At 44.9% G+C, this 71,817-nt stretch overlaps 1 protein-coding gene, 1 long non-coding RNA gene and 1 pseudogene across 2 annotated transcripts; 1 reads left to right on the top strand and 2 right to left on the bottom strand.

Annotated features, from left to right (window-relative positions):
* Positions 1 to 1,115: 1,115 nt before the first annotated feature.
* Positions 1,116 to 15,282, bottom strand: LOC122675941 (annotated as a pseudogene).
* Positions 15,283 to 24,630: 9,348 nt separating this feature from the next.
* On the top strand, positions 24,631 to 44,033 carry LOC122675942. Its single transcript, XR_006335373.1, has 4 exons — positions 24,631 to 24,745; positions 26,521 to 26,667; positions 43,211 to 43,372; positions 43,791 to 44,033. It is a non-coding gene; the product is annotated as an uncharacterized LOC122675942 (long non-coding RNA).
* An 845-nt stretch (positions 44,034 to 44,878) lies between these two features.
* Positions 44,879 to 63,735, bottom strand: LOC122675836 (histone-lysine N-methyltransferase PRDM9-like). Its single transcript, XM_043874965.1, has 13 exons — positions 63,667 to 63,735; positions 63,138 to 63,261; positions 62,722 to 62,829; positions 58,508 to 58,557; positions 56,598 to 56,754; positions 55,663 to 55,764; positions 55,178 to 55,449; positions 53,603 to 53,670; positions 52,340 to 52,533; positions 50,579 to 50,682; positions 47,503 to 47,556; positions 46,618 to 46,801; positions 44,879 to 44,952 (listed from the first exon to the last, which is right to left on the bottom strand). The coding sequence occupies exons 1-13, from the start codon at positions 63,733 to 63,735 to the stop codon at positions 44,879 to 44,881; spliced, it is 1,560 nt and encodes a 519-aa protein (XP_043730900.1).
* Between the last annotated feature and the right edge of the window lie 8,082 nt (positions 63,736 to 71,817).

Here is a 71,817-nt window from a genome sequence, read left to right as displayed (position 1 = left end):
GTTTTATTTTCTGTATTTTCAAAATTTCTTTTTTTTTAAAAACAGCTGCATATTATGAGAAAATTTTTGCAATCAACCATGAGCACTGGCAAAATAAGCTCTTATTTTTTTTCCTTTTCCTAAAATGTCGCAGTTTTCTATGGTGACAGATGAACAGCCTCCTACTTTTAAGTATTCATTTAACTGGCTGTGCTGGGTCTTAGCTGTGGCATGCAGGGCCTTCAGTTGAAGCATGTGGGAAATAGTGCCCTGACCAGGGATTGAACGTGGCCCCCTGTGTTGGGAGCTCAGAGTCCTAGCCTCTGGATCAGCAGAGAATGTTGCGATCTCCTACTTAAAGCAAGGTTATTTATTTATTTTCGGCTTGCTGCGTCTTCGCTGCTGTGCGGGCTTGTCTCTGGCTGAGGCTACAGAAGTCAGAGGAAACCAGAGGGCCACCAGGAGAGGCCAAAGGAGAGTCGAGGTCTATAAGGAGGAGAGGCCACACTTCCCAGGAGACCAGGGAATCCCTTTCCTGGTGAGTCTGTCTCAACACCTACATTCCTCTCCCTGGACCCAGGATTGACTCTCCAGTGACCTAACTGACTTGGCTCCAGAATGATGCCTTCCCAGGGGTTCAGCTATGACTGGACTCCACTACTGTCAGTGATAAGGGGGGAATGAGTACATAGTCTGGGCTTCAGATTTGTTTGGAGAAAAAATTTATTAGAAGAGGAGTCCTGAAAAACCATGAAGGCAATTGGCATGAACATCTCCAGAACACTTAAGAAACCCTCTGCTGTTTATCTACCTCCTCTCCTGTCATGAAAGTGGAAGGTCTATTTAACAAGTAATTCTGTGCTTATCACACTCTTTCTTTAAAATATTTATTATCTATTTATTTATTCGGCTGTGCTGTGTCTTAGTTGCAGCCTGTGGGAGCTAGTTCCGCAATCAGGTATTGAACGTGGGTGTCTGCATTAGAGTCTTGGCAACTGGACCACCTGGGTAGTCTCTCCTCATACTCTTGTGGACAGTAATGGGTCACAGGCCTCCTCTGAGGCCCCCTGAGAACTGAGGCATGGGGTGGCTGCACTAATCCTCCTATGGCTAAGGTGTGGTTTGTTGGTCATGACTCACTCACACTCCCTGCAAACATAGGGCTACTCCCCTGTGTGTGTCCTCTGGTGTCTGATGAGGATGGACTTCTGACTGAAGTTTCGCCCACACTCCCCGCAAACATAGGGCTTCTCCCCTGTGTGTGTCCTCTGGTGTCTGATGAGGACGGACTTCCGACTGAAGGTTCGTCCACACTCCCCGCAAACATAAGGCTTCTCCCCTGTGTGTGTGCTCTGGTGGGTGATGAGGACGGACTTGTGACTGAAGCTTCTCCCACACTCCCCGCAAACATAGGGCTTCTCCCCTGTGTGTGTCCTCTGGAGTGTGATGAGGTTGAAGTTCTTACTGAAGTTTCGCCCACACTCCCCGCAAACATAGGGCTTCTCCCCTGTGTGTGTCCTCTCGTGTGTGCTGAGACTTGACCTGTCCTTGGAGGCTTGCCTACACTCTCCATACGTGACCCTCATAATCCCTGAGACCCCTGCCCCCCGTTAGCAATGTGCCTGTGTCCTCTGGATTTAGTTTCTGGAGTGTGCTGGGCTCGTCTTTCGTTCTCTCATGCACCCCAGAACCCCCCATTTGTCCTCCAGGTGAGTAGGAAGAGGCCCTTGAAATCCTCTTCAGCCTTACGCTTTTCAGCAAAGGTTGGGGCCTGGCCTTGGTCTTGTGACCCTCAGGTTTGTCGCTCGGGCTGTGTGGATCTGAATATCGCTGATTTTGATTGCCTGGGCAGGGATCCTCTGGTTGGAGGAGGTGTCTTTCAGATGGTCTCAGGAGGGTCTGAGAGGGGTGACTGCGTTGGGTGTGTTGGCTGAGGAATTTCTGACTGGAGAAGGCCAGAGAGCAGGAGGCACACGGGTGGGTCTTGGGCTTCGGTTCTGCTGAAAGAGGAAGCTTTTGGTCAGGTAGCTGGTTTGCCATATTTAGGCCCTCATCAGTAATCACCTAAGTGTTGACAGTGCACGATTTGTCTCCCATCGAGTGTGTCTTTATAGTCCATGTTTCCACTCCACTCTTATTCTCTACATCTACAGAAATCCAGGAAGTTGGTGTCAGGGGCCTTTTCTCTATATCACCCAGATAGGGACCTTACAGCAGCATCAGAGGCAGTGTCTCTCCTGATAGAGCTGGATCTGTAGGGACTTTCCCTGCGTGTAAGTGTCTGAAGAGTCATGTCACAGTGGCCACAGGTATTTACCCTACTGAGGGATAAGACTTGATGACTTAGGTGAAATCTCCTGAGTGGCTCCCTGTGAGGGGAAAGGGTCTATTAAGTTAGGGGCTCCTGGCCTGGAGTTCTCTGCATATGGGAGGCAGCACAGGGGGTGGTTACAGCAGGTGTGGGTAAATCTGACTTTGTGGCTCCTTGTTCAAAGAGCAGCCTTTGTGCCGATCTCTGCAGGAAGTGGGTTTGAGACTGGACGAGACCGAGAGGCCCAGGTCCCACTGACTACAGGTCTCTGGCCCCTGCTGCTCAAACTGGTTCACAAATTACTCCTCTCTCAGTTTCCCATAGATCATAAAATAAAGGCACATCCTTTCTCAAGCCTCACCAGTAGTCATACCTCATTATTTCATCCAGGCTTAGTCCATTTAACGTGCACTAGGAAGCCCTATTTAAAAATACATCTCCAGCCAGATTCTTCACACCCTCAGTCCCAAGCATCTTCAGACAGCCCACTCTCCCCTCATGTCTGGCAATGAACTGACCTCTGAGGGGGACTCCCCGCTGATGTCTCCTCCCCAAAATGAACCAAAGCATCGTCTTGGCACAGAGAACATGCCGCCTGCAGCAGAAAGCCATGCAGTTGTTCTGTTTCACCCAGGAGGACCCCTGGGGCCTGCACGTAGACACATGCCCTGAGGCTTCCTTGTCCCGTCCAGCCTCCTTCCTCTCCCTCTGTGTTTCCTCCCGCGACCCCTGGCATGGCCTCTCTTCCCGGCCCTGGGGCTGCAACACTGGCCGCTTCCCTGTCTGGAATCCTTCCCCGCAGGCGTTATCTCTGCAGAGATGCTGCCCCACCGTCCCGCACCACACCCCACCCTCTGCTCACGCTGACCCGAGGCACGTTCCCTGCGCTGGTTTCCCTCAGAGCATCAGCCCCTGTCTGGTACGAAGCCCCTGCTGCCCTAGGGCAGTGGTTCTGTCTGTTTCGGTGTGTGGAGCCCCATCTGGCACAGAGTGTGAACTCACATGACAACAAACTGGAACAGTAACTAAATGCACATCACTGTACATGTGTGCACCCCAATGTTCATCGCAGCACTGTTGATAATAGCCAGGACATGGAAGCCACCTAGATGCCCATCAGCAGACGAATGGATATGGAAGCTGTGGTACATATACACCATGGAATATTACTCAGCCATTAAAAAGAATTCATCTGAATCAGTTCTAATGAGATGGAAACTGGAGCCCATTATACAGAGTGAAGTAAGCCAGAAAGATAAATACCATTACAGCATAGAAACACATATATATGGAATTTAGAGAGATGGTAATGATAACCCTATATGCAAAGCAGAAAAAGAGACACAGATGTACAGAACAGAATTTTGGATTCTGTGGGAGAAGGCGAGGGTGGGATGTTTCAAGAGAACAGCATTGAAACATATATATTATCTAGGGTGAAACAGACCACCAGCCCAGGTTGGATGCATGAGACAAGTGCTCGGGCTGGGTGCACTAGGAAGACCCAGAGGGAACGGGCAGAGAGTGAGGTGGGAGGGGGGATCGGGATGGGGAATACAAGTAAATCCATGGCTAATTCATGTCAATGTATGACAAAAACCACTACAATATTGTAAACTGATTAGCTTCCAACTAATGAGTAAATGAAATAAATACATAAATGTAAAAAATACTAATGATTAAGGAATTCCATTTACTTTCTTTAAATTGGTAGATGTCATTCATAAATTTCCTAGTGTGACTCTTTAAATATCTTTGTCCTATTAATATTTTAAAATAAAATGTCTTTATTTTAGTAAAAAAAAAAAAAAAAAAAGAAATGGGAGGGAATAAGGAAGTAAGAGGTAAAGGGCAGAGAGCTGGTAGGTGCTAGAAAACTTGCTTTTTGCTTCTAAGCCTTTCAGCAGAAGGTGATGTTACCCATTTTTTTGCATGAAATATTAAAAATTAGAACTAGCATTTTTAATATAATAATTTTTCCTAACAATCATATGACAAGAATAAAATTCTGAGGCATTTTAATTGCAACTCAACTGACTTTGGACTGGATTGTACTCTGCTTCGAAATCGGACCACGGAGGCTCCCACGATGGGGTCGGGTGCTGGAAGAGGGCTGACACTCACCTCTCCCGGCCGCGAGCTCACTCTTCCCCTTGCTGTCCCGCTTGATGCCAAGGTCCTGACCATACTCGTCCCCGTACCAGACCAGCAGCTCACAGCCCGGCCTGACCACCTGGCAGGTTCGGTAGAAGATCTGCCCGTGATACTGGAAGGCCACCAGGTTCTGCTCCTCGTCGTCTCGGGCACAGTTCACATACCTGGGGTCGAGGCCGGGAAGGGAAAGAAACCTCAGGTGATGAGTGCCCTCCACTCTCCGACCATGCCCAGCTCCTTGCCTTCCGCCTCTGAGGCCGCCCCTCATGTGGACCTTCTACTCACACCTTCGACCAGGCCATGTGAATTCCCATGTCTTTCTCTCCTTACCTAATTAGCCATTTTCCGGAGCCCACTTCCAGACTCGTCTCCACCTGGACTGTCTGTGAGGCTGGTGACTTCCAGCTCCTCTAAACTCTGAGTTAAGTTCTCTTCCATCCACAGGACTTGGTGCTCCTTGTCTAACACGCAGCCCTCAGCACTCACCCCAGCCTGCCTTCTCTCCCGAGGCTTTCTCCCATCTCCCCACGTGTATCCAGGGTCCTATTCGCTTGCCCACCCTCTCCCACGGACACTTGGAGAGAGCTCTGATATAGCTTGAGACACGGAACACTAATAGTTTGTTCACTGTCTGCCTGTCCTGATGAAAGAGAGGTCCTCAGAGAATGGCCCCACCTAGGGTCATCCTGCTTCCCATTCCTTTTGAGGCCTCAGGGCCCACTTCTCACTGGAACCAAGCCTGAAGAGGTTGTTGCCCACACAGAGTCAAGGTCTCCTGTATTAGGTTTTCCTGGCGCTGTGTAGTTACTCAAAGATAGAAAAAATAAGGTTACTGTTCCTAAAATCAATTGGCTAATGTCTGTTTGCAGTATGTTCTCCAAAAGGACACGGGTTGTGTGATCTGCTTCAGTAACGAAGTTCATTGTCTAAACTGAAACATAAAGTGCGTGGTAAGTGTCCATTAAGTGAGTTAAAGTGTCCCTAGTGAATCTAGACTCCTCAAGTTGTTTTCAAGTCCACCAGTTTTGTTCAGCATATAGACTTGTATCTTGACGGCACATGCCATATTTTTATTTCCTTCTTTCTAGTGTCTTTTGAAATGAAAGAGCATGATATGGAGGGAAAAGAGGAAGGAAGATGTGAAAGCTGTTGAGGGAGCCGGGTTGAGAAGGAAAGGGGCGTGGGATGGAGGGAGTCTCAATGTCTACACACTGGAGACTAACTGCACTCACCTCATCCAGTTGGCCCAAGACGTGTCCTTTCCATCCACATACTCGTAGCAGTTCCTCCCTTTGGTGATCTGAGTGTCAGAAAAAGAGATACAAGCTTTCCTCTTTCTTTTATTTGTTTTTTGGTAGGAAGATATAGAAGACCAATTTCCCTCTGTAGTCATTGGTGCTTTTCAGCCTGCATGGATTCACCTGCCGGTCGGACCACACGGTAAGCCCCTTACTCATCATTCCAAGTCTGAGTCTCTTGGTTCATTGAAGGCAAAGGCTCCACAAGGGAGGAGTCACTTCTGTGTGTCTCTACACTATGTTCCCACCTTTCCTCTGACCTTCAGATAGAAGTCCTGTGAATGTGTACCACTGTGTTCCCACCTCTCCTCTGACCTTTAGATAGAGGTCCTGAGTGTCTGTACACTGTGGTCCCACCTCTCCTCTGACCTTTAGATGGAGGTCCTGAGTGTCTGTACACTGTGGTCCCACCTCTCCTCTGACCTTTAGATAGAGGTCCTGAGTGTCTGTACACTGTGGTTCCACCTCTGCTCTGACCTTTAGATAGAGGTCCTGAGTGTCTGTACACTGTGCTCCCACCTCTCCTCTGACCTTTAGATAGAGGTCCTGAGTGTCTGTACACTGTGGTCCCACCTCTCCTCTTACCTTTAGATAGAGGTCCTGAGTGTCTGTACACTGTGCTCCCACCTCTCCTCTGACCTTTAGATAGAGGTCCTGAGTGTCTGTACACTGTGGTCCCACCTCTCCTCTGACCTTTAGATAGAGGTCCTGAGTGTCTGTTCACTGTGGTCCCACCTCTCCTCTGACCTTTAGATAGAGGTCCTGAGTGTCTGTTCACTGTGGTCCCACCTCTCCTCTGACCTTTAGATAGAGGTCCTGAGTGTCTGTACACTGTGGTCCCACCTCTCCTCTGACCTTTAGATGGAAGTCCTGTGTTCACGCCCAGGGTACACAGTACCCAGGGCTGACTGTGTCATTGCCGACCGGGTTATCACCATCTGCATCCTCACATGTAGACATGAAGTACCCCCCACCACATACAAGCCATTAGAGCCCAGAGGACAGGGAAACGGGTGCTTCTCACCAGCCAGGCATATCCACTGTTGGCGGCCTCTTCATCGTCTGTGATCTGGCCCTCGTAGGGGCCAAAGTGCAGGCCCAGCGGCAGATCGGACGCCTCGTTCCACACTCCAAGCCCAGCGTCAGGGATGCCCGACAGTCTGATGCTTAACCCAGGGGGCAGCGTGAGGGCTGAGCGATTGGCATGCTCCTTTTCCACTGCACAGTCCTTTACAAAGGTTGGGGGCCCATGGGCAGCACAGCTGTCGATGAAGAAGTTCTGACACTCCTCACAATCTGGAGGTGAGAACAGGAATGAGAGGAGGTATAGTGATGTTGCTGGTCATAACGACCTTCAGAAGGAACTGGGTCATTCATGGCATTTGGCCTCGATCCTGCACCCCAAGTCATAGAGGAAGGGGATGGCTGGGGGACCAAATGGTGAGGTGAGGTTAGTGGACCAAGGCGCCGTAGCCCCTGCTCCATGAGTGGGCCAGTGGGGTCACTCACAGAGGTAGTCGTCATCCTGGGGCTCGCTGACCTCTTGGTACACGTGGCCCTTTCTTTCTCGTAGACTGTACCTCCTCACTCCAGTCTCTTTTCTTCTGAGTTCTAAGATGGAGAACAGAAGCTAAGCAAGGCCGGTGGGGTCTGGGGAGTTAGTCCCTGTTTTATTGGAAAGTGTGAGATCTCCTACCTGTCCATCTATACACTTTGTTAAAACTTTCTTACATGTATTTTTCAAACTTTTACTTTTGCAATTTTATTTTTTAATGATACATTATTTATTTCTTCTCCACACTGCATGGCTTGTGGGATCTTAGTTCCCTGACTAAGAATGGAACCCACACCTCCTGCAGTGGAAGCATGGAGTCTTAATCACTTCACCACCAGGAAGTCCATTCTCTATACTTTGCTTCTTGTCCCTTTAACTATAGGTTCACGAGACTGAGGCTCCACTGACCACAGATGCCCAGTTCAGTGATAGCTCCCTGCACGTCCTGTTAGTAGGTTTAACTTCCCAACCTTTTTACTTAGGAAATAGTTCACTGACACATCTACTCAGAAAATATATGTTAAGGGCACGTGACACGTAAGGCATTGAGCAGAGGTCTGGTCATAAACACTAACAAAGCTCGGTTCCCATTATCACAGCTGGGTTTATCGAACTACTTGTAGGTGTCAGACTTTTGCATTTAATGTAAGGCTTTCAAGCACTGTATGAGTTATGTATCCTTATCTTCACTTTACACATAGCAATCAGGACATCAGAAAATGTATAAGATTTTCCCAAGGCCCCAGTGCTAACTTCATGTCTCAGATCAGTCCAGCTTAAACCCATGCCTACCCAAAGTCCATGCCACACACCTAGGTCATACTTATTAGTTTTTCTACAGGGATTAGAGGAACTAATTAGAGGAACTCCCCAAATTTCTCTTACCAGCTTTTTGTCTGGGGTACTGTCCAGGGGTCCTTGCTTTTCTGTGATGGGGCACTGGTTTCTGAGCCTGCTTGGAGCCACTCTTTTTCAGCAATTTTGCTACTCCCGGCAATTCCTTCAAACTAGATTCCTTACTTAATGGTGCCCTGGACATTCTCTTCCATGTGAGTAAAAGACAACAGGCATTTCTTTAGTTCTTTAGGACTTTATGAAGTGTTTTCACATGCATGACTTTAGTTAATACTTTGTCAATTCTTGGAAATACCTTATTTGGGGCCGGGGGTGGGGGGCAGGGGGCCTGAACACTGGAATGTAACAAAAGGACCTATGTGGATAGTGAATCAAAACTAGAATTCATATCTTAAGGTTCTTCCCCTGCAACTTTCTGCATAAAAGTGAGAGCAAGGCAGGGAGAATAGCTGGAGGTCAGGGAAAGAAGAGGGTAAGTGCTCGTAGAGAGATCCGGGGGGATTGTATTAATTAGTGGCCCTTTGATAGACAAGGAAGTATGGAAAATTACAGAGGGGACAAAACACATCTGGAAAATAAGGTGACAAAGCAGTGAGATTAAGAAGAGAAAAGACGATCGGCAGAAACACATTTAGACAATAAAAAAATGAGATGGTTGGCATGTCCTAGAGACAATGTTTGGAATTAAAGTAGCTGGTCTCATCAGTTCTCCTTGAACAAGGCTGTATGACTAGCTGATTCTCCTCAGTTTCCTGATCCATGAATTGATATACAGGCTAATTCTTAATATTATAGTGGACATGAAATTTAATAACCTTCAACAAATTGTTTTGTGAGGTGTTTAATACAGTAAGAACATTTGCGTACATCCCTGGTATGAATTTATTCCCTGAACTGCATCTATATTTGAAGTCTAGCTCACAGATACTATCGTCAGCATTCTTTGACCTTTCTACTCCTAGATGAATGCTCAAATGTGGAGTCACTCATTCACAAAACATTCAGGGGTCCCTCAGGGGCTTTGAGCTGGGCCTGGACTTCTGAGAATGAATGGGTGTGGGCTAGGCTCTCAAAGCTCACAACACAGGGGCAGGCTGAACACATGATTCCAAACAGGAGAGTTGCCTATTAGAGCTCAGAGGAGGAGCTGTTACTGCCTCCTGCAAGAAGGAGCATTTGAAATGATGCCCAGATGATGAGTTTCTACTCAAAAGTGGGTAATGTATGTGACGTCCTTCTGTTATTTTCTTATTTGTTGCTTTTCAGTCATAAACCTGAGGCTTCTCAGGGTTGCAAGTTGTTTCCTCTTATTGGAGTGGGAGGCTCTGAGGTAGGGATCCTGTCTCCTTCTTCATCTTGGACTGTCCACTGTACAAACTGCCCAGCATGTCCTTAAGCTTCCCTTAGTCAGATGTCTTAGCATATCCCTCCCTAGCACAGCACAAAAGAACTGAGGTTGAAAACATCTCTCAGATGAATGATATAAAGATGTATGAATAAGCTTCATAGAACTATGGAAGTTTTAATCAGTTTTTAAGGGGTTTAGAGAACGTGCATTGGTTTAGATTGCACTACCCATGATACTGTGATCTCAGGCATATAATCAAATGTTTTTTACCTCATTTTTTGGATTTATAATGGTGATAGCTATATACCTACTTATAGGTACTGTAGGATTGATTTAAGGTTTAAGTAAGTTTATTCACATAAAATGCTTAAAGTCTGAAATATTATGAAAATAATGTAACAACAGAACCTCCCACTACTGTTGTTGTTCTTACTGACTGTAAAGATGGTGATGATATCAGACAGTTTGCTAAAGATCCAGGACAGGAAGGTAGCCATCTCCAGGATCTCTGTGTTTTCTCCTGTTCTCACCTGTGATTGGATCCATGAGGAGGATATTTTGGGAACAGGATTTGGAAAATACTCACCTTCTGGTGTTTACTGTGCTCCACTCTGCAGGCCATCAAAGAAGGTTTACCTAAAAAATGATGAGAATCAGTGTTTTGATTGGGAAATGTTTCCAAACTCTGGGTATTCTAATTAGGGACACATAATTCTAAGCCAGAGAGTGACAAAGACAATGATTACCAAAGGAGGAATGGAAGATGATTTCTGTATCATCACCTCCCATGGTTCCACTGGGAGCATAACATAATTATCTTAAAAATTAAAAAAAAAATATGAAACTTCATCTGTGCCTTATCTGATGTTCATAAAGTATCTAATAAATTTACTAGTCTTTCATGACAAAAGTACTCAACACTGTAGAAATAGAAGGAAGTTACTGCAATATAATAAAGGTCATATATTGAAAGTCTACCTCTAACATCATAGTCATTAGTGAAAAAGATCAAGAAAAAAAGGCATGGATGCCCATTATCAACATTTCTGTTCACCATAATATTAGAACTCCTAGCCAGGGCTTTAGGTTAGAAATGGAAACAAAAGGCTTCCATTTGGCAAGAAGGAAGAAAAATTATGTCTGGTCCCAGGGCCATGGTTTTATGTGCAGAAAGATCTTTAAATCCACACAGACAAAAATCCTGCACAGCAAGTTGCACTGTACAAAATCAACATTCTAATATCTTTCCATGCATGAAGAATGACCATTCCACAAAGGAAAATAAGAAAACAATCCTATTTATTTTTTATTTTTTTAAAGCTATAGTCAAGAGCTAAATGAAAAAAAAATATTTCTTTTTATTTATTGGTTTGTGCCAGGTCTTTGTTGCAGCATGTGGGATCTAGTTCCCTGACTAGGGACTGAACCCAAGTTCTCTGCATTGGGAGTGTGGAGTCTTAGCCACTGGACAAATAATCTTATTTATAATAGCATTGAAAAGAATGAAGTAATTAGGAGTAAACTTAAGGAGATGAAACACTTATATGTTGAAAACTACAAAGTATTGCTGAAAGGAATCCGACATAAATAAATAGATAGGTGTCTCATGTTTATGGATTTGGAGGCTTAATATTATTAAGCAGTTCATACTACCGAAAGCAATTTAAAGATTCAATGTTATTCATATTAAAATCTCAATGGAAGCTTTTTCAGATATAGGAAATCCATCCAACAGTTAACACGGAATCTCAGAGCACCCCAAATAGGCAAAGCGATCTTAGAAAGAACAGCAAAGCTGGAAGCCTCTGATTTCCGAACATACTACAAAGGTACAGGAACCAAAAGAGTGTAGATTTGGCAAAAAATGTGTGCTTAGTCGCTCAGTCTTCTTGACTTTTTGTGACCTTTTGGACTGTAGCCCACCAAGCTCCTCTGTCCAGGGGATTTCTCAGGCAAGAATACTGGACAGGGTTGCCATTTCCTTCTCCAGGGGATCTTCTTAACCCGTGGAGTGAACCCACATCTCCTGTGTCTCCTGCACTGAAGGCAGATTCTTCACCTGCTGAGCCACTGAGGAGGCTAGCTGGCATAAAGACAGATATGTCAATCAATGGAACAGTATAGACAGCCAGAAATAAACTCTTGGATACATGCTCTAATGATCTTCATCTAGGGTGTCAAGATAATGGGGAAAGTTTAATCCCTATAATGAATGGTGCTGGGGAAACAAAATAACCATGTGCAAAATAATGAACATCTCACATCTTGAAGAAAAATCAACTCAGAATGGATGAAAGACCTAAATGCAAGACTTGCTAAGACTCTTAGAAGAAAACAAGGGTGAAGCTTCAGGACATTGAATCAGCAATGATTTCTTAGATATGTTACCAAGTGCACAAGTATTAGTAACAAAGTAAAAATAGGCAAATGAGATTAATCTTAAAACCTCTGTGCAGCAAATGACACAGTGAACAGAGTTGAAAAGGCCTCCTATAGGATGGTAGAAAATATTTGTAAAATATGCATCTGATAAGGGGTTACTAAGCATACACCAGTGTGAAGGCTACCTACAAGCCAGGAAGAGAAACTGATTGACCATGATGGCACCTTGATATCAAATTTCCATGCTCCAGACTTGTAAGAAAACAAATTTCTGTGGTTTAAGGAATGCAGTCTGCTTTGTTATGGCAGTCTGAGCTGACTAACAGTGAGAAAAGGAATTGAATAGACATTTCTCCAGAGAAAATACACAAATGGCCAACAAACATATGAAAAGATGCTCAATATTATTAATCAATAGGGAAATACAAATTGAAACCTTCTGTGATGGGCAATATGTCTAAGAAGACAATAGCAAGTTTGGTAAGGATATGGATAAATTGGAACCCTTATACACTACTGTTGGCAATGTAAAATGTTGCAAGCTTTCTAGAAAACAGTATGGAGTTTCCACAGAAAATTAGAACCGTTGTATGATCTAGCAATCCCACTCAAGAGTGTATTTCCATAAAGAATTGAAACCAAGATATTGAATAAATAGTGGGCACATGTATGGTCACTGCTGCATTATTCCCAATGGGCAAGATGTGTAAGCAATCTAAATGTTCATTGGTGGATAAAAGATAAATATTTTATATAAGAAATATGTTATAGCTCTTATATCCACATGCACACAATGGAATGTTTGAAAGCCTTAAAAACGAATTCTGTCATATGCTCCGTCATGGAAGGGCCTTGATGATATTATACTAAGTGAAATGAACCAATCAAAAAAGACAAATATTGCCTGATTCCACTTCCATGAGGTATCTAAAGTAATCAAATCCATGGAAACAGAAAATAAAATCGTGGTTGCCAAGGGCTGTGAGGAGGAAGGATTGGAGAATTGTTACTCAGTGGGTTAGGGCTTCAGTCACGCAAGATGTAACATTTCTACAGATTTGTGGTACAGCAATGTGTATATATATCCCCGGTGGCTCAGCGGTAAAAAATCCACCTGCAATGCAGGAGATGCAACAGATGCAGGCCCAGTTCCTGGGTTGGGAAGATCACCTGGAGCAGGAGATGGCAACCCACACCAGGATCCTTGCCTAGAGAATCCCATGGACAGAGGAGCCTGGTGGGCTACAGTCTATGGGTACGCAGAGTCAGACATGACTGAAAGATTAGCACTATGGTCACTAACACTAATGTGTACATAGTTAGCAACAGTGTGCCATACACTCAGAAATTGTTAAAAAGGTAAATAAGGACGTGCAGGTGTATGGTGAACCGAGGAGTATGTATTCCCTATGAAGAATCTCTCCTTATGTCAAAACCTTTGCAGACAACCAAATGTTTGGTTTTCATGTCCCTTTCCCTAGTTTAAATAACCTAAGGGAACAGAGGGACTTCCCTGGTGCACAGTGGATGAGAATCTGCCTGCCAATGCAGAGGACACAGGTTCGATGGCTGGTCCAGGAAGATTCCACTTTCTTCGGGGCAGCTGAGCCTGTGTGTCACAAGCTACAGAGCCTGTACATGCTCTGCAACGAGAAGACACTCACCGCCACCAGAGAAAGCCCATGGACAGCAACAAAGACCCAGTGCAGCCAAAACTAAATAAATAATTTTTAAAAATCTGGGAGAACAGAAATCCATAGATGGAGAATCATAGAACTGTCTAAATTGTTTTCTCCAGTCTAGGCAGATTAACTCTTCTAAACTCTTTGAGCAGCAAAAGAGGAAGTGAGCGCTCACTTCTATTTTATAATAAGTGTACTTCATTTTATTTACCTGATGCCATCTCTGGTCAGTGAAATTTGGGAAAGATCATGGAGAATAAATAGTTCTCTCCAATCCTTTCCCAGAATCAAAATACAGAATTAGTTTAACCTTAGGGTAAGAAGATCATGGGTTTTGTTTTATATACATACATAAATAATGTATCTTGACATAATATGTTAATTACTTCCTTTTCGAAGAGATTTAATCCAATAACCAATGAGATTAGTATTAAATCTGTTTGGTGAATTTATTTCTAAGGTTTCTTTAACTGCCTTTCACTAAGAATGTTTAGCAAAAATAATTATTTTTTAAAAAGAATGATAAATTTTAACCATAAAACTTCTGAGAATTACACGGGAAAACCTATACATTCATCTTCATTCAGGCTTATGTAAATATTTGGTCACAACCACTTTGGAATGCTGAAAATTATGTTTTCCTTGCTAATGGCTGAGATGAAGTTGAGACCTAAGCCCAGGCTGGTTTCAGGAAGACACCTCCAAATCCTCCTGGCCTCTCACCTTGCTGCCTTGGTGTCCATTCTTCATCAGAATCCTCAGTGTCATCTACCTGGGGCTTGATGACCTGCCTGCGGTGATGCATGAAATCTGGTTGAGTGGCTCTGAAACCTGGAAAGAAGAAAAATATTTCTTCTAAGAAGGAGAAACACAGCACAGAAGCAATGGAAAGTGTCACAAAGTCAGGGAATCAGTGGGATGGGCTGGGAGAATCTAGAACAAGACAAGAGGGTCAACCTCCCTCTGGTGCAGAAGTGTAAACATTTCCTCCAGGTTAGTCTCCACACAAAAGGGAACTGTGAGCAGATGCAGCCACCTAAGAGTCAGCAAGTGAACAATGAGGGTGAAGACCTGTTTCATGTTTCCCAGGCTCACAGGCACCCAACACTTCCTGTTACCTATAGCAACCAGCGCTTTGTAGTTTCTTTTCATATTCCTATATCGGATTTTTTCCCATTCTCCCATCTCTTCCCATTCTTCCTTGGAGAAGTATACAGAGATGTCTTTGAAAGCATCTTTGGCCTAAGGAAAATAATAGATTTCATCAGTGATTTACTAATCTAAGTCAGACCTTAGCGCTGGGCCTTCTCCTCCACCTTTTGTGCAGGGAGTAGCCTGAAGCTACTGGATGGTCTGTGTGAAACAGGGATGAAGGCTTTCCTTCCCGACTGTGTCCTGCTTACCTGGACAAACACTGAGCATTTTCCTAACTCTCCCTGGACACAGGGCAGTTGACGAAGCTAGTGTCCTGTTTTTTTCCCACTCCACCCCCACCATCTCAGGCAGGACCAGGCATTCCCATCCTGTGTACAGTCACAGGGAAGTTCACTCAGCTGCCCAGGCAAGCAGTCTGTGGTGCTTCAGGGACCAGACCATGCCCTTCCTATAGAGCTGGCTTAGAGCCCAGGTTTGCTGCCTCCAACTCTCACCGTGGGCTTCCACTCTGTTCTCCTGGCTTCTCCCTCAGTGCTCTCCTCTGGAGACCTGTTCGGCCTCATGGCCATTGGAGTGCTCAAGACCAAGGTGCCTGTGGAAGAAGGAGGTGCTGAGATAGCCCAGACCAGTGTCCAGAGCCTGGTCTGTCTGCCTTGGGTGGAGTGTCCAGGGCAGGAAGGTGAGGGGAAAGTCAGGGTGAGGGTATTGTTGGGATGGACTGATCCTGACTAGATATGACAGATCAGCCTAATGTGAATGAGATTTGGTTTCTTTGGTTCCCTACAATTCAGCCCCTCTGAGGGAAGGCACTGGGAGGGATGTGTCTGGGGTGATGGAGGGATTCTTGAGGAGACCTGGAAACCCCTAACTGCTGAACTGGGGTCAGGCTGAAATCAGGGCTCTGTTCCAGTGCAGCAGAGGGAATGTTTCTACAATAAGAGTTTTGAGGATCTCCTCCTGGACACTCAGAAAAATCTGGGCATAACGTAGGTTCTACATCTAACGGACAGGTCGCTCTGCTTGAGGAGATCTGGGTCCCACGGGCTGAAGTAACTGGGGTCCTCAGACAGAGGGGACTGGGGATCTTTTGTCTGATGTAGAATGTGCAGGGTGAGAAAACTTGGGATCTGTGAGGCTGAGGAAATCGGGGGTTTCTTATTAAGGGACGTGAAGTCTCCGACAGGCTGGACAGTTATGGTCTTGAGGAGGAAGAGTTTTAAGGGCTCCCAGGCGGAGGGATTCAGGGTCTGCGAGGTTGAGGAAATTTGGTGTCTCTGCGGGTGGTATTTTTAGGGTGCCTCAGGCTGAGGGGAACTGGGCTTAATCTAGGTATTTGAGGGTCGCAGCACTAAGGGGTTTGTTGTTTCTGTGCGTGAAGGGACTTGTAATCCCTGAAGCTGACGAGACCAAGCACCCTTCAGATTAGGACTCAGGTTACTCAAAGTTGACAGGATTTCGGGCCTCCCACCCTGGAATTTGAAGCCATTAGGCTAAAGGGTTATCAGGGCTGCGCAGGGCGCGTTCCCATCAGCCTCCCGGCTGTCCTGCCACGCTGCCCACCCTGTCCCCAGGAGCGGGAGAGGTTCAGCAACGTCCAGTCCTTCCGTGCTGAGGTGAAGTGAAGGGCCAGCAGCCTGCCTGTACCCTGTCAGGCACAAGCGACCAATCGGCGTTGGGACTGAGGCAGTCTGGCCAATAGGCGCCCGGAGTGTGGGGAGCGCGATGGAGGCCCCGCCCCACCGCTCGGGGATTGGCTGCTCTGTGGGCGTGTCTGTCAAGCCTCCAGCGCGCATGCGCATCGTGGCTGGTTTCTTTGTTTTCAGGCATGGCCTCTTAGGCTTGGATCCTCAAGTGGGCGGGTTGTCCTCAGGCTGAATGTTTCTTTCCAGTGCCCTCAAGTGGTATATCGGCTCCACCAGACTTTAACCGTGCTCCCGGAGTTTATCCTAGGCCCACATGTGCCCTACCTTGTCAAATCCAGTTTTGTCAAGAACTCTATGTGGTGAATACTGCATTGTTCAAGGGAAAACGGTGTAATTAACTATATTCGGATGAGACACAAGATAAACACCCTATGGTCAAAGATTTAAACACAACGCATGGAATAAGGATGTTAGAAAAACTTGGAGGATTTTTAACCTGAAAGTAGAAGTGGCACTGATGAGCCATCTGTATATTTAATGTAGGTATGAAAAGCCTTCAGAAATGATGTATGAGTAAAACCTCAAAGCCTTGCAAGTGTTTTCTCTAAGCCGAGGCATCAATCTGGAGGACTGTGGATCCACTGAGCTGAGTTTGCCTGACACCTACTGGCTTCACAAGATAAAATAGGGATACTGTTTCTGGCCCTTAGGTAGCTTTGCTCACAGAAAATTAATGTGATTTCCATGTATTGGAAGCAAAGCGACTGACTGTAGAATTAGTATCAAGTGATGGTTGGGAGTCTGGATGGAGAAATGTTACCAGAAAAGCGAGTTTACCTCTTGGTGGGTGTAGAGCCAGAAGGTACAACCCAGCCAAAGCTCATGGGAAGGAAAAGTGTATTACTTGCAGAACTATGGAGAACACCATGGAGCTTTCCAGAGCAGTGTCTCTGTAAACCACAAAGTTGGGTAAGCTTTAATCTATGAGTACAGGCATGTTCCAGCTTCTGTGGTGACTCAGATGGTGAACAATCTCTGCATAGCAGAAGACCCGGGTTCAACCCCTATGTGAGGAAGATTCCAAGAGGAGGGCAGGGCAGTCCATTCCAGTATTCTTGCCTGGAGAATCCCATGGACAGAGGAGGCTGGTGGTCCATGGGGTTGCAAAGAGTCAGACATGAGTGAGTGACTAACACTTTAACTTTACAGGCATATTCATTAAGGGTCTTGGGCTGTGGGAGACTCCAAGCTTCAGTTGATTGAAGTCTTGAGAGTCAGAACCAGTCACCATCAGCATCCCTTACATGCCAGCTGGTCTGGTATACCTATAGATATCTATTCTTGATATAGATATAGATATCTATTCTTCTTCATATTCTGTCCCCTTATCAGTTCAATTCAGTCACTCAGTCGTGTCTGACTCTTTGCAGCCCCATGGTCTGTAGCATGTCAGGCCTCCCTGTCTATCAGTCACTCCCGGAGTTTACCCAAACTCGTGTCCACTGAGTCAGTGATGCCATCCAACCATCTCATCCTCTGTCGTCCCCTTCTCCTCCTGCCCTCAATCTTTCTCAGCATAAGGGTCTTTTCAAATGAGTCAGCTCTTCACATCAGGTGGCCAAAGCATTGGGGTTTCAGCTTCAACATCAGTCTTTCCAATGAACACTCAGGTCTGACCTCATTTAGAATGGACTGGTTGTATTCCCTTGCAGTCCAAGGGACTCTCGAGTCTTCTCCAACACCACAGCTCAAAAGCATCCATTCTTCAGCACTCAGTTTTCTTTATAGTCCAACTGTCCCATCCATACATGACCACTGGAAAAACCATAGCCTTGACTAAACAGACCTTTGTTAGCAAAGTAAATCTCTCCTTTTTAATATACTGTCTAGGTTGGTAATAACTTTTCTTCCAAGGAGTAAGTGTCTTTTAATTTCATGGCTGCAGGCACCATCTGCAGTGATTTTGGAGCCCCCAAAAATAAAGTCAGTCACTGTTTCCCCATCTATTTGCCATGAAGTGATGGGACCAGATGCCGTGATCTTAGTTTTCTGAATGTTGAGTTTTAAGCCAACTTTTCCACTCTCCTCTTTCACTTACCTCAAGAAGCTCTTTAGTTCTTCTTCACTTTCTGCCATAAGGGTGGTGTCATCTGCATATCTGAGGTTATTGACATTTCTCCTGGCAATCTTGATTCCAGCTTGTGCTTCATCCAGCCCGGTATTTCTCATGATGTACTCTGCACAGAAGTTAAATAAGCAGGGTGACAAAATATATAGCCTTGATATGCTCCTTTCCCGATTTGGAACCAGTCTGTTGTTCCATGTCTGGTTCTGACTGTTGCTTCTTGACCTCCATACAGATTTCTCAAGAGGCAGTTCAGGTGGTCTGGTATTCCCATATTTTGGGTATTTTCCACACTTTATTGTGGCCCACACAGTCAAAGGCTTTGGCATAGTCTATAAAGCAGAAATAGATATTTTTTTTCTGGAACTTTCTTGCTTTTTCGATGATCCAGTGGATGCTGTCCATTTGATATCTGGTTTCTCTACCTTTTCTAAAACCAGCTTGAAGATCTGGAAGTTCACAGTTCATGTATTGGTCAAGCCTGGCTTGGAGAATTTTGAGCATTATTTTGCTAGTGTATGAGCTGAGTGCAATTGTGCAGTAGTTTGAGCATTATTTGGCATTGCCTTTCTTTCGGATTGGAATGAAAACTGACCTTTTCCAGTCCTGTGACCACTGCTGAGTTTTCTAAATTTGCTGACAGATTGAGTGCAGCACTTTCACAGCATCATCTTTTAGGATCTGAAATAGCTCAAGTGGAATTCCATCACCTCTACTAGCTTTGTTTGTAGTGATGTCTCCTAAGGCCCACTTGACTTCACATTCCAGGATGTCTGGCTCTAGATGAGTGATCACACTATCATGATTATCTGGTTCATGAAGATCTTTTTTGTACAGTTCTTCTGTGTTTTCTTGCCACCCCTTCTTAATATCTTCTGCTTCTGTTAAGTCCATACCATTTCTGTCCTTTACTGACCCCATCTTTGCATGAAATGTTCTCATAAGCATAAGTTATTTTTTTGATATACCATGTGTAGTTGGTGGCAGGTGAACCGAGTGTATTTTCTATTTTGTTTTTGTTCAGTTGCCAAGTCAGGTCTTTTTGTAGGAGCTTTCCCTTTGCTACAGGCCCTGTTATACTGGTAAGACATCTATTTGTATATGCATAAGTGTACATAAATGTAAATATCTAGGTACATCGATATGTAAATATCCAGATAGAGATATAAATGTCTAGGTATGTAGATATACAAATGTCCATATGCATAGAAATATACATTGTAGGTACATAGATGTATAAATACTTAGGTTCATAGAGACATAGATATCTATATACATAGACATATAAATGTATATGTACATATAGACATAACTATCTATGTATATACAGATATAAATATCTATTATAAATACATATAGACATAGATATCTATATACATAGACATGTAAATATCTCTATACACAGAGGATGGTTACACAGTGGACAATGAAGGAGACCACCTTATAGACAAAATAAGTGATACAGATAGTGGCATTTATAAGAGCATTCTAGGAGAGAGAAACATAAACAATTTCAAACAAAGAGAACACAGCTAAGCAAGATGCATGTGACTAGTTTTAATCTGAGGGCACTAAACCAACAAGTCCACAGGGGGTCAGTAGATGATGGCAAAGTCTGGAAAGGTGAGATAGTGAAAACTAGTTAAATGTTTCATCTTTGTTTACAAAGTATACCTTATACATTTTTGGATTCATACATATTACCTCCTTAAATATGTATCATCCTATATATCCTCATATGCCCACATCCAAACTGTTTCAACTCAAAGCAAGCACAACTCCAACTTGCTGCAACTCTAGTTAGTCAATTGTTCCATTTTCATGAAAAAGACACATTGTGATTCTTTTGTATGGACCAGCAACGGTTAGGGTTTCTGTCTAATGTTTTTTTGTTTTTTTGATTTTTTTTTTAGGGTCCTTAGAGATCATTTAAAATTTCAACACTTCTCCCTGCTTCACCTTGTTCTGATTTAATTGACATTGGAAAAGTTATGGAAAGAGTGTTTAATATAATCTGAACTTACCAGGTATCTATACTGGTATATCGGCTCCACCAGACTGTAACCGTGCTCCCGGAGTTTATCCGAGGCCGACCTGTGCCCTACCTTGTCAAATCCAGTTTTGGCAAGAACTCTTATGGCAGGGAAATTATTATTCAAGGGAAAATGGTGTAATTAGCTACATTCTGATGAGAGACAAGATAAACACCGTGTGGCCAAAGATTTAAACACAACGCATGGAATAAGGATGTTAGAAAAAACGTGGAGGATTTTTAACCTGAAAGTGGAAGTGGCACTGATGAGCCATCTGTATATTTAATGTAGGTATGAAAAGCCTTCAGAAATGAGGTATAAGTAGAACCTCAAACCCTTGCAAGTGTTTTCTGTAAGCTGAGGTATCGATCTGGAGGACTGTGGATCCACTGAGCTGAGTTTGCTTGACACCTACTGGCTTCACAAGATAAAATGGGGACACTGTTTCTGGCCCTTAGGTAGCTTTGCTCACAGAAAAATTATGAGATTTCCATGTTTTGGAAGCAAAGCGACTGACTGTAAAATTAGTTTCAAGTGGTGGTTGGGAGTCTGGATGGAGAAATGTTACCAGAAAAGTGAGTTTACCTCTTGGTTGGTGGAGAGCCAGAAGGTACAACCCAGCCAAAGCTCATGGGAAGGAAAAGTGTATTACTTGCAGAACCATGGAGAACACCAGGGAGCTTTCCAGAGCAGTGTCTCTGTAAACTACAAAGTTGGGTAAGCTTTAATCTATGAGTACAGGCATGTTCCGGCTTCTGTGGTGACTCAGATGGTAAACAATCTCTGCATAGAAGAAGACCCAGGTTCAACCCCTAAATGAGGAAGATCCCAAGAGGAGGGTGGGGCAGTCCACTCCAGTATGCTTGCCTGGAGAATCCCATGGACAGAGGAGGCTGGTGGTCCATGGGGTTGCAAAGAGTCAGACATGAGTGAGTGACTAACACTTTAACTTCCCAGGCATGTTCATTAAGGGTCTTGGGCTGTGGGAGACTCCAAGCTTCAGTTGATTGAAGACTTGAGAGTCAGAATCAGTCACCATCAGCATCCCTTACATTCCAGCTGGTCTGGTATACATATAGATGTCTATTCTTGATATAGATATAGATATCTATTCTTCTTCTTATTCTTTCCCCTTATCAGTTCAATTCAGTACTCAGTCGTATCTCACTCTTTGCAGTCCCATGGACTCTAGCACGCCAGGCCTCCCTGTCTATCAGTAACTCCCGGAATTTACCCAAACTCGTGTCCATTGCGTCGGTGATGCCATCCAACCTTATCATCCTCTGTCATCCCCTTCTCCTCCTGCCCTTAATCTTTCTCAGCATCAGGGTCTTTTCAAATGAGGCAGTTCTTCATATCAGGTGGCCAAAGCATTGGAGTTTCAGCTTCAACATCAGTCTTTCCAATGAACACTCAGGTCTGATCTCGTTTAGAAGGGACTGGTTGGATCCCCTTGCAGTCCAAGGGACTCTCGAGTCTTCTCCAACACCGCAGTTGAAAAGCTTCTATTCTTCAGCACTCAGCTATCTTGACAGTCCAACTCTCCCATCCATACATGACCACTGGAAAACCATAGACTTGACTAGACAGACCATTGTTAGCAAAGTAAATCTCTCCTTTTTAATATACTGTCTAGGTTGGTAATAAATTATCTTCCAAGGAGTAAGTGTCTTTTAATTTCATGGCTGCAGGCACCATCTGCAGTGATTTTGGAGCCCCCAAAATAAAGTCAGCCACAGTTTCCCCATCTATTTGCCATGAAGTGATCTGACCAGATGCCATGATCTTAGTTTGCTGAATGTTGAGCTTTAAGCCAACATTTTCATTGTCCTCTTTCACTTTCATCAGGAGGCTCTTTAGTTCTTCTTCACTTTCTGGCATAAGGGTTGTGCCATCTGCATTGCTGATATTTCTCCCAGCAATCTTGAATCTAGCTTGTGCTTCATCCAGCGCGGTGTTTCTCATGATGTACTCTGCATAGAATTTAAATAAACAGGGTGACACTATATAGCCTTGGTAAGCTCCTTTCCCGATTTGGAACCAGTCTGTTGTTCCATGTCTGGTTCTGACTGTTGCTTCTTGACCTCCATACAGATTTCTCAAAAGGCAGGTCAGGTGGTCTGGTATTCCCATCTTTTGGGAATTTTCTACAGTTTATTGTGACCCACACAGTCAAAGGCTTTGGCATAGTCTATAAAGCAGAAATAGATATTTTTTCTGGAACTCTCTTGCTTTTTCGATGATCCAGTGGATGTTGGCAATTTGGTCTCTGGTTTCTCTGCCTTTTCTAAAGCCAGCTTGAAGATCTGGAAGTGCACAGTTCACGTATTGGTCAAGCCTGGCTTGGAGAATTTTGAGCATTATTTTGCTAGTGTATGAGATGAGTGCAATTGTGCAGTAGTTTGAGCATTCTTTGGCATTGCCTTTCTTTGGGATTGGAATGAAAACTGTCCTTTTCCAGTCCTGTGGCCACCTCTGAGTTTTCCAAATTTGCTGACAGATTGAGTGCAGCACTTTTACAGCACCATCATTTAGGATCTGAAATAGCTCAAGTGGAATTCCATCACCTCTACTAGCTTTGTTTGTAGTGATGTCTCCTAAGGCCCACTTGACTTCACATTCCAGGATGTCTGGCTCTAGATGAGTGATCACACCATCATGACTGTCTGGTTCATGAAGATCTTTTTTGTACAGCTCTTCTGTGTTTTCTTGCCACCCCTTCTTAATATCTTCTACTTCTGTTAGGTCCATACCATTGATGTCCTTTACTGAGCCCATCTTTGCATGAGATGTTCTCATAAGCATAAGTTTTAAGGTTGCTATTGCAGGCAATGGCCACAAGGCGTCAGGACTTTTCATGCCCAGTTGTGATTACCTTGAAAGAGAAAACTTTCAAGTTTTAACTCAAGACTGTAATTCAATATGTAATGTAGCTGAAGAAACACCCAAAAGCTTGTGTGTTCTTTCTGAACATTCTTATGTATTTATTTTAATAATTTTTTAAATTTACTTGCAGGTCCATGTGCATGTTGGATTTTTAGTTCCCCAACCAAGTGTCGAACCCTCGCCCCCTGCATTTGAAGCACAGAATCTTCACCACTGGACTGCAGGGAAGTCCCCCTAAGCATTACTTTTTTAAAGTAAACTTTATTTCATATTGTAGTAACATTGATATACTATGTGTTGTTGGTAGCAGGTGAACCGAGAGTATTTCCTATTTTGTTGTTGTTCAGCTGCCAAGTCAAGTCTTTTTGTAGGAGCTTTCCCTTTGCTACAGGCCCTGTTATACTGGTAAGACATCTATTTGTATATACATAAGTGTACATAAATGTAAATATCTAGGTACATAGATATGTCAATATCCAGATAGAGATATAAATGTCTAGGTACGTAGATATACAAATGTCTATATGCATAGAAATGTACATTCTAGGTACATAGATGTACAAATACCTATGTTCATAGAGACATGCATATCTATATACATAGGCATATAAATAACTATGTACATATAGACATAACTATCTATGTATATACAGATATAAATATCTATTATAGATACATATAGTCACAGATATTTATATACATAGACATGTAAATATCTCTATACACGGAGGATGGTTACACAGTGGACAATGAAGGAGACCACCTTATAGACAAAATAAGTGATACAGATAGTGGCATTTATAAGAGCATTCTAGGAGAGAGAAACATAAACAATTCCAAACAAAGAGAACACAGCTAAGCAAGATGCATGTGACTAGTTTTAATCTGAGGGCACTAAACCAACAAGTCCACAGTGGGTCAGTAGATGATGGCAAAGTCTGGAAGGGTGAGATAGTGAAAACAAGTTAAATGTTTTACCTTTGTTTACAAAGTATACCTTATACATTTTTGAATTCATACTTGTTACCTCCTTAAGTTTGTATCACCTATATATCCTCCTATGCCCACATCCATACTGTTTCAACTCAAATCAAGCATAACTCCAACTTGTTGCAACTCTAGTTAGTCAATTGTTGGAGTTTCATGAAAAAGACACATTGTGATTCTTTTGTATAGACCAGTAATGGTTAGGATTTCTGTTTAAAGTTTTTTTTTTTTTTTTTAGGGTCCTTAGAGATCATTTAAAATTTCAACACTTCTCCCTGCTTCACCTTGTTCTGATTCAATTGACACTGGAAAAGTTATGGAAAGAGTGTTTAATATAATCTGAACTCACCAGGTATCTATTGTTTGGTGTACATAAAGATCTGAGTAGACTTCGATGGATGTAAAAATAAATATTGTGGATATAGAACATAATTAGAAATTGCGAGAGTCATTTGACCAGAGAGCAATCACAATGGATCCACTTCATCAACCCCACACCCATGAGGACAAGTTTTTCTTGGTAATAATATCAGCAACTGAAAAGTTAAAATGTTATCACTGTGAATAATGATTATGAAAAAAAATCTATGGAATGATTTCATAGATAGGCTGCAACTTTCCAAGAGGCTTTAAATTTCAGGTGAATGTTTTATTATTTGAAATCTTGAGAGGATTACAGACTCTGTAAGTTTCACAGACTGTTCAAAGTTACGTTCTGTTCCATCTCGGAATGAATCCATTATCTTTTGGTTCATGCACTTGTGAACACTTCATCACCTTAGAGACAATCTGTGTTGGAGAGTGTTCTAAACCAATGTGTGCATACCAGCTGCAGGTCTGACAAGAAACATTCACTCTCATGTTGTTGTAGTTGCTGTTCAGTTGCTAAGTTGTGTCTGACTCTTTGTGACCCCACGGACTGCAGCACGCCAGGAATCCCTGCCTGTCACCATCTCCTGGAGATTGTTCAAACTGCTGTCTGTTGAATCAGTGATGCCATCCAACCATCTCTTACTCTGTCATCCCCTTCTCCATTTGCCTTCAGTCTTTCCCAGCATCAGGGTCTTTTCCAGGAGGTCGGCTCTTTGCATCAGGCAGCCAAAGGATTGGAGCTTTGGTTTCAGCATCAGTCCTTCCTATGAATGTTCAGGACTGATTTCCTTTAGGATGGACTGGTTTGATCTCCTCGCAGACCCAGGGACTCTCAAGAGTCTTCTCCAGCACCACAGTTCAAGAGCATTAGTTCTTCAGTGCTCTGCCTTCTTTGTAGTCCAACTCTCACATCCGTACATGACTTCTGCAAAAACCAGTAGCTTTTACTCTCACATATGGGATATCAAATTTGTTTTTACATATTGCCTGCTATGTTTAGGCTCTTGGTTCATACTTCATGTACCCATGTAGTGTTGTATTTAAATCCAGTTTGAAACAGAGCTTTATTTGAAGAACGTTTTGCCCACCAGCAGCGTTCTACTCTCACCAGCACCTCTTACCTTGGTGTGACATCTCAAAACTCAGAAACTCTTACATGTTGATATGAATATCAATTTCATTTTAGGAGAGTTTAAACAGAGAAGTGAAAAAATCAGGATGCTTATTTTATCAGGTTTCTCCAGGCAGAAAATTGAAGCTTGATGTTGTTCAGTTGCTCAGTCATGTCCAACTCTTTGCAACCCCATAGACTGCAGCATGCTGGGCTTCCCTGTCCTTCACCATCTACCAGAGTTTGCTCAAACTCATGTTCATTATGTTGGTGATGCTATCCAACCATCTCGTCCTCTGTCATCCCCTTCTCCTCCTGCCCTCAGTCTTTGAAATTGAAATTGTTAGATGGCAGAGTTCATACAGGTTATGGGCTCCTTGACTCAATTTCTTTTTTGCAAGAATTTTCTTATGTATTTTTTCAAGTGTGACCTTTCATTCATATAATAGCAAATAACAGAATTAGAAGAAACCAGTTTGAAACAATGGATTGTTTCTTTCCTGACAATCTGAACACAAAGGAACCAGTGGGAACTGCAAAGATCTGGCGGCCAAGCTTTTAAGAATATTTTAGGTTGGCAAATACTAACTAGTATGCTTTCCATTTCAACAATTTTTATTCTGATACAGAATATCCTTTTCTAGAAGGCTTCCAGTGTGGCTGCCTCCTGCTGGAAGCATGGGAGAAGGAATCAGGGCACTGTCTGTCTTTCTTTACAAGACACTGGACTCAACTCTAAGAAATCCCTGGATCTTCCCTGGATCCTGACCACCACATGGCCAAAGATACTGGTAACGGTTTTGTTTTGCCTGTTAAAGTGTTTAATGGCAAAGATTCTTTCGGTTTCCTGATGTGGGTGACATGTGGGGCCCAGTGATGATTTTTTCTTTGAGAAACTTACTTGCTAGCTCCCACCTGAGGGTGAGGCCCCTGTCCAATGATGAGAGATCTGTGCCTCCAGGGAGAGCAACTTTATGCTAGTTTAATCCTGACCAAGTTCTGTCTGCATGGTAGATTTAGAACTTTCTGTCTTGTCTAGGACGTTCCCTGGTGGCTTAGATGGTAAAAGAATCTGCATGCAGTGCAGGAGAATTGGGTTCATCTCTGGATTGGGAAGATCCCCTGGAGAAGGGAATGGCAACTGAATCCAGTATTCTTGCCTGCAGAATCCCATGGACAGAGGAGGCTGGAGGGCTATAATCCATGTGGTCACAAACAGTCAGACATGTCTGAAGGATGAATACTTTGACTTTTCAATCCTGTCTGCACTGATTATGTTTAGACAAGACTGCTTGCTTTCTGCAATGAGAATATTGACACCTGACCATGTTCTGTGTGCATGAGGACGTGGAGACCTGGGTACGGACTGGGCCTGGCCTCCGTCCTGGAAAACTCCGTGCCTGTGTCTGAATGTCAGTGCTCAGAGGTCTGGGGTCTGGAGCTGAGGTGGGCTTCCCTGGGTAATGTGCCCTCCTCTGAGTGGGGTTCCATGGCCCTCCCAGGGTCAGTGCTGCAGTAGGGCTCTTAGTCTTTCCTCCTGCCAGGCTCCCCTGCCCTGAGGCTCATGGAGACTCCTCAGGTGGGCTACTTGGTAATTATTCCAGTTTTTCAGCGGATTCAGTTTGAGTCGGGAGGCAGGTTCACCTGGCTAATTGATTCCGGGGTACAAGGATCAGGCAAAAATCCATGGGCAGCAGGTGAGGTTGCTATGTGATCACCTTCCCGTCGGCCGTCCCTGGTCAGCAGACACCAGACCTGCCCCTCATCTTCTAGCCCCACGCCTGGTGTATTTTCTCAACACCTCAGTGGGAAAACAAAGAACGGAGCCCCCTGGAACCAAGGCAGTGTTTTCAACATTATGGTGATAGCTGTCAAAACAGTTAGTATCAGAGAGAACCGAAGGGCAGGAGAGGAGGACTTCTCTGGGATGAGAGAAGCTTCCAGGAACCCAGGAGGTTCCAGGAACCCACTCGTTTCCACCTTTGGGGCCCAGCCATCAGGGACCTGCTGTCCTAACCAAGAGTCATGCGGCCCCAGAGGCAGGGTTTGGGGACCGTGTGGGTCTCACCACGTCCACATGGGTCCAGATCCTGTGCCCAGAGACCCCGTGTCTGCTCTTCACCTCTGTGTTTCTTGCCCCTTGGAGATTCCCAACATCTGAATGGAGGGTGTTGCCCTGATTAACCTGTGGTCTTTCTTCTCTTCATCTTGTGACATTCACATGAGGTCAGGCACCTTTGAATGGGTTGCTGCTCTGTGTTGTGCTGGGTGAAATCCTTTGGCGGTGTCATATTAACATCATAGTGTATCACAGACCTAATCTGTAGGGTCGCCACTGTCTGGGGTCTCCTAGATGGATTTTCTGTACTTTAATTTTTATTTTCTATTGGAGTCAGGTCGATTTCCATTGTTTTATTAGTTTTAGCTGTACAGAAACTTAATTTGATTTTACATAGAAGTGAATCTATTCTTTTTCCATTTTTTTCCTCATAAAGATTATTACAGTCTCTTTAGTAGAGTTCCCTGTTCTTTTCACTAGGTCCTGTTTGCTTATCAATTTGTTAGATCTTAGTGTGTATATAAATCTTAAACTCTTTATCCTTTCTTTCTTTCTTCTGATACTCATAATTTGATTTTCGCAGGCTGTGAAGTCCGTTTTGTACATTAGGTCATTGGTATGAATTTATAGATGGTGCCCGTAAGTGATATCTCATGATATTTGTCTTTCTGTCTCTGAGTTCCCTCACTTGGGGTGATGATTTCTTAGCACACCCATGCTGCTGACAGCATCCCTGTTTCACTCTGTTTTATGGTTGAGTGGTGTTCCAGTGTAGATGTACTGCCTTGTCCTCACTTTTCTTCCACTGGACCTTTTGGTGGATTCCATGTCTTGCCTATTGAAAGAGTGCTGACCTGAAGGTGCACGTGTCATTTTGAATGGTGATTTTCTGTAGACCACGCTTCCCTGATAGCTCAGTTGATAAAGAATCCACCTGCAATGCAGGAGGCCCCAGTTCAATTCCTGGGACAGGAAGATCCACTGGAGAAGGGATGGGCTACCCACTCCAGTATTCTTGGGCTTCCTTTGTGGCTCAGCTGGTAAACAATCTGCCTGCAATGCAGGAGACCTGGGCTTGACCCCTGTGTTGGGAAGATCCCCTGGAGAAGGAAAAGGCTACCCATTCCAGTATTCTGGCCTAGAGAATTTCGTGGACCATATAGTCCATTGTGTTGCAAAGTGTTGGACACGACAGAGTGACTTTCGCTTCACATTCTCTGGACCTAGGCCCATGAGTGGGATTGCAGGGTCATATGTTACCTCTGTGTCTTGTATTTATTGGAAGCTCCATGCTGTTTTCCATAGTGACTTCACCATTTACATTCCCAAAAAGATTGTAGGAGGGTTTCATTTTCCATATATTCTCTGCAGATGTTTTATTTTATTTATTTATTTAATCTTTATTCTTTGTACATCATTTTGATGATGGCTACTGTGACCAGCATGAGGTGATAACTTGTTGTAGTTTTGATTGGCATTGATTTAATAATTATTGGTGTGGACTGTTTATCCATGTGCTTTATTATTTTATACTTTGTGAGTACAATTTATCTCTTGAAACTGGCCTCTTGAAACTTGGCCTTGTTTGGAATTCTTTTCTGATGAATTACCCCAGGATATTTCTTGAGAGCAGATGTCATTTAAAGCCCTGTCAAACTTGTGACTATTTAGAGCCCTTCAGCACCTGTTTTATGGCTTCCCTGCTCACTCAGTGGTAAAAGAATCCACCAGCAATGCAGAAGACTTTCAGGAGACCTGGATTCAATTCCTGGGTTGGGAAGATTCCATGGAGAAGAAAATGGCAAACCATTCCAGTATTCTTGCCTGGAGAATCCCATGGGCATCCTTTGTCCTGGCAGGCTACAGTCCATGGGGTTGCAAAGAGTCAGACATGGCTGAGTGACTAAGCCCAGCACACAGTACACTATTAAATTAATTGATGGTGAAGTTTGGTATAGCAGAGACATGGGTGCAAGTTTTTGTCATGCTCATAGGATGAAGCCAGATGTTAGTAAAATGTCTTGTATACCTTCTGGTACTCCAATGTGAAATGCAGATATTTCCAGTTTTATTCATAAGGCTATTGTTATTAATATGGATGCTGTTGGATTAAATAGTTTTGTGGCAGTCCATTGGCCTGAGAATAATAAATAATGACAGTTATCATGAGTCATATTGATGTGGTGGATTGTGTCAAGTATTTAGTTGATGCTTCTGTTGCTCCTGGGTTGAATTTATTTATTATGATGGGGATCATGCCTAATATATTTATTTCAAAGCCAAATCAGTTAAGTAATCAATGGAGATAATTATAATGACAATAAATCCTGAGACAATAGTTGATAGGATAATGATAAAGATGATGGGACTTATTAGTACAGAAAGGGTATAAATGAACATTTTTGGGGGTATAGTCCCAATAGTTTAAATAGCTGACCTTACTTATAGAATGTGGTGTAATTTGGTAGCACAGAGAACTTTGGATTCTTAGGGGTATGTTCAACTCCTACAAGTCTAGATAAGAGGATTTAAATCTCTATTATTTACTCTCTTAAAGTAACTCTAGTCAGACACATTTGTTATGCTTGTGGAAGAGTACTTGATAATAGGATGGATAAGGATATGTGTCATATGCATAGGGCTTAGTGTTAGGGATAGAAAATATTTGAGAGTAAATGTATTCATTGGTCATATTGGAATCAGGGGTCTAATGCTCAAATTGATAGGAAGGAAACTGTTAATAATAGTAATTTGGTTCAGTTCAGTTGCTCAGTCCTGTCCGACTCTTTGTGACCCCATGGACTGCAGCATTCCAGGCCTCCCTGTCCATCACCAACTCCTGGAGTCGACCCACACCCATGTCCATTGAGTCGGTGATGCAATTTCACCATCTCATCCTCTGTCATCCCCTTCTCCTCCCGCCTTCAATCTGTCCCAACATCAGGGTCTTTTCAAATAAGTCAAGTCTTCACATCAGGTGGTCAAAGTATTGGAGTTTCAGCTTTAGCATCAGTCCTTCCAATGAACATCCAGGACTGATCTCCTTTAGGATGGACTGGTTGGATCTCCTTGAAGTCCAAGGGACTGTCAAGTGTCTTCTCCAACACCACAGTTCAAAAGCATCCATTCTCCGGTGCTGAGCTTTCCTTATAGTCCAACTCTCACATGCAAACATGACTACTGGAAAAACCATAGCTTTGACTAGACCAACCTTTGTTGACAAAGTAATGTCACTGCTTTTTAATACACTGTCTAGGTGTGTCATAGTTTTTTTTTTTTTTTTTTCCCCAAATAGTAAGCATCTTTCAATTTCATGGCTGCAGTCACCATCTGTAGTGATTTTGGAGCCCCCCAAAGAGTCTGTCACTGTTTCCATTGTTTCCCCATCTATTTGCCATGCAGTGATGGGACCAGATGCCATGATCTTAGTTTTCTGAATGTTGAGTTTTAAGCCAACTTTTTCACTCTCCTCTTTCACTTTCATCAAGAGGCTCTTTAGTTCTACTTCACTTTCTGCCGTGTGGGTGGTGTCATCTGCGTATCTGAAGTTATTGTTATTGCTCCTGGCAATCTCGATTCCAGCTTGTGCTTCCTCCAGTGCAAGGTTTCTCATGAGGTACTGTGCATATAAGTTAAATAAGCAGGGTGACAATATACAGCCTTTACGTACTCCATTTCGTGTTTGGAACCAATCTGTTGTTCTATGTCCAGTTCTAACTGTTGCTTCCTGACCTGCATATAGATTTCTCAGGAGGCTTGTCAAGTGGTCTGGTATTCCATGTCTTTCAGAATTTTCCATAGTTTATTGTGATCCACACAGTCAAAGGCTTTGGCATAGTCAATAAAACAGAAATAGATGTTTTTCTGGAACTCTCTTGCTTTTTTGATGATCCAATGGATGTTGGCAATTTGATCTCTGGTTCCTCTGTCTTTTCTAAAACCAGCTTGAACATCTCGATGTTCACAGTTCACATATTGCTGAAGCTTGGCGGACACCCCCGCCCCCCCCCCACACACACACACAAATAAATTCTGTCACTGTTTCCATTGTTTTCCCATCTATTTGCCATGAAGTGATGGGGCTAGGTGCCACGACCTTAGTTTTCTGATTGTTGAGTTTTAAGTACACTTTTTTTTAAAGAGGGTGTTTCCTTTTACCAGTGCATTCACTTGGCAGAACTCTATTAGCCTTTGCCTTGCTTCATTCTGTACTCCAAGCCCAAATTTGCCTGGTACTCCAGGTGTTTCTTGACTTCCTTCTTTTGCATTCCAGTCTTGCAGGTCTTCATAGAACTGTTCAACTTCAGCTTCTTCAGCAGTACTGGTCAGGGCATAGCCTTGGATTACTGTGATATTGAATGGTTTGCCTTGGAAATGAACAGAAATCCTTCTGTCGTTTTTGAGACTGCATCCAAGTACTGCATTTCAGACTCACTTGTTGACTATGATGGCTACTCCATTTCTTCTGAGGGATTCTTGCCCACAGTAGTAGATATAATGGTTTCAATAATATGTGAATTGTGAACATCGAGATGTCCAAGCTGGTTTTAGAAAAGGCAGAGGAACCAGAGATCAGATTTCCAACATCCACTGGATCATTGAAAAAGCAAGAGAGTTCCAAAAAATATCTATTTCCGCTGTATTGACTATGCCAAAGCCTTTGACTGTGGATCACAATAAATTGTGGAAATTTCTGAAAGAAATGGGAATGCCAGACCACCTGACCTGCCTCTTGAGAAACCTGCATGCAGGTCAGGAAGCAACTGTTAGAACTGGACATGGAACAAGAGACTGGTTCCAAATTCGAAAGGAGCATGTCAAGGCTGTATATTGTCAGCCTGCTTGTTTAACTTGTATGCAGAGTACATCTTGAGAAAAGCTGGGCTGACGGAAGCACAAGCTGGAATCGAGATTGCTGGAAGCATTATCAATAACCTCAGAAATGCGGATGAAACCACCCTTATGGCAGAAAGTGAAGAAGAACTAAAGAGCCTCTTGAGGAAACTGAAAGAGGAGAGTGAAAAAGTTTGCTTTAAGTTCAATATTTAGAGAAGAAATTAATGGCACCCCACTGCAGTACTCTTACCTGGAAAATCCCATGGTCAGAGGAGCCTGGTAGGCTGCAGTCCATTGGGTTGTGAAGAGTCAGACACGACTGAGTGACTTCACTTTCAGTTTTCACTTTCATTCATTGGAGCAGGAAATGACAACCCACTCCAGTGTTCTTGCCTGGAGAATCCCAGGGATGTGGGAGCCTGGTGGGCTTCCGTCTATGGGATTGCAGAGTCGGACATGACTGAAGCAACTTAGCAGCAGCAGCAGCAACATTCAGAAAACTAAGATCATGGCATCTGGTCCCATCACTTCATGGCAAATAGATGGAGAAACAGTGGAAACAGTGGCTGACTTTATTTTCTTGACTCCAAAATCACTGCAGATGGTGATTGAAGCCAAGAAATTAAATGACGCTTACTGCTTTTAAGAAAAGTTATGACCAAGCTAGACAGCATGTTAAAAAGCAGAGACATTACTTTTCCAACAAAGATCCATCTAGCCAAGGGTATTGTTTTTCCAGTCATCCTGTATGAACGTGAGAGTTGGACTATAATGAAAGCTGAGTACCGAAGAACTGATGCTTTTGAACCGTGGTGTTGGAGAAGACTCTTGAGAGTCCCTTGGACTACAAGGAGATCCAACCAGTCCATCCTAAACATAATCAGTCCTGGATGTTCATTGGAAAGACTGATGCTAAAGCTGAAACTCCAATACTTTGGCCACCTGTTGTGAGGAACTGACTCAGCAGAAAAGACCCTGATGCTGGGAAAGATTGAAGGCAAGAGCAGAAGGGGACTACAGAGGATGAGATGGTTGGATGGCATCACCGACTCAATGGACATGAATTTGAGTAAACTCCGGGAGTTGGTGATGGACAGGGAAGCCTGGTGTGCTGGAGTCCATGCGGTTGCAAAGAGTTGGACACCACTGAGTGACTGAACTGACTGACTGATGTTTCTATCATATGCTGGAGCAGGAATTGCATCACACTCAGGTGACTCTGAGGAGATACCCCACGTCCAGGGGCAAAGGAGAAGCCCTAGAAAGATGGTACGAGGGGCACAGTCACATTCAGAATCAAACCCCACACCTACTAGAGACACTCAGAGGGCTCAAACGCACCCTGTGCACACCAGGACCTCAGCCACACAGAGACTGAGACAGAACTGTGTCTGGGTGTGTCCTGAGGAGAAACGGGTCAGCAGTGGACTGCCGCAGGAACAGGGACTCTGGGCGCAGTAGACCTGGGTATGGCAGAAGCCCTCTTGGATAAGTTCACCATTAACCCACCACAGAGCCGCCAGGACGTCCACAGGACTGGGGAAACAGACTCTTGGAGGGCACAACAGGACCTAGTGCACACCAGGACCCAGGAGAAAGGAGCAGTGACCCACAGTGGACTGACCAAGATGTGCCCGTGAGTGTCCAGGAGTCTCTGCTGGAGGCGTGGGTTGGTGGCAGCCTGCTGCAGGGTTGGGGGCACTCACTATAGCAGGGACTGCATGGCATCTTTTGAAGGAGGTCCCGATTATTTTCATTACTTCCACCATAGTTTGGCCTCAGGTCAAAAAACAGAGAGGGAACACAGCCTCACCCTTCAACAGAAAATTGGATTTCCATCAGAGGGCAGATAGAATGAAAACCGCAACCACAGAAAACTAACCAATCTGATCACATGGACCACAGCCTTGTCTTACTCAATGAAACTATGAACCATGCTGTGTAGAGCCAGCCAAGACAAACGGGTCATGGTGGAGATTTCTGACAAAACATGGGCCACTGGAGAAGGGAATGGCAAACCACTTCAGTATTCTTACTTTGAGAACCCCATGAGCAGTATGAAAAGGCAAAAAGATAGGACACTGAAAGATAAGCTCCCCAGGTTGGTAGGTGCCCAATATGCTCCTGGAGATCAGTGGAGAAATAAGTCGAGAAAGAATGAAGAGACAGAGCCAAAGCAAAAGCAACACCCAGTTGTGGATGTGACTGGTGATGGAAGTAAGTCTGATGCTGTAAAGAGCAATATTGCATAGGAACCTGGAATGTTAGTTCCATGAATCAAGGCAAATTAGAAGTGGTCAAACAGAGATGGCAAGAGTCAACATTGATATTTCAGGAATCAACAAAATAAAATGGACTAGAATGGGTGAATATAATTCAGATGACCATTATGTCTTTTGGGAAAGAATTCCTTAGAAGAAATGGAGTAGGCCTGATAGTCAACAAAAGAGTCTGATGGAGTACTTGGATGCATTCTCAAAAATGACAGAATGATCTCTGTTTCCAAGGTGAACCATTCAATATTCACAGTAATCCAAGTCTATGCCCCGACCAATAAGGCTGAAGAAGCTGAAATTGAATGGTTCTATGAAGACCTACAAGACCTTCAAGAACTAACACGCAAAAAAGGTGTCCTTTTCATTAAAGTGGACTGGAAGGCAAAAGTAAGAAATTAAGAAATACCTGGAGTAATGGGCAAATTTGGCCTTGGAGTACAGAATGAAGCAGGGCAAACCCTAATAGAGTTTTGCCAAAAGAATGCATTCATCATAGCAAACACCGTCTTCCAACAACACAAGAGGAGACTCTACACATGGACATCACCAGATGGTCAATACTGAAATCAGGCTGATTATATTCTTTGCAGCCAAAGATGGAGAAGCTCTATACAGTCAGCTGAAAGAAGACCAGGAGCTGACTGTGGCTCAGACTATGAACTCCTTATTGCCAAATTCAGACTTAAATTGAAGAAAATAGGGAAAACCACTAGACTGTTCAGGTATGACCTAAATCAAAACCCTTATGACTGTATTGTAGAAGTGACAAATAGATTCAAGGGATTATATCTGCTAGACAGAGTGCCTGAATAACTATGGATGGAGCTTCATGACATTGCACAGGAGGCAGTGATCAAGACCATCTCCAAGGAAAAGAAATGCAAAAAGGCAAAATGGTTGTCTGAGGAAGCCTTACAAATAGCTCTGAAAAGAAGAGAAGCAAAAGGCAAAGGAGAAAAAGAAAGATATAGCCATTTGAATACAGAGTTCCAAAGAAGAGCAAGAAGAGATAAGAAAGCCTTTCTCAGTGATCAGTGCAAAGAAACAGAGGAAAACAATAGAATGGGAAAGACTAGAGTTCTCTTTAAGAAAATTAGAGATACCAAGGGAACAGTTCACGCAAAGATGGGCACAATAAAGAACAGAAATGGTAGGAACCTAAGAGAAGCAGACGATATTAAGAAGAGGTGGTAAGAATACACAGAAGAACTGGACAAAAAAGATCTTCCAGACCCAGATAATCATGATGGTGTGATCACTCACCTAGAGCCAGACATCCTGGAATGTGAAATCAAGTGGGCCTTAGGAAGCATCACTATGAACAAAGCTAGTGGAGGTGATGAAATTCCAGTTGAGCTATCTCAAATCCTAAAAGATGATTTTTTGAAAGTGCTGCACTCAATACCAGCCAATATGGAAAACTTAGCAGTAGCCACAGGACTAGAAAAGGTCAGTTTTCATTCCAATCCCAAAGAAAGACAATTCCAAAGAATGCTCAAACTACTGCACAATTGCACTCATCTCACATGCTTGCAAAGCGATGCTCAAAATTCTCCAAGCCAGGCTTCAACAGAGCATGAACCATGAACTTCCAGATGTTCAAGCTAGATTTAGAAAAGGCAGAGGAAACAGATGAAATTGCCAACAACTACTGGATCATTGAAAAAGCAAGAGAATTCCAGAAAAACATTTACTTCTGCTTTATTGACTATGCCAAAACTTTTGACTGTGTGGATTACAACAAAGTGTGGAAAATTCTTCAAGAGATAGGAATACCAGACCACCTGACCTGCCTCCTGAGAAATCTGTATGCAGGTTAGGAAGCAACAGTTAGAACTGGACATGGAACAATAGACTGGTTCCAAATAGGATAAGGAGTACGTCAAGGCTGTATATTGTCACCCTGCTTATTTAACTTATATGCAGGGTACATCATGAGAAATGCTGGGCTGGATGAAGCACAAACTGGAATCAAGATTGCCAGGAGAAATATCAATAACCTCAGATATGCAGATGACATCACCCTTATGGTAGAAAGTGAAGAAGAACCGAAGAGGCTCTTGATGAAAGTGAAAGAGGAGAGTGAAAAAGTTGGCTTAAAACTCAACATTCAGAAAACTAAGATCATGGCATCTGGTCCCATCACTTCATGGCAAATAGATGGGAAAACAGTGGACACAGTGGCTGACTTTATTTTTTGGGGTTGCAAAATCACCGCAGACAGTGATTGCAGCTATGCAGTGAAAAGACACTTAATCCTTGGAAGGAAAGTTATGAGCAACCTAGACAGCATATTAAAAAGCAGAGACATTACTTTGCCAATAAAGGTTTGTCTAGTCAAGGCTGTGGTTTTTTCAGTAGCCATATATGGATGTGAGAGTTGGACTATAAAAAAAGCTGAGCACAACAGAATTGATGCTTTTGAACTGTGGTGTTGGAGAAGACTCTTGAAGAGTCCCTTGGGCTGCAAGGAGATCCAACCAGTCCATCTTAAAGGAGATCAGTCCTGCGTGTTCATTGGAAGGATAGGTGTTGAAGCTGAAACTCCAATACTTTGGCCACCTGATGGGAAAAACTGGCTCATTTGAAAAGACCCTGATGCTGGGAAAGATTGAAGGCAGGAGAAGAAGGGGAAGGCAAAGGATAAGATGGTTGGATAGCGTCACCAACTCAATGGAAATGAGTTTGGGTAAACTCCAGGAATTGGTGATGGACAGGGAGGCCTGACGTGCTGCGGTTCATGGGGTTGCAAAAAGTCGGACATGACTGAGCGACTGAACTGAACTGAGGATAAAAATTTGTTGTAAGTGTCATGCGTTGAAGTTAAGTAAGAATCATGCTATTGTTTTAATAAAACCGGTATCAGTATAGGGTTCGGAGAAGGCAATGGCACCCCAGTCCAGTACTCTTGCCTGGAAAATCCCATGAATGGAGGAGCCTGGTAGGCTGTGGTCCATGGGGTCGCGAAGAATCAGACACGACAGAGTGACTTCACTTTCACTTTTCTTTTTCATGCATTGGAGAAGGAGGTGGCAACCCACTCCAGTGTTGTTGCCCGAAGAATCCCAGGGACGGAGGAGCCTGGTGGGCTGCCGTCTATGGGGTTGCACAGAGTCGGACACGACTGAAGCGACTTAGCAGCAGCAGCAGCAGCGCAGGGTCATAGAAAACAGGTCCAAACCCACCTGGCCCCGCTTTCTCACATCCACGCCCCCGTGCCCTGCATCCCCACATGCACCCAGCGCAAGCCAGCAGTCTGCCTCCTCTTTCCAGTCAGTCTTTGGGCTTCGCTGAGGTGTTTTGGCCCTGGGCAAGGAAATGGCAACCCACTCCAGGATTCTTGCCTGGTAAATCCCATGGACTGGGGTGCCTGGTGGGCTACAGTCCATGGGGTCGCAAAGAGTCGGACACAACCTAGCGACTGAGGTGTTATACAAAATTGCCTGTAGTGCCGCTGTGTTTGCATCTGCCATCCACACCATAATCCAATGAGCAGGAAGGACATAATCCCTGCTCTTTCTCAGCCAGTAAGTAATTGCAAGAGATTATTAGTGGTAACAAGAATTCGTATGGTAACAAGGAAAAGGAGTGTTTGAAGAATCAGTTAATGTTGGGGTCTGAGTGAATGGATCATATTGAGAAGTCTATAATTGATCATGTGACAAATAGGGCCACTAGCACACATTATTGAGAAATAATCTATTTTAGAACTGAATGATAGCTTAAGGGTTTGTAGTGTGATTCAGTGCCAGTTTGAGATAATTATCTCTTGGTCTGTATATATGAAAATTATTGTTGGAACTAAGCTAATGGTGAAGGCATATGAGATAATCTTACATATAGAGAGTATGTGGTGGTCTTATAAATGTTAGTGCTTGTTATTATGATCGATGATATAAATAGTGAGGCTAGAGTGAAAGAGGAAATTTAATTTATTACTTTTATTTGGAGTTGCACCAATTATTTGGTTCCTAACACCAATGGATAAAAGTTTGAAAAAGCCATGCTGTTAGTCATGGGAGTATAGAATCAGCAATTCTTATATACTTCTGTGGTAAATAAGAAGGTATTGTCTTCTCTTACTAGATTCACAATCAAGTGTTTTTTTTTTTTTTTTTTTTTTTTCTAATCTATGTATATAGTACAGGGGGCCTAGAAAAATTTTTGGGTTTAAGGACAAGAGTAGAAGAGGTAGGATGGGTTATGATATGAGAGCATTTTCTCCTGTAAAAGATGGAGAGATAGAGTTTATGTGGTGTGTGTATTTTCCTCACTGTGTTGTAATGAGTATATATAAAGAGTATAGGGCAGCAATTACTATATGAATTCCTATTAAAATAATTGCAATGTTTGATCACGAGAAGGATATTGCTACAGATAGCTCTCCAATCAAGTTAATAGTTGGGGGTAGAGCTAGGTTTGTTTAAGTTGCTGGTAATCGCCAGGTTGCTATTAGTAGGAGGAACATTTGTAGGCTTTAGGCTAGGATTATTGTTTGGTGATGGACCTGGTCATTTGAATTTGCCAGGCAGAACAATACAGAGGATGTAAGACTATGGGCAATTATTAGGGCTGTGGCTCCTATACAACTTCAAGGTGTTTGGGTAAGGATAGCAAAATGCTATGTAACTGACAGAAGAGTATGCAGTGAGTGATTTTAGGTCTGTCTGGCATAAGCAAATTGAGCTGGTTATAATTATGCCTCATACGGACAATAGAATGAGTGGATACCCTATGAAGTCTGTTAGTGGGTTTCAAAATATATTAATTTGTAATTCGTAGTATACCATAGCATCCAAAATTTAGCAGTGCTGGCAGCATTGCCAGAACTATGAAGCCTGCAATAAGGGCCTCTTCATGTGCGTTAGGTAGTCAAAGGTGGAGGCCATAAAATGATAATTTTACTATAAAGGCAACTATGCATACTAACCATATGAAACCATTGGATCAAGAGTTGGATGTTGATTGGGCTCAGCATTAGAATATTTAAAGGTCCTACTGCATTTTGAATGTAGACAAGTATTCCTAAGAGAGGGAGAGAACAAACTAGGGTATAAAATAAATAGAGACCTGCATTAAGGTGTTCTGTTTGATTTCCTCTTTGGGTAATGATAAGGAGTGTTGGAACTAGTGTTGCTTCAAATAGGATATAGAAAATAATTAATTTTATGACAGTAAATGTTATAATTAAAGTAATTATAATATGACTAGCAGTGATAATATTTTTTTTTTTTCTGGTAGAGATTCTTTTAATAAGTGGTGCTGACTATTAGTATAAGGGGTCATAATCATGTAGTTAAAATCAGTGGTGGTGTCCATAGGGAGTGGGAGAAAACTAGTGAGAAATTAGGCTGTTATCATTGATTAAGGAGGAGTAGGCTTGTGAGTCTAATTAGTAAGCTATGTGTGGTGGTGTTAATCCAGATTAACCTGATGATCAGGTCAGTGGTATTGTTCCTGACCACAATCTTGGCCTTCTCTGCCCACTGAAGCTGAATAAAAGAACATGGAGACTGAGTCTGGAGGAAATAGAAAGCTGGCTTCAATTCTCAGCCGGCAGAGAGGGGAACCCAGCAAGCTCATGCCTCAATACCTGTGCCTGCCCCCCCCCCCCCCCCCCCCCCCCACCTTGAGGAGTCTAGGGGCTCATAGAAGGAAGGGCTCACAGTCAGGAGGCAGTATGATAAACAAAGGGGATAGGACTTTTATTTCTTCCTCTTGCATTTATTCACAGTCGCATCAGTTCAGTTCAGTTGCTCTGTCATGTCTGACTGATGATGGGAAAGACTGAAGGCGGGAGGAGAAGGGGACGTCAGAGGATGAGATGGTTGGATGGCCTCAGTGACACAATGGACATGGGTTTGAGTAAACTCCGGGAGTTGGTGATGGACAGGGAGGCCTGGTGTGCTTCAGTCCATGGGGTTGCGAAGAGTTGGACACGACTGAGCGACTGAACTGAACTGAAACCACTCCAGTAGATGCTTCCAAGTGTGTAGCCCAGAGCGTTCTGCCTGAGGGAGTTGAGATCACACAGGTAAAACGTGTAACAGCTCACAGGGTGCTCAGGACTGCGGAACTGACAGCCTTTCCTGGGCAGGCACCACCCTGAGCAGCGATGAGAGCCTTGCCCCCTCGTGGTCCCAGGGAGAAGGAAGCTGATCAACCTGCACAGACCTCCCCTGCATTGGGATCTGACCAGTACATTCCTGGTTCCAGCACCAAGCCAGGGCGTCCCGGGGCCCCTTCAGGTAAGGGGTCAGGGGAAGCAGAGCCACTTTGTTTTGAGCTGGAGGGGGAGTCGTGTGGGTAGAGTTCTCATTTCCTCCAGCGACACTTGTGGCTTACGGCGCCCAGGCTCCCAGCTAGCCTATGGGCCGCCGTGGGACCCCGTCTCCTGTCGGCCCCTCTTCTGACTGGTTGGTCCATGTTCTGACTGCTCGGGACTTGGTGCTCCTGGGTTGAGTGTCTATTGTAATTGGCTAGGGTCTGTTTTTATTTTTTTTTTTTAATCAGTATTTTTTTTTTTTTTTTAATTTAGCTGGTTTACAATGTGTTAATTTCTGCTGCACAGGTCAGGGATACACTTATACAGATATATACATTCTTTTTAAAAATATTATTATGTAGTTTATCATTGGATACTGAATATTGTTCTCTGCTATGCAGCCGGGCCTTCTTTATCCATTCTACTTACAAAAGCTACATCTGCTGACCCCAGCCTCCCACTCTGGCCCTCCACCGCCCCCTCCTCCTCGGAGAGCGCCAGTCTGTTCCCTCTGTCCTCGAGTCCATTTCTGTTTCATCTGTGTGTGCTCAGTTGTTCAGTTTTGTCTGACTCTTTGCGACCCCATGGACTGTAGCCCACCAGACTCTTCTGTCCATGGGATTCTCCAAGCAAGAATTCACCACTGGGTGAGTGCAGGCTTGTGGTCACTCTGACCTGTCTCAGACCTCTCAGAGGCTGTCCGCCATGTGAGTGCAGGCTTGTGATCTCTCTGGTCTGTCACAGATCTCTCAAAAGCCATCCGCTGGGTGAGTGCGGTCACTTTGACCTGTCTCAGACCTCTCAGAGGCCATCCACTGGGTGAGTGAAGGCTCGTGGTCACTCTGGTCTGTCACAGACCTGTCAGAGGCCATCCACTGGGTAAGTGAAGTCTCGTGGTCACTCTTTTCTGTCACAGACCTCTCAGAGGCTGTCCACTGGGTGATTGCATGCTTGTGGTCACTCTGCTCTGTCACAGACCTCTCAGAGGCTGTCCACTGGGTGATTGCATGCTTGTGGTCACTCTGCTCTGTCACAGACCTCTCAGAGGCCATCCGCTGGGTGAATGCATGCTTGTGGTCATTCTGGTCTGTCACAGACCTCTCAGAGGCTGTCTGCTGTGAGTACAGGCTCATGGTTGCTTTAGTCTGTCACAGACCTCTCAGAAGCCATCTGCTGGGTGAATGTGGGCTCCTGGTCACTCTGGTGCAAAGTTTCCACAGGGCTGTCGAGAGGCACCATGTGGCTGCCCCAGCTGGGGGCAACTTATTGTGCTCTTGCTGCCCCCCAAGCTACGTCTGGAAAAGGCTAATTCCAATGAGAAGCTACTTTCAGACTTCAGCTCACATGCCAGGAACTAGTCTTCCAGCTTAAGCAGGTCACTTTGGGTTTCCTGTGTTAGTGTTCACAGCTCACATTTCCTAGAGGGTGGGCTGGATCTGGGGACACATGTCCTCTGCTGCTAAAAGTGACATTAGACTGTGTTCCCAGGGATGGACCACAAGGTGAGATAGGAGAACGTCTGCCCTACCTGCTTGGAGGCACTGTGCCCCCAGCCCCTGCCTTCTCCCCACTCAGGTACGGAATGTGGGAGAGCAGGAGGGGGAACCTGGGTCCCCAGTGAGACCCTCTCAGCAGAGCTGGGCCTGGGTCAGGCTTGGAGGGTGTGACTGAGAGTTTGCTGGACAGGACGGCATATTTAGAGGGCCTCCTGCAGTGCAGGTTTCAGGGCTACATAGCAACTAAGTGCAGAGCATGGTGGCTGAGCTGACGAATGTGGATCCTGCAGGCTGAACGCTGAGCCCTGAACGTTGGAAGGTTGTCTGGAGTCACAGGACGTGCTTGCTGTCTCTGCTGAGATGATCTCAATGGGTTCCCAGTTCCCCCCTCCTACTCTTTAGAAGCTATCAAACTGAAGCCACTCCTCATGGTGAGCTCTGAGGAACCTCAGGAAAGAGAAGAATACCTGCTTTCCAGCAGCCATCAGACTGCAGCCACTCCCCACTGTGATCCCCGAGGAAACTCAGGAAGGAGAAGTCAGGATGCTGGTCCCAGGTGGTAAGGTGTGTATCAAAGGGGATGATTTCAGTGAGATGGCTGGTGCATCTTCCCACACATAGAAAAGTGCTAAGTTCCTTAACTTTAGATGCTGCCCCCTGGTTTTGGAATCCTAAAAGATCTGTACTGAATAAAACAACTCTCAACACCTGTATTATAATATTATTATGTCTATACATATGAAGTGGAGACTTTCCAAAGAACAACAAAGACAAATCTCAACATTCAGCACACTGGCACCAGTGGTGGGCACTCCCCAAAAGATGCAACTAGTGGGGCAATTAGAACACTCATCACCGCTTTTCCCATTAGATTGTGGAATGCACGCTGACACTGGGGAATTGTTACAGGGAAGAACAAAATTTGACTCCATGTTGAATCTTTTACTTTAACCTTTGCTTCCTGTTGGTCTGTTTGCTACAGGGATGCTGTCCATACATAATGGCCTGCCTCAGGAAACCCCGCCCCTCTGCCTCTGTCCAGGACCTGTCCACCTGTGGATGGTTACAGGAGGGAGAAAGTAACACATCTCCCTCAGAGGCTGGCCATTCCAGATATTTGCCAGATTAGTGGCCTTTTTACTTTATTTCCTCACCTCCCAGCTCTGTGTTCTATGAAAGACACTGGCATCCAGACCCTGACAAGATGGTTTCTTGGAGATATTAGTCTGCTGTTTTATCAATCTTCTGGCTTTCCAAGTAAAGTCATATTCCTTGCCTCAGCACCTCGGCTCTGATTAATCAGCCTGTTGTGAGGCATGAAGAGCGAGCTTGGACTTGGTAACAATCCCACATGCCTTGCAGTCAAAAAATCAAAATAGAAAATGAAAGCAATATTGTAACAGATTCAATAAAGACTATGAAAATGGACCATATAAAAAGATCTGAAACCAAAATCCAGAAGGAACTCAGTGGTTGTCTGAAATATTTAGAAAGGAGTTCGTGCCCCTCTTGCCCATACCCCATGAAGCCACACTGGACATTTAGGCCCTGTCCATTCAGGACACCCTCTCCACAACCCAGCTGGAGGTGCTCTGCCCCCACTGCCCACCTGGGTCTCAGGAGTAGAAGAGACACAGCCTAGGGGGTCTCTTCTCTGGTCCAGGGGAGCGTCACACCAGCCACCCTGTCTCCCTGCCCATAATAAATAAGGAGAGATGGGTGAGAGATGTTGTGGGCACCTGGACTGCCTCATCTTTGTGATTTGAGGTGAAGACAACACAGAAGGAGAACCAGCCAAGAAGGATCCAGGCAGCAGTAAACCCCTGTTCACAGGGACTGTGTGAGACCAAAGACTCACTGTGCCCAACCTGCTCCCACTTTTGGGAACTGGCCTTTGTCATTCTCTGGGCAGGAGGTGGGAAGGACAACCCGGTCTCTCTTCCACCTCCTGAGACCCAGGTGAGCACTGGGGGCAGAAGCACCTCCACCTGGGGTCCAGAGAGGGTGTCCTGTATGCACAGGGCCTAACCATTCAGTGAGGCCGGCCCTCGTCCACAGTGCACTGACCTGCTACAGGGTCTCGGGTTCCCTGGCATCCAGCTCCCCCATCGCCAACCCCAGCTTGGTGTCTTGGGAGCCCCTCACTGGCGGGCACCCAGCAGGTGAAAGTTGCATGCCCAGCGAGAAGGAGGAGAAGCCGGTGCGGCAGGGGTCCAGCATGGAGTGTCCAAGACCCCTCTGCTCCCCCAGGAACACCCAGCCCCGCCTGCCGTGGGCTTTCTCCTCTTCAGTATGTGTCTTTGTGGCTGATGTTGCCAAACACCTTCCTCTGGAAGAGAAGGCTCCATGACCATGGAAGGGGTGGAGGTGAGGAGGTGCTGTAGCCCTAAACCCAGAGAGCTTCAGAACTAACTTCCCTGAGCCCTGCACGTACTGCCTGTTACATCTGTACCAACCGAGGCTGAGATCCAGGCAGATTCTCTGTGGAAACAATTTCCATGTCCAACAAGAGAACCAAACTAGGCCAAGATCTGGGCAGATTCTCTGTGGAAACACGTTTCATGTCCAACAAGCGAGGACTTGTTAACCCACAGCTGAACCCTGACACGTGGGATGTGCTGTAACTGTGGAGACTGCAGGGAAGGTGTTTGAGAGGCTTCTTCCCGGGCGGCTCCCCGAGGCCCCTGGAGTTACTGGACCCAGAAGGGGAGCACTCTTGCTTCTCTCTTCACTGCAGGCCAGACGGTGCCCCCAATCACACAGCCCTGCTCCTCTGCCTCCCTGAGTTCAACAGAAATCCCCCCGGTCATGAGCCCAAAGCACAGTCTTCTTGGTGAGCAGAGCAGAGGCCGGTGGGAAGAGGGGTGGAGGCTGAAAGCTTCTTTGTAGAGGAAAAACACGGATGTGTGTTCCCGTGTGTGGTGGCCGGATGCTGCAGTAATTGGTGTTCTCCACACATTTATGGGTGGGTTTTAGTTTCTGTATTTTCTAAATTTCTTGTTTTTTAAACAGCTGCATATTATGAGAAAATTTTGCAATCAAGCATGAGCACTTGCAAAATAAGATCTTTTTTTTTTTTTCTTTTCCTAAAATGTTGCAGTTTTCAATGGTGACGGATGAATAGCCTCCTACTTTTCAGTATTCATTTAATTGGCTGTGCTGGTTCTTAGCTGTGGCATGCAGGGCCTTCAGTTGCAGCATGTGGGATCTAGTGCCCTGACCAGGGGTTGAACGTGGCCCCCTGTGTTGGGAGCTCAGAGTCCTAGCCTCTGGATCAGCAGAGAATGCTGCGATCTCCTACTTAAAGCAAGGTTATTTATTTATTTCGGCTTGCTGGGTCTTCGCTGCTGTGCGGGCTTTTCTCTGGCTGTCGGGCATGGGGGCTGCTCTCTCGTTTCTGCGCTGAACTTCTCCCTGTGGCGGCTGCCCTGGTTGGGAAGCAGAGACTCTAGGCTCTTGGGCTGCAGTAGTTGTGAACGGACTTAGTTGCTCCACGGCACGTGGGGTCTTCCCAGATCAGGGACTGAACCCATGTCTCCTGCATTGGCAGGTGGATTCTTAACCACAGCACCACCAAGGGAGTCATTCCCCTCCCCGCTTCCTGCCAACATCCCCCTTTAAGAAAAGACTAAAAATAATCTGTTTAGTAAGTTTTCAGGAGTCTGAGCTCTGGGGTCAGCGTCTGGGTGTCATTCTCCCAAAGGCATCTTGGCTTCAGATACTGGCTGGGCTCATGAGTCCAGTAAGCAGGGCAGGTCTGGTGGCTGAAGACAGGCTTGGCCTCTGGAGCTCTGCCCTCACCGACTCACCCAGGGTACCCGAGCCCCTGCAGCCAAGCAGAGCCGCGCGCAGGCGGGGCTGGTACAGCCACAGGGACACGGTGGTCAGGGTGGAGCGTGCGGCGGAGGCAGCTGGCTGTCCGTCCCATGACTGCTGGTGTCCTGTGTGACCGTGCAGGGCAGTCACGGTGTCAGGTGGGGCCTGGCCGCTGTCCTGGGGACAGGATGGGACCTCAGAGAGCTCGCATCCCCACTCCCCATCTCCCAGCTCCGCTTCAGATCATGGCTTGTGGCTGCTGGCAGCTCCCTGTGCTGGGAGGCTATGTAAAGCACCAGCCTCCTTGCTCAAGGTCAGCTGAGACCCCCAGTTCTGGGGTCACACATCATCTGTGCCACCATCCAGGTCATCCCACTTCTGTGAGGGAGGGCCTGTGTGGGGCTGTGGGTGATGGTGGATTTGGGGGTGTTGTGGGCTGGCCCCAGGATTCAGCTTTTTGAGGGGAGGGGAGCGGAGGGGACGGGAGGGAGAAGCTTTGACCTGCTCAGCCTTCCAGGGGATTCCAGGCATAGCTCTGGTGGGAGGTGCAGCTGAGAAGCCCCTGCAGGTTTCTGGATCCCCACCGTTGTTCAGTTGAAGCCCCTCTGCCTACACCACCCCTAACTCTCCCTCCCGTGGCCCCGGCCTGAAGCCACAGAAGATGGGGAGTTTACGTGGCTTCCCTTCCTGTAGGGAAACCAAGCCACAGACAAACACGTTCCTTTAAGAAAGCATAGAAACCCGAAAATAATAGTGGGTGCTTATTACTGACTCGGGTCATGTAGAGACGCTTCATAAGCCTGGCAAACGGAGGGAACTGAGGGCCGTTGCCCCGAGTCCTAGACTTCGCACCCTCCGCCCCCCGCACCGTGTCCCACTCTCCCCTTGGTGTCTTCTGGTGGCCGGGCGGACTTCAGCCTCCTGAGCTCCTTCTGGAAGGACCAGGCCAGGGCAGAGGTCATTCACAGAGGGGAGGGTGTGGTCGACCTTAAGAACCCCATTGCCCCCACTCTGTGTCGGAGCTCAGTTCCGGGTCTGAGCAAGCGTGGCTTCCTGGTGCTGTCCCCACCCTCACTCACCCAGGGTGCGGGGGCTTTGTGTCCACCTTCTCCCCTCGTGCAGCCCAGTCACCCCAGGACCCGTGATGTGTGTGCATCTGCTCTGCTCACAGCGCACCCCGGGGCCCATCAGACTTCACTCATGAAAGGGAAGTGTAAGGATGAACTATTACATGGTTAAGAATTTCAAGGTTGCAACAGCGTTGTCCAGAGCCTACGGGCACGGGTACGGGGCCCATGCAGAGAGAAGCCGCGGTGTGGGCTTCAAGGACCCTCCGTGTGGGGGTGGGATGGGGGCCGGACAGGGATTTTCTGCAAATGCGGCTCCAGGCTCTGTTCTCAGCAGGGTTGATGACTGTGGGCACTGCCTGTCTGTGGAGGGGCCCTGGGGCTGTCCAGCCCAGCAGGAAGGGCAGGGGTGGGAATGGAGGTCGGCCTCCCTTAGCACCCCTGACCTCACACCCCCTCATCAGGGCAGCCCAGTGCCTAAACAGCCTCTTCCTCGTCTAGCTCTAAAGACCTGGAAGGTGTGGGGGCTGAAGGACATGCAGAAAACAAATTGTGTAAAGCAATTATCCTTCTATTAAAAAATAAAAAAAGATTAAGGAAAAAAACACAAAGGAAAGCAAAGGTGGGTCTTGCGTTCTCAGCCAGCCTCTGCCAGATTCCGCCTGTGCTTCCGCATCAGACCAAAAGGCTGGTGCTCCCACCTCGTATCACAGATGAGAATAGAGACACAGAGAGGTTGAGCATCTTGCCCCAGCTCACACAGCTGCTGGGGGCAGGGCTGAGAACTGGACCCCTGAGGTCGAATCTGGAGTCCAGATGCTGTGATGACCCGGAGGGAGTGGCAGAGACCAGATGGCCCATGCTGAGCCAGGCACGCGCATACACACACACACGTGCACGTGGCCTTCACCTTTGCGGCTACAGAAGTCAGAGGAAACCAGAGGGCAACCAGGAGAGGCCAAAGGAGAGTCGGGGTCTATAAGGAGGAGAGGCCACAATTCCCAGGAGGCCAGGGAATTCCTTTCCCTGGTGAGTCTGACTCCACTCTGCATTCCTCTCCCTGGACACAGGAACTGACTGTCCAGTGACCTAACTGACTTGGCTCCAGAATTATGCCTTCCCAGGGGTTCAGCTACGACTGGACTCCACTGCTGTCAGTGATAAGGGGGGAATGAGTACATAGTCTGGGCTTCAGATTTGTTTGGAGAAAAAATTTATTAGAAGAGAAGTACTAAAAAACCACAAAGGCAATTGGCATGAACATCTCCAGAACACTTAAGAAACCCTCTGCTGTTTATCTACCTCCTCTCCTGTCACGAAAGTGGAAGGTCTATTTAACAAGTAATTCTGTGCTTATCACACTCTTTCTTTAAAATATTTATTATCTATTTATTTATTCGGCTGTGCTGTGTCTTAGTTGCAGCCTGTGGGAGCTAGTTCTGCAATCAGGTATTGAACGTGGGTCTCTGCATTGGAGTCTTGGCAACTGGACCACCTGGGAAATCTCTCGTGATACTTCTGGGGATACTAACGGGTCTCAGACCTCCTCTGAGGCCCCCTTAGAGCAGAGGCATGGGGTGGCTGCAGTAATCCTCCTGAGGCTAAGGTGTGGTTTGATGGTCTTGACTCACTCACACTCCCTACAAACAAAGGACTTCTCCCCTGTGTGTGTCCTCTGGTGTCTGATGAGGATGGAATTCTGACTGAAGTTTCGCCCACACTCCCCACAAACATAGGGCTTCTCCCCTGTGTGTGTCCTCTGGTGGGTGATGAGGACGGACTTCTGACTGAAGCTTCGCCCACACTCCCTGCAAACATAGGGCTTCTCCCCTGTGTGTGTCCTCTTGTGTGAGATGAGGACGTACTTCCGACTGAAGCTTCTCCCACACTCCCCGCAAACATAGGGCTTCTCCCCTGTGTGTGTCCTCTTGTGTGTGATGAGATTTGACATATCCCTGAAGCTTCGCCCACACTCCCTGCACACATAGGGCTTCTCCCCTGTGTGTGTCCTCTGGTGTCTGATGAAATCTGACTTCTGAATGAAGCTTCGCCCACACTCCCTGCAAACATAGGGCTTCTCCCCTGTGTGTGTCCTCTCGTGTGAGATGAGATGAGCCTTCTGACTGAAGCTTCGCCCACACTCCCCGCAAACATAGGGCTTCTCCCCTGTGTGTGTCCTCTGGTGTCTGATGAGGACTGACTTCTGACTGAAGCTTCGCCCACACTCCCTGCAAACATAGGGCTTCTCCCCTGTGTGTGTCCTCTTGTGTGAGATGAGATGAGCCTTCTGAATGAAGCCTCGCCCACACTCCCTGCAAACATAGGGCTTCTCCCCTGTGTGTGTCCTCTGGTGTCTGATGAGGACGGACTTCCAATGGAAGCTTCGCCCAAACTCCCCGCAAACATAGGGCTTCTCCCCTGTGTGTGTCCTCTGGTGTCTGATGAAATCTGACTTCTGACTGAAGCTTCGCCCACACTCCCCGCAAACATAGGGCTTCTCCCCTGTGTGTGTCCTCTCGTGTGTGGTGAGACTTGACCTGTCCTTGGAGCCTTGCCCACACTCTCCATATGTGACTCTCATAATCCCCGAGACCCCTGCCCCCGTGAGTAATGTGACTGTGTCCTCTGGATTCAGTTTCTGGCTTGTGCTGGGCTCGTCTTTCATTCTCTCATGCACCCCAGAACCCCCCATTTGTCCTCCGATTGAGTAGGAAGAGGCCCTTGAAATCCTCTTCAGCCTTACGCTTTTCAGCAACGGTTGGGGCATGGCCTTGGTCTTGTGACCCTCAGGTTTGTCGCTCGGGCTGTGTGGATCTGAATATCGCTGATTTTGATTGCCTGGGCAGGGATCCTCTGGTTGGAGGAGGTCTCTTTCAGATGGTCTCACGAGGGTCTGAGACGGGTGACTGCGTTGGGTGTGTTGGCTGAGGAATTTCTGACTGGAGAAGGCCAGAGAGCAGGAGGCACATGGGTGGATCTTGGGCTTCAGTTCTGCTGAAAGAGGAAGCTTTTGGTCAGGTAGCTGGTTTGCCGTGGTCAGGCCTGCCTCACTAATTATCTAAGTGTTGACAGTGCACGATTTGTCTCCCATTGAGTGTGTCTTTATAGTCCACTTTTCCACTCCACTCTTATTCTCTACATCTACAGAAATAAGGAAGTTGGTGTCAGGGGCCTTTTCTACATATCACCCACATAGGGACCTTCCAGCAGCATCAGAGGCAGCGTCTCTCCTGATAGAGGTGGATCTGCAGGGACTTTCCCTGCCTGTAAGTATCTGAAAAGTCATGTCACAGTGGCCACAGGTATTTACCCTACTGTGGGATAAGACTTGATGTCTTAGGTGGAATCTCCTGAGTGGCTCCCTGTGAGGAGAAAGGTTCTATTAAGTTAGGGGCGCCTGGCCTGGAGTTCTCTGCATATGGGAGGCAGCACAGGGGGTGGTTACAGCAGGTGTGGGTAAATCTGACTTTGTGGCTCCTTGTTCAAAGAGCAGCCTTTGTGCCGATCTCTGCAGGAAGTGGGTTTGAGACTGGATGAGACCGAGCGGCCCAGGTCCCACTGACTACAGGTCTCTGGCCCCTGCTGCCCAAACAGGTTCACAAGTTGCTCCTGTCTCAGTTTCCCATAAATCATAAAATAAAGGCATATCCTTTCTCAAGCCTCACCAGTACTCATATCTCATTTATTACATTCAGGCTTAGTCCATTTAACGTGCACTAGGAAGCCCTATTTAAAAATACATCTCCAGCCAGACTCTTCACATCCTCACTCGAAAGCATCTTCAGCCAGCCCACTCTCCCCGCGTGTCTGGCAATGAACTGACCTCTGAGGGGCCTCCCTGCTGATGTCATGTCCCCAAAATGAAGCAAAGCATCGTCTTAGCACAGAGAACAAGCTGCTTGCAGCAGAAAGCCGCCCGGTTGTTCTGTGTCACCCAGGAGGACCCCTGGGGCCTGCACGTGGACACAGACCCTGAGGCCTCCTTCTCGTCCTCTGTGCTTCCTCCCATGACCCCTGGCATGGTCTCTCTTCCCGGCCCTAGGTCTGAGGCACTGGCTGCTCCCCTGTCTGGAATCCTTACCCACGGGTGTTATCTGTGCACAGACCCTGCCCCACCGTCCTGCACCACACCCCACCCTCTGCTCACGCTGACCCGAGGCAGGTTCCCTGCGCTGTTTTTCCTCAGAGCACCAGCCCCTGTCTGGTGTGAAGCCCCTGCTGCCCCAGGGCAGTGGTTCTGTCTGTTTCGGTGCGTGGAGCTCCGTCTGGCACAGAGTGTGAACTCAAATGACAACAAACTGGAACAGTAACTGAATGCACATCACTGTACATGTGTCGTTTAGAAATGGGACGAAATGAGGAAGAAACAGGTAAAGGGCAGAGAGCTCGTAGGTGCTAGAAATGTTGCTTTTTGCTGCTCAGCCTTTCAGCAGAAGGTGATGTTACACATTTTTTTGCATGAAATATTAAAAATTAGAACTAGCATTTTTAATATAATAATTTTTCCTAACAATCATGAAAAGAATCAAATTCTGAGGCATTTTAATTGCAACTCAACTGACTTTACACTGGATTGTCCTCTGCTTTGAAATCGGACCACGGAGGCTCCCAGGATGGGGTGGGGTGCTGGAAGAGGGCTGACACTCACCTCTCCCGGCCGCGAGCTCACTCTTCCCCCTGCTGTCCCGCTTGATGCCAAGGTCCTGACCATACTCGTCCCCGTACCAGACCAGCAGCTCACAGCCCGGCCTGACCACCTGGCAGGTTCGGTAGAAGATCTGCCCGTGATACTGGAAGGCCACAAGGTTCTGTTCCTCGTCGTCCCGGGCACAGTTCACATACCTGGGGGCGAGGCCGGGAAAGGGAAAGAAACCTCAGGTGATGAGTGCCCTCCACTCTCCGACCATGCCCAGCTCCTTGCCTTCCGCCTCTGAGGCCGCCCCTCATGTGGACCTTCTGTTCACACCTTCGACCAGGCCATGTGAACTCCCATGCCTTTCTCTCCTTACCTAATTAGCCATTTTCCGGAGCCCACTTCCAGACTCATCTCCACCTGGACTGTCCTTGAGGCTGGTGACCTCCAGCTCCTCTAAACTCTGAATTAAGTTCTCTTTCATCCACAGGACTTGGTGCTCCTTGGCTAACACGCAGCCCTCAGAACTCACCCCAGCCTGCTTTCTCTCCTGAGGCTTTCTCCCATCTCCCCACGTGTATCCAGAGTCCTATTCGCTTCCCCACCCCCTCCCACAGAAACTTGGAGAGAGCTCTGATATAGCTTGAGACACGGAACAGTAATTGTTTGTTCACTGTCTGCCTGCCCTGATGAAAGGGAGGCCCTCAGAGAATGGCCCCACTCAGGGCCATCCTGCCTCCCATTCCTTCTGAGGCCTCAGGGCCCACTTTTCACTGGAACCAAGCCTGAAGAGGTTGTTGCCCACATAGAGTCAAGGTCTCCTGAATTAGGTTTTCCTGGCGCTGTGTAGTTACTCAAAGATAGAAAAAATAAGGTTACTGTTCCTAAAATCAATTGGCTAATGTCTGTTTGCAGTATGTTCTCCAAAAGGACATGGGTTGTGTGATCTGCTTCAGTAATGAAGTTCATTGTCTAAACTGAAACATAAAGTGCGTGGTAAGTGTCCATTAAGTGAGTTAAAGTGTCCCTAGTGAATCTAGACTCCTCAAGTTGTTTTCAAGTCCACCAGTTTTGTTCAGCATATAGACTTGTATCTTGACGGCACATGCCATATTTTTATTTCCTTCTTTCTAGTGTCTTTTGAAATGAAAGAGCATGATATGGAGGGAAAAGAGGAAGGAAGATGTGAAAGCTGTTGAGGGAGCCGGGTTGAGAAGGAAAGGGGCGTGGGATGGAGGGAGTCTCAATGTCTACACACTGGAGACTCACTGCACTCACCTCATCCAGTTGGCCCAAGACGTGTCCTTTCCATCCACATACTCGTAGCAGTTCCTCCCTTTGGTGATCTGAGTGTCAGAGAAAGAGTTACAAGCTTCCCTCTTTCTTTTATTTGTTTTTTGGTAGGAAGATATAGAAGAGCTATTTCCTTCTGTAGTCATTGGGGCTTTTCAGCCTGCATGGATTCACCTGCCATTCGGACCACACGGTAAGCCCCTTACTCATCATTCCAAGTCTGAGTCTCTTGGTTCATTGAAGGCAAGGGCTCCACAAGGGAGGAGTCACTTCTGTGTGTCTCTACACTGTGTTCCCACCTCTCCTCTGACCTTTAGATAGAAGTCCTGTGTGTGTGTACACTGTGGTCCCACCTCTCCTCTGACCTTTAGATAGAGGTCTTGTGAGTGTGAACCAAGGTGTTCCCACCTCTCCTCTGACCTTTAGATGGAAGGCCTGAGTGTCTGTACACTGTGGTCCCACCTCTCCTCTGACCTTTACATAGAGGACCTGAGTGTCTGTAAACTGTGGTCCCACCTCTCCCCTGATCTTTAGATAGAGGTCCTGAGTGTCTGTACACTGTGGTCCCACCTCTCCTCTGATCTTCAGATAGAGGTCCTGTGTGTTTCTACACTGTGGTCCCACCTCTCCTCTGACCTTTAGATAGAGGCCCTGAGTGTCTGTAAACTGTGGTCCCACCTCTCCTCTGATCTTCAGATAGAGGTCCTGTGTGTTTCTACACTGTGGTTCCACCTCTCCTCTGACCTTTAGATGGAAGGCCTGAGTGTCTGTACACTGTGGTCCCACCTCTCCTCTGACCTTTACATAGAGGACCTGAGTGTCTGTAAACTGTGGTCCCACCTCTCCTCTGATCTTTAGATAGAGGTCCTGAGTGTCTGTACACTGTGGTCCCACCTCTCTTCTGATCTTCAGATAGAGGTCCTGTGTGTTTCTACACTGTGGTCCCACCTCTCCTCTGACCTTTACATAGAGGACCTGAGTGTCTGTAAACTGTGGTCCCACCTCTCCTCTGATCTTTAGATAGAGGTTCTGAGTGTCTGTACACTGTGTTCTCTCCTCTCCTCTGACCTTTAGATAGAGGTCCTGAGTGTCTGTACACTGTGGTCCCACCTCTCCTCTGACCTTTAGATAGAGGTCCTGTGTGTCTGTGCACTGCGGTCCCACCTCTCCTCTGACCTTTAGATAGAGGTCCTGAGTGTCTGTAGACTGTGGTCCCACCGCTAATCTGACCTTTAGATAGAGGTTCTGAGTGTCTGTACACTGTGTTCCCTCCTCTCCTCTGACCTTTAGATAGAGGTCCTGAGTGTCTCTACACTGTGGTCCCACCTCTCCTCTGACCTTTAGATAGAGGTCCTGAGTGTCTCTACACTGTGGTCCCACCTCTCCTCTGACCTTTAGATGGAAGCCCTGTGTTCACGCCCAGGGCACACAGTACACAGGGCTGACTGTGTCATTGCCGACCGGGTTATCACCATCGTATCCTCGCATGTAGACATGAAGTACCCCCCACCACACACAAGCGGTTAGACCCCAGAGGACAGGGAAACGGGTGCTTCTCACCAGCCAGGCGTATCCACTCTTGGCGGCCTCTTCATCGTCTGTGATCTTGCCCTCATAGGGGCCAAAGTGCAGGCCCAGCGGCAGATCGGATGCCTCGTTCCACACTCCAAGCCCAGCGTCAGGGATGCCCGACAGTCTGATGCTTAACCCAGGGGGCAGCGTGAGGGCTGAGCGATTGGCATGCCCCTTTTCCACTGCACAGTCCTTTACAAAGGTTGGGGGCCCATGGGCAGCACAGCTGTCGATGAAGAAGTTCTGACACTCCTCACAATCTGGAGGTGAGAACAGGGAATGAGAGGAGGTATAGTGATGTTGCTGGTCATAACGACCTTCAGAAGGAACTGGGGCATTCATGGCATTTGGCCTCGATCCTGCACCCCAAGTCATAGAGGAAGGGGATGGCTGGGGGACCAAATGGTGGGGTGAGGTTAGTGGACCAAGTCTCCTAGCCGCTTCTCCATGAGTGGGCCAGCGGGGTCACTCACAGAGGTAGTCGTCATCCTGGGGCTCGCTGACCTCTTGGTACACGTGGCCCTTTCTTTCCCGTAGACTGTACCTCCTCACTCCAGTCTCCTTTCTTCTGAATTCTAAGATGGAGAACAGAAGCTAAGCAAGGCCGGCGGGGTCTGGGGAGTTAGTCCCTGTTTTATCAGAAAGTGTGAGATCTCCTACCTGTCCATTTATACACTTTGTGAAAACCTTCTTGCATGTATTTTTCAAACTTTTACTTTTGTAATATTATGTTTTAATGTTACATTATTTATTTCTTGGCCACACTACATGGCTTGTGGGATCTTAGTTCCCTGACCAGGAATGGAACCCACACCTCCTGCAGTGGAAGCATGGAGTCTTAACCACTTAACCCCCAGGAAGTCCCTCCTCTATACTTTGTTTCTTCTCCCTTTAACTACTGGTTCAGGAGACTGAGGCTCCACTGACCACAGGTGCCCAGTTCAGTGATAGTGTCCTGCACTTACCGTTAGTAGGTTTAACTTTCCAACCTTCCTACTTAGGAAATAGTTCACCGACACATCTACTCAGAAAATATATGATAAGGGCACATGACACGTTAAGGGCACATGAGCAGAGTTCTGGGCATAAACACTAACAAAGCATGGTCCCCATCATCACAGCTGGGTTTATCGAACGACTTGTAGGTGTCAGACTTTTGCATTTAATGTAAGGCTTTCAAGCACTGTATGAGTTAGGTATCCTTATCTTCACTTTACACATAGCAATCAGGGCCTCAGAAAATGTATAAGATTTTCCCAAGGCCGCAGTGCTAACGTCATGTCTCAGATCAGTCCACCTTAAACTCCCACCTACCCAAAGTCCATGCCACACACCTAGGTCATACTTATTAGTTTTTCTACAGGGATTAGAGGAACTAATTAGAGGAACTCCCCAAACTTTGTCTTACCGACTTTTTGTCTGGGGTGCTGTCCAGGGGTCCTTGCTTTTCTGTGATGGGGCACTGGTTTCTGAGCCTGCTTGAAGCCACTTGTCTTCAGTGATTTTGCTGCTCCCGGCAATTCCTTCAAACTAGATTCCTTACTTAATGGTGCCCTGGGCATTCTCTTCCATGTGAGTAAAAGACAACATGCATTTCTTTAGTTCTTTAGGATTTTATGAAGTGTTTTGACATGCATGACTTTAGTTAATACTTTGACAATTCTTGGAAATACCTGATTTTGGGGGGGGGTGGGTCTGAACACTGGAGTGTAACAAAAGGACCTAGGTGGATAGTGAATCAAAACTAGAATCCATTTCTTAAGGTTCTTCCCCTTCAACTTTCTGCATAAAATTGAGAGCAAGGCAGGGAGAATAGCTGGAGGTCAGGGAAAGAAGAGGGTAAGGGCTCATAGAGAGATCCGGGGTTTCTATTGATTAGTGGCCCTTTGATGGACGAGGAAGTATGGAAAATTACAGAGGGGAAAAACCACATCTGGAAAATAAGGTGACAAAGCCGTGAGATTAAGAAGAGAAAAGACGATCGGCAGAAACACATTTAGACAATAAAAAAATGAGATGAAAGTTGCAGGTTGCCATGTCCTAGAGACAATGTTTGGAATTAAAGTAGCTGGTCTCATTAGTTCTCCTTGAACAAGGCTGTATGACTAGCTGGTTCTGCTCAGTTTCCTGATCCATTAATTGATATACAGGCTAATTCCTAATATTATAGGGACATGAAATTTAATAACCTTCAACAAATTGTTTTGTGAGCTATTTAATACAGTAAGAACATGAGCGTACATCCCTGGTATCAATTTATTCCCCAAACTGCATCTATATTTGAAGTCTAGCTCACAGATATTATCTTCAGCATTCTTTGACCTTTCTACTCCTAGATGAATGCTTAAATGTGGAGTCACTCATTCACAAAACATTCAGGGGTCCCTCAGGGGCTTTGAGCTGGGCCTGGACTTCTGAGAATGAATGCGGGTGGGCTAGGCTCTCAAAGCTCACAACACAGGGGCAGGCTAAACAAATGATTCCAAACAGGAGAGTTGCCTATTAGAGCTCAGAGGAGGAGCTGTTACTCCTCCTGCAAGAAGGAGCATTTGAAATGATGCCCAGATGATGAGTTTCTACTCAAAAGTGGGTAATCTATGTGACGTCCTTCTGTTATTTTCTTATTTGTTGCTTTTCAGTCATAAACCTGAGGCTTCTCAGGGTTGCGAGTTGCTTCATCTTATTGGAGTGGGAGGCCCTGAGGTAGGGATCCTGTCTCCTTCTTCATCCTGGACCATCCACTCTACAAACTGCCCAGCATGTCCTTAAGCTTCCCTTAGTCAGATGTCTTAGCATATCCCTCCGTAGCACAGCACAAAAGAACTGAGGTTGAAAACATCTCTCAGATGAGTGATATAAAGATGTATGAATAAGCTTCATAGAACCATGGAAGCTTTAATCATTTTTTAAGTAGTTTAGAAAAAGTCCTTTGCTTTAGATTGCACTACCAGTGATACGGTGATCTTGGGCATATAATCAATCATTTTTTTTTTTTTTTTTACCTCAGTTTTGTGATCTATAATGCTGATAGCTATATACCTACTTATAGGTACTATAGGATTGATTTAAGGTTTAAGCAAGTTTATTCACATAAAATGCTTAAAGTCTGAAATATTATGAAAATAATGTAGCAACAGAACAGCCTACTACTGCTGTTGTTCTTCCTAACTGTAAAGATTGTGATGATGTCAGACAGTGTGCTAAAGATCCAGGGCAGGAAGGCAGCCGTCTCCAGGATCTCTGTGTTTTCTCCTATTCTGACCTGTGCCTGGATCCATGAGGAGGACATTTTGGCAACAGGATTTGGGAAATACTCACCTTCTGGTGTTTACTGTGCTTCACTCTGAAGGCCATCGAAGAAGGTTTACCTAAAAAGTGATGAGAATCAGTGTTTTGATTGGGAAATGTTTCCAAACTCTGGGTATTCTAATTAGGGACACATAATTCTAAGCCAGAGAGTGACAAAGACAATGATTACCAAAGGAGGAATGGAAATGATTTCTGTATCATCAACTTCCATGGTTCCACTGGGAGCATATAATAATTTTCTTAAAATTAAAAAAAAAAAATGAAACTTCATCTGTGCCTCATCTGATGTTCATAAAGTATCTAATAAATTTACTAGTCTTTCATGTCAAAAGCACTCATCAATGTAGAAATACGAGGAAGTTACTGCAATATAATAAAGGTCATATATTGAAAGTCTACCTCTAACATCCTAGTCATCAGTGAAAACCTGAAAACTTCTACGATCAAGGAAAAAAGGCAAGAATGCCTGATATCTACATTTCTGTTCACCATAATATTAGAACTCCTAGCCAGGGCTTTAGGTTAGAAATGGAAACAAAAGGCTTCCATTTAGAAAGAAAGAAGTAAAATTATGTCTGTTCACAGGGGCATGGTTTTATGTGCAGAAATATCTTTAAATCCACACACATAAAAATCCTGCACAGAAAGTTGCACGGTACAAAATCAACATTCAAATATCTTTCCATGCATGAAGAATGACCATTCCACAAAGGAAAATAAGAAAACAATCCTATTTATTTTTTATTTTTTTAAAGCTATACTGAACAGCTAAATTAAAAAACAATATACTTATTTTTATTTATTTGTTTGTGCCAGGTCTTTGTTGCGGCATGTGGGATCTAGTTCCCTGACTAGGGACTGAACCCAACTTCTCTGCATTGGGAGTGTGGAGTCTTAGCCACTGGACAAATAATCTTATTTATAATAGCATTGAAAAGAATGAAGTAATTAGGAGTAAACTTAAGGAGATGAGAGACTTATATGTTGAAAACTACAAAATACTGCTGAAAGGAATCTGATGTAAATAAATAGATAGATGTCTCATGTTTATGGATTTAGAGGCTTAATATTATTAAGCTGTTCATACTACCCAAAGCAATTTAAAGATTCAATGCAATTCCTATTAAAATCCCAATGGAATTTTTTTCAGATATAGAAAATCCATCCAACACTTAACACGGAATCTCAGAGCACCCCAAATAGGCAAAGCAATCTTAGAAAGAACAGCAAAGCTGGAAACCTCTGATTTCCGAACATACTACAAAGGTACAGGAACCAAAAGAGTGTAGATTTAGCAAAAAATGTGTGCTTAGTTGCTCAATCTTCTTGACTTTTTGTGACCTTTTGGACTGTAGCCCACCAAGCTCCTCTGTCCAGGGGATTTCTCAGGCAAGAACACTGGACAGTGTTGCAATTTCCTTCTCCAGGGGGTCATCTTAAACCATGGATTGAACCCACATCTCCGGTGTCCCCTGCACTGAGGGCAAATTCTTCACCTGCTGAGCCACTGAGGAGGCTGGCTGGCATAAAGACAGATATGTCAATCAATGGAACAGTATAGACAGCCAGAAATAAACTCTTGGATACATGGTCTAATGATCCTCATCTAGGGTGTCAGGATAATGGGGAAAGTTTAATCCCTATAATGAATGGTGCTGGGGAAACAAAATAACCATATGCAAAATAATGAACATCTTACATCTTGAAGAAAAATCAACTCAGAATGGATTAAAGACCTAAATGCAAGACTTGATAAGACTCTTAGAAGAAAACAAGGGTGAAGCTTCACGACACTGAAATAGCAATGATTTCTTAGATATGGTGCCAAGTGCACAAGTATTAGTAACAAAGTAAAAATAGACAAATGAGAGTAATCTTAAAACCTCTGTGCAGCAAAGGACACTGAACAGAGTTGAAAAGGCCACCTACAGGATGGTAGAAAATATTTGTAAAATATGCATCTGATAAGGGGTTACTAAGCATACACCAGTATGAAATAGGCTACCTATAAGCCAGGAAGAGACCCTGATTGACCATGATGGCACCTGGATATCAAATTTCCACACTCCAGCATTGGAAGAAAACAAATTTCTCTGGTTTAAGGAATGCAGTCTGCTTTGTTATGGCAGTCTGAGCTGACTAACAGTGAGAGAAGGAATTGAATAGACATTTCTCCAGAGAAAATACACAAATGGCCAACAAACATATGAAAAGATGCTCAATATTACTAATCAATAGGGAAATACAAATTGAAACCTTCTGTGATGGGCAATATGTATAAGAAGACAATAGCAAGCTTGGTAAGGATATGGAGAAATTGGAACACTTATACACTATTGTTGGCAATGTAAAATGTTGGAGGCTTTCTAGAAAACAGTATGGAGTTTCCACAGAAAGTTAGAACTGCTGGATGATCTAGCAATCCCACTCAAAAGTGTATTTCCATAAAAAATTGAAAGCAAGTTATTGAATAAATAGTGGGCACATGTATGGTCCTTTCTGCATTATTCCCAATGGGCAAGATGTGTAAGCAACCTAAATGTTCATTGGTCGATAAAAGATAAAGATTATATATAAGATATATATTATAGCTCTTGTATCCACATGCACACAACAGAATGCTTTGAAGCCTTAAAAAAGAATTCTGTCATATGCTACATCATGGATTGACCTTGATGATATTTTACTAAGTGAAATGAACCAATCAAAAAAGAGAAATATTGCCCGATTCCACTTCTATGAGGCATCTAAATTAATCAAATCCATGGAAAGAGAAAATAAAATCGTGGTTGCCAAGGGCTGTGAGGAGGAAGGATTGGAGAATTGTTACTCAGTGGGTTAGGGCTTCAGTCACGCAAGATGTAACATTTCTACAGATTTGTGGTACAGCAATGTGTATATATATCCCCGGTGGCTCAGCAGTAAAAAATCCACCTGCAATGCAGGAGATGCAACAGATGCAGGCCCAGTTCCTGGGTTGGGAAGATCACCTGGAGCAGGAGATGGCAATCCACTCCAGGATTCTTGCCTAGAGAATCCCATGGACAGAGGAGCGTGGTGGGCTACAGTCTATGGGTAGGCAGAGTCAGACATGACTGAAAGATTAGCACTATGGCCACTAACACTAACATGCACAGAGTTAGCAACAGTGTGCCATACACTCAGAAATTGTTAAAAAGGTAAATAAGGACGTGCAGGTGTATGGTGAACCGAGGCGTATGTATTCCCTGTGAAGAATCTCTCCTTATGTCAAAACCTTTGCAGACAACCAAGTGTTTGTTTTTCATGTCCCTTTCACTAATTTTAATAACCTCAGGGAACAGAGGGACTTCCCTGGTACACAGTGGATGAGAATCTGCCTGCCAATGCAGAGGACACAGGTTCGATGGCTGGTCCAGGGAGATGCCACTTTCTGCGGGGCAGCTAAGCCTGTGTGTCAGAAACTACAGAGTCTGCATGTGTTCTGCAGTGAGAAGACACTCACCGCAACCAGAGAAAGCCCGTTCACAGCAACAAAGACCCAGTGCAGTCAAAACTAAATAAATAATTTTTAAAAATCTGGGAGAACAGAAATCCATAGATGGAGAATCATAGGACTATCTAAATTGTTTTCTCCAGTCTAGGCACATTAACTCTTCTAAACTCTTTGAGAAGCAGAAGAGGAAGTGAGCTGCTCACTTCTATTTTATAATAAGTGCAATTCATTTTATTTACCTGATGCCATCTCTGGTCAGTGAAATGTGGGAAAGATCATGGAGAATAAATAGTTCTCTCCAGCCCTTTCCCAGAATCAAAATAAAAAATTAGTTTAACCTTAGGGTAAGAAGATCACAGGTTTTGTTTTATATACATACATAAATAATGTATCTTGATATAATATGTTAATCATTTCCTCTTTGAAGAGATTTAATCCAATAACCAATGAGATTAGTATTAATCTGTTTGGTGAATTTATTTCTAAGGTTTCTTTAACTGCCTTTCACTAAGAATGTTTAGCAAGATAATTCTTTTTTAAAAGAGTGATCAATTTTAACCATAAAACTTTTGAGAATTACACTGGAATACCTAAACATTCATCTTCATTCAGGCTAATGTCAATATTCAGCCACAGCCTCTTTGGAATGCTGAAAATTATGTTTTCCTTGCTAATGGCTGAGATGTAGTTGAGACCTAAGCCTAGGCTGGTTTCAGGAAGACACCTCCACATCCTCCTGGGCTCTCACCTTGCTGCCTTGGTGTCCATTCTTCATCAGAATCCTCATTGTCATCTACCTGGGGCTTGATGACCTGCCTGCGGTGATGCATGAAAGTTGGTCGAGTGGCTCTGAAACCTGGAAAGAAGCAAAACATTTGTCCTAAGAAGGAGAAACAAAGCCCAGAAGCAATGGGAAGTGTCACAAAGTCAAGGAAATTTGTAGGATGGGCTGGGGGAATCTAGAATAAGGCAAGAGGTGAGCTCTGCACTGCAGGGTCAACCTCCCTTTGGTGCAGAACTGGTAAACATTTCCTCCAGCTTAGTCTCCACACAAAAGGGAACTGTGAGCAGATGAAGCCACCTAAGAGCGGGCCAAGTGAACACTGAGGGTGAAGACCTGCTTCATGTTTCCCAGGCTCACAGGCGCCCAGCACTTCCTGTTACCTATAGCAATCAGCGCTTCGTAGTTTCTTTTCACATTCCTATATCGGATTTTTTCCCATTCTCCCATCTCTTCCCATTCTTCCTTGGAGAAGTATACAGAGATGTCTTTGAAAGCATCTTTGTCCTAAGGAAAATAATAGATTTCATCAGTGAATTACTAATCTAAGTCAGACCTTAGAGCTGGGCCTTCTCGTCCACCATTTGTGCAGGAGTAGCCTGAAGCTACTGGATGGTCTGTGTGATACAGGGGTGAAGACTTTCCTTCCCGACTGTGTCCTGCTTACCTGAGCAAACACTGAGCATTTTCCTAACTCTCCCTGGACACAGAGCAGTTGACGAAGCTAGTGTCCTGTTTTTTCCCACTCCACCCCACCATCTCAGACAGGACCAGGCCTTCCCATCCTGTGAACAGTCACAGGGGAGTTCACTCAGCTGCCCAGGCAAGCAGTCTGTGGTGCTTCAGGGACCAGCACCATGTCCTTCCTATAGAGCTGGCTTAGAGCCCAACTTTGCCGCCTCCAACTCTCACCGTGGGCTTCCGCTCTGTTCTCCTGGCATCTCCCTCAGTGCTCTCCTCTGAAGACCTGTTCGGCCTCATGGCCATTGGAGTGCTCAAGGCCAAGGTGCCTGTGGAAGAAGAAGGTGATGAGATAGCCCAGACCAGTGTCCAGAGCCTGGTCTGTCTGCCTTGGGTGGAGTGTCCAGGGCAGGAAGGTGAGGGGAAAGTCAGGGTGAGGGTATTGTTGGGATGGACTGATCCTGACTAGATATGACAGATCAGCCTAATGTGAACTAGATTTGGTTTCTTTGGTTCCCTACAATTTAGCCCCTCTGAGGGAAGGCACTGGGAGGGATGTGTCTGGGGTGACGGAGGGATTCTTGAGGAGATCTGCGTCCCACAGGCTGAAGTAACTGGGGTCCTCAGACAGAGGGGACTGGGGATCTTTTGGCTGATGTAGAATGCGTAGGGTGAGAAATTTTGGGATCTGTGAGGCTGAGGAAATCGGGTGTTTCTTATTAAGGGACTTTAAGTCTCTGACAGGCAGGACAGTTAGGGTCTTGAGGAGGAAGAGTTTTAAGGGCTCCCAGGCGGAGGGATTCAGGGTCTGCGAGGTTTAGGAAATTTGGTGTCTCTGCGGTGGTATTTTTAGGGTGCCTCAGGCTGAGGGGAACTGGGGTTAATCTAGGTATTTGAGGGTCGCAGCACTAGGGGATTTGGTGTTTCTGTGGGTGAAGGGACTTGTAATCCCTGAAGCTGACGAGACCAAGCCCCCTTCAGATTAGGACTCAGGTTGCTCAAAGTTGACAGGATTTCGGGCCTCCCACCCTGGAATTTGAAACCATCAGGCTAAGGGTTTATGAGGGCTGCGCAGGGCACGTTCCCATAAGCCTCCCTGCTGTCCTGCCACGCTGCCCACCCTGTCCCCAGGAGCGGGAGAGGTTCAGCGACGTCCAGTCCTTCGGCGCTGAGGTGAAGTGAAGGGCCAGCAGCCTGCCTGTACCCTGTCAGGCACAAGAGACCAATCGGCGTTGTGACTGAGGCAGTCTGGCCAATAGGTGCCCGGAGTGTGGGGAGCTCGATGGAGGCCCCGCCCCACCGCTCGGGGATTGGCTGCTCTGTGGGCGTGTCTGTCAAGCCTCCAGCGCGCAGGCGCATCTTGGCTGGTTTGTTTGTTTTCAGGCTTGGCCGCTTAGGCCTGGGTCCTCAAGTGGGTGGGTTGTCCTCAGGCTGAATGTTTCTTTCCAGTGCCCTCAACTGGTATATCGGCTCCACCAGACTGTAACCGTGCTCCCGGAGTGTATCCTAGGTCCCCCTGTGCCCTACCCTATCAAATCGAGTTTTGGCAAGAACTCTTATGTGGTGAGTACTGCATTATTCAAGGGAAAATGGTGTAATTAGCTACATTCAGATGAGACGCAGTATAAACGCCGGTATGGTCAAAGATTTAAACACAACGCATGGAATAAGGATGTTAGAAAAAACTTGGAGGATTTTTAACCTGAAAGTAGAAGTGGCACTGATGAGCCATCTGTATATTTAATGTAGGTATGAGCAGCCTTCAGAAATGAGGTATAAATAAAACCTCAAAGCCTTGCAAGTGTTTTCTGTAAGCCGAGGCATTGATCTGGAGGACTGTGGATCCACTGAGCTGAGTTTGCCTGACACCTACTGGCTTCACAAGATAAAACAGGGACACTGTTCCTGGCCCTTAGGTAGCTTTGCTCACAGAAAATTAATGTGATTTCCATGTATTGGACGCAAAGCGACTGACTGTAGAATTAGTGTCAAGTGGTGGTTGGGAGTCTGGATGGAGAAATGTTACCAGAAAAGTGAGTTTACCTCTTGGTGGGTGTAGAACCAGAAGGTACAACCCAGCCCAAGCTCATGGGAAGGAAATGTGTATTACTTGCAGAACTATGGAGAACACCATGGAGCTTTCCAGAGCAGGGTCTTTGTAAACCACAAAGTTGGGTAAGCTTATTCTATGAGTACAGGCATGTTCCAGCTTCTGTGGTGACTCAGATGGTAAACAATCTGTGCATAGCAGAAGACCTGGGTTCAACACTTAAGTGAGGAAGATCCCAAGAGGAGGGCGGGGCAGTCCACTCCAGTATTCTTGCCTGGAGAATCCCATGGACAGAGGAGGCTGGTGTCCATGGGGTTGCAAAGATTCAGACATGAGTCAGTGATGAACACTTTAACTTTCCAGGCATGTTCATTAAGGGTCTTGGGCTGTGGGAGACTCCAAGCTTCAGTCGATTAAAGTCTTGAGAGTCAGAACCAGTCACCATCAGCATCCCTTACATTGCAGCTGGTCTGGTATATATATAGATATCTATTCTTGATATAGATATAGATATCTATTCTTCTTCATATTCTTTCCCCTTATCAGTTCAATTCAGTCTCTGAATCACGTCTGACTCTTTGCAGCCCCATGGAGTGTAGCACGCCAGGCCTCCCTGTCTATCAGTAACTCCCGGAGTTTACCGAAACTCGTGTCCATTGATTCAGTGATGCCATCCAACCTTCTCATCCTCTGTCGTCCCCTTCTCCTCCTGCCCTCAATCTTTCTCAGCATAAGGGTCTTTTCAAATGAGTCAACTCTTCACATCAGGTGGCCAAAGCGTTGGAGTTTCAGCTTCAACATCAGTCTTTCCAATGAAGACTCAGGTCTAATCTCATTTAGAATGGACTGGTTGGATCCCCTTGCAGTCCAAGGGACTCTCGAGTCTTCTCCAACACCACAGTTCAAAAGCATCCATTCTTCAGCACTCAGTTTTCTTTATAGTCCAACTCTCCCATCCATACACGACCACTGGAAAAACCATAGCCTTGACTAGAGAGACATTTGTTAGCAAAGTAACATCTCAGCTTTTTAATATAATGTCTAGGTTGGTAATAACTTTTCTTCCAAGGAGTAAGTGTCTTTTAATTTCATGGCTGCAATCACCATCTGCAGTGATTTTGGAGCCCCCGGAAATAAAGTCAGCCACTGTTTCCCCATCTATTTGCCATGAAGTGATGGGACCAGATGCCATGATCTTAGTTTTCTGAATGTTGAGCTTTAAGCCAACATTTTCACTCTCAGCTTTCACTTTCATCAGGAGACTCTTTAGTTCTTCTTCACTTTCTGCCAAAAGGATTGTGCCATCTGCATTGCTGATATTTCTCCCGGCAATCTTGAATCTAGTTTATGCTTCATCCATGTGCTACATCATTTCTCATGATGTACTCTGCATAGAAGTTAAATAAGCAGGGTGACAATATATTGCCTTGATATGCTCCTTTCCCAATTTGGAACCAGTCCGTTGTTCCATGTCTTTTTCTGACTGTTGCTTCTTGACCTGCATACAGATTTCTCAAGAGGCAGGTCAGGTGGTCTGGTATTCCCATCTTTTTTTAATTTTCCAGTTTATTGTGACCCACAGAGTCAAAGGCTTTGGTATAATCTATAAAGCAGAAACATTTTTCTGGAACTCTCTTGCTTTTTCGATGATCCAGTGGATGTTGGCAATTTGATCTCTGATTTCTCTGCCTTTTCTAAAACCAGCTTGAAGATCTGGAAGTTCATCATGCATGTATTGCTCAAGCCTGGCTTGGAGAATTTTGAGCATTACTTTGCTAGTGTATGAGATGAGTGCAATTGTGCAGTAGTTTGAGCAATCTTTGGCATTGCCTTTCTTTGGGATTGGAATGAAAACTGACCTTTTCCAGTCCTGTGGCCACCTCTGAGTTTTCCAAATTTGCTGATAGATTGAGTGCAGCACTTTCACAGCATCATCTTTTAGGGTCTGAAATAGCTTAAGTGGAATTCCATCACCTCTACTAGCTTTGTTTGTAGTGATGTCTCCTAAGGCCCACTTGACTTCACATTCCAGAATGTCTGGCTCTAGATGAGTGATCACAGCATCGTGATTATCTGGTTCATGAAGATCTTTTTTGTATAGTTCTTCTGTGTTTTCTTGCCACCCCTTCTTAATATCTTCTGCTTCTGTTAGGTCCATACAATTTCTGTCCTTTACTGAGCCCATCTTTGCGTGAAATGTTCTCATAAGCATGTTTTAAGGTTGCTATTGCAGGAAATGGCCACAAGGCGTCAGGACTTTTTCATGCCCAGTTGTGATTACCTTGAAAGTGAAAACTTTCAAGTTTTAACTCAAGACTATAATTCAATATGGAATGTACCGGAAGAAATAACCAAAACCTTGTGTGTTCTTTCTGAACATTCTTATTTATTTATTGTAATAATTTTTTAAATTTACTGGCAGGTCCATGTGGCATGTGGGGTTTTTAGTTCCTCGACCAAGTGTCGAACCCTCGCCCCCTGCATTTGAAGCACAGAATCTTCACCACTGGACTGGAGGGAAGTCCCACTAAGCATTATTTTTTTTAAAGTAACCTTTATTTCATATTGTAGTAACATTGATATATCACGTGTTGTTGGTGGCAGGTGAACCGAATGTATTTTCTATTTTTGTTGTTGTCCAGTTGCAGAGTCAGATCTTTTTGTAGGAGCGTTCCTTTTTCTACAGGCCCTGTTATACTGGTAGACATCTATTTGTATATACATAAGTGTACATGAATGTAAATATCTAGGTACATAGATATGTAAATGTCCAGAGAGAGATATAAATGTCTACGTTTATAGATATACAAATGTCTATATGCATAGAAATATACATTCTAGGTACATAGATGTATAAATACCAAGGTTCATAGAGGCATAAATATCTATACACATAGACATATAAATATATATGTACATATCGACATAACTATCTATGGAAAACAGAAAAAGAGACACAGATGTACAGAACAGAATTTTGGACTCTGTGGGAGAAGGCGAGGGTGGGATGTTTCAAGAGAACAGCATCGAAACATGTATATTATCTAGGGTGAAACAGATGACCAGCCCAGGTTGGATGCATGAGACAAGTGCTCGGGCCTGGTGCACTGGGAAGACCCAGAGGGAGTGGGTAGAGAGGGAGGTTGGAGGGGGGATCGGGATGGGAAATACATGTAAATCCATGGCTGATTCATGTCAATGTATGACAAAAACCACTACAATATTGTAGAGTATTAGCCTCCAACTAATTAAAAAAAAAAAAAAAAGAAAAAAAAAAAAGAAGTATTCAATTTGTTTTAAACCATGGGCCCCACTCAAACCCAATTAATCAGAAAATTTTGAAGTGGGGCCCTGCAATTCATGTTTTCTAAGCAAGATTTTCAGTTGATTGTGATGCACATGAAATTTTAGAACCTCAGTGGCTGTTTTTTAAAGTCACCTTGGAAAGGGAACCCTCTTACACTGTTGGTGGGAATGCAAACTAGTAGAGCCACTATGGAGAACAGTGTGGAAATTTCTTAAGAAAGTGGAATTAGAACTGCCATATGACCCAGCAATCCCATGTCTGGGCATACACACTGAGGAAACCAGATCTGAAAGAGACATGTGCAACCCAATGTTCATCACAGCACGGTTTACAATAGCCAGGACATGGAAGCAACCTAGATGCCCATCAGCAGATGAATGGATAAGGAAGCTGTTGTACATATACACCATGGAATATTACTCAGCCATTAAAAAGAATTCATTTGAATCAGTTCTAATGAGATGGATGAAACTGGAGCCCATCATACAGAGTGAAGTAAGCCAGAAAGATAAAGACCAATACAGTATACTAACACATATATATGGAATTTAGAAAGATGGTAACAATAACCCTATATGCAAAACAGAAAAAGAGACACAGATGTACAGAACAGACTTTTTGACTCTGTGGGAGAAGGCGAGGGTGGGCTGTTTTGAGAGAACAGCATCGAAACATGTATATCATCTAGGGTGAAAGAGATCAGCAGCCCAGGCTGGATGCATGAGACAAGTGCTCAGGCCTGGTGCACTGGGAAGATCCAGAGGAATTGGGTGGAGAGGGAGGTGGGAGGGGGGATCGGGTTGGGGAACACATGTAAATCCATGGCTGATTCATGTCAATGTATGACAAAAACCACTACAGTATTATAAAGTAATTAGCCTCCAACTAATAAAAATAAATGGACAAAAAAAGAAATATACATTCTAGGTACATAGATGTATAAATACCTAGGTTCATAGAGATATAAATATCTATATACATAGACATATAAATAACTATGTACATATAGACATAACTATCTATGTATATACAGATATAAATATCTATTATAGATACATATAGACATAGATATCTATATACATAGACATGTAAATATCTGTATACACAGAGGATGGTTACACAGTGGACAATGAAGGAGACCACCTTATAGACAACGTAAGTGATACAGATAGTGGCATTTATAAGAGCATTCTAGGAGAGAGAAACATAAACAATTTCAAACAAAGAGAACACAGCTAAGCAAGATGCATGTGACTAGTTTTAATCTGAGGGCACTAAACCAACAAGTCCACAGGGGGTCAGTAGATGAAGGCAAAGTCTGGAAGGGTGAGATAGTGAAAACAAGTTAAATGTTTCACCTTTGTTTACAAAGTGTACCTTATACATTTTTGGATTCATACTTGTTACCTCCTTAAGTATGTATCACCTATATATCCTCCTATGCGCACATCCAAACTGTTTCAACTCAAATCAAGCATAACTCCAACTTGTTGCAACTCTAGTTAGTCAATTGTTGCAGTTTCATGAAAAAGACACATTGTGATTCTTTTGTATAGACCAGTAATGGTTAGGATTTCTGTCTAATTTTTTTTTTTTTAGGGTCCTTAGAGATCATTTAAAATTTCAACACTTGTCCCTGCTTCACCTTGTTCTGATTCAATTGACGTTGGAAAAGTTATGGAAAGGTTGTTTAATATAATCTGAACTCACCAGGTATCTATTGTTTGGTGTACATAAAGATCTGAGAAGTAGACTTCGATGGATGTAAAAGTAAATATTGTGGATATAGAACATAATTAGAAATTGCGAGAGTCATTTGACCAGAGAGCAATCACAATGGATCCACTTCATCTCCCACACCCATGAGGACAAGTTCATCTTGGTAATAATATCAGCAACTGAAGAGTTAAAGTGTTATCACTGTGAAAATTGATTATGAAAAAAAATCTATGGAATGTTTACATAGATAGGATGCAACTTTCCAAGAGGCTTTAAATTTCAGGTGAATGTTTTATTATTTGAAATCTTGAGTGGATTACAGACTCTGTAAGTTTTACAGACTGTTCAAAGTAACATTCTGTTCCATCCCAGAATGAATCCATTACCTTTTGGTTCATGCACTTGTGACGGACTTAATCAGACTTAGAGACAATCTGTGTTGGAGAGTGTTCTAAACCAATGTGTGTGTATCAGCTGCAGGTCTGACAAGAAACACTCACTCTCATGTTGTTGTAGTTGCTGTTCAGTGGCTAAGTTATGTCTGACTCTTTGTGACCCCATGGACTGCAGCATGCCAGGAATCCCTGCCCATCACCATCTCCTGGAGATTGTTCAAACTGCTGTCCGTTGAATCAGTGATGCCATCCAAGCATCTCTTCCTCTGTCATCCCCTTCTCCATTTGCCTTCGGTCTTTCCCAGCATCAGGGTCTTTTCCAGTGGGTCAGCTCTTTGCATCAGGTGGCCAAAGGATTGGAGCTTTGGTTTCAGCATCAGTCCTTCCTATGAATGATCAGGACTGATTTCCTTTAGGATTGACTGGTTTGATTTCCTCACAGACCCAGGGACTCTCAAGAGTCTTCTCTAGCTCCACAGTTCAAAAACGTTAGTTCTTCAGTGCTCTGCCTTCTTTGTGGTCCTACTCTCACGTCCATACATGACTACTTCAAAAACCAGTAGCTTTAACTCTCACATATGGGATATCAAATTTGTTTTTACATATTGCCTGCTATATTTAGGCTCTTGGTTCATACTTCATGTACCCATGTAGTGTTGTATTTAAATCCAGTTTGAAACAGAGCTTTATTTGAAGAACGTTTTGCCCACCAGCAGTGTTCTACTCTCACCAGCACCTCTTACCTTGGTGTGACATCTCAAAACTCAGAAACTCTTACATGTTGATATGACTGTCAGTTTCATTTTAGGAGAGTTTAAACAGAGGAGTGACAAAATCAGGGTGCCTATTTTATCAGGTTTCTCCAGGCAGAAAATTGAAGCTTAATGTTGTTCAGTTGCTTAGTTGTGTCC

Source organism: Cervus elaphus, chromosome 19 (assembly GCF_910594005.1).
Source record: "Cervus elaphus chromosome 19, mCerEla1.1, whole genome shotgun sequence".
Taxonomy (NCBI): Eukaryota; Metazoa; Chordata; class Mammalia; order Artiodactyla; family Cervidae; genus Cervus; species Cervus elaphus.
The sequence above is the reverse complement of the archived record's forward strand: the minus strand, read 5'-3'. Positions and strand labels throughout refer to the sequence as shown.

What these genes read in the sequence shown, in the direction of transcription:
- LOC122675836 (XM_043874965.1), bottom strand. Translation starts at nt 63,735, where the DNA reads ATGAGGCCGAACAGGTCTTCAGAGGAGAGCACTGAGGGAGATGCCAGG. An exon ending in AGCACAGTAAACACCAGAAG is followed by an intron (nt 56,755 to 58,507) that starts GTGAGTATTTCC and finishes CTCACATGGAAG; the next exon opens with AGAATGCCCAGGGCACCATT. An exon ending in TGAGCTCGCGGCCGGGAGAG is followed by an intron (nt 50,683 to 52,339) that starts GTGAGTGTCAGC and finishes CTCTTTCAGCAG; the next exon opens with AACTGAAGCCCAAGATCCAC.